Genomic DNA, 72,089 nt, shown 5'->3' with positions numbered 1-72,089 from the left:
GTCCGAGGTAGACTTTTTGAGTTGGTGACCTCAGACAGACGTGGCAGCACACTTATCAAAAGTGGGCACATTTTTTTTAAATATAGTAAAGAGGAGTTCACCAGCTCACCTGGGCTCAGGCATCTATGAAGCACGGAACCGAGGAGCCACTCATGAAATATCCAAGACATAAAAAGGAAGGAATTCCAGTTTCGTATATATAGTCCAAAAAGTTTATTGAAGAAAAATATTAAAAACAGATTCCATAATCAAATTCCATGAAAAACCAGAGCAACGCGTTTCAAACGCGGGACTTGCATTCTTTATGAAGACATTTTTTTTAAAACCGATATATATTTAAAGTGGATCAGCCTGATTTCTTATCAGAGGGCGCCATATGATAGAGAGGGAGAAGCTGAGCTCAGGGATATGTAGTTTTCTGTGATTTCCTTCAGTATTTTCACATAAAAAGCTATTTAAATGTTGTCCGGACTCATAGAGAAAGCCTGTGAGTCCGTGTCACCACACCCACAAAGCCTTTTTTGGCAGTGAGTGGGCGGAGTAAAATGACTCACAGGCTTAGCAACTTCTAAACAGCTTTTTATGTGAAAATATTAATTCAAATGATAAAAAACTATATATCTCTGAACTAAGCACCTTTTCCTGTTTTCTATGCTGCCGTTAGATAAGGAGCTAAGAGTTTTGCTTTAATAACTATTGTTAAACAGTTTGGAGTTATAATAAAATATGTTCAAGCAGCTCAACTTACAGGCTGGATTGGCAGATTCGTGGTCTCCAACTTGTGTCATGGGGCTGTCAGGGCATGCTTGAAGTTGTGGTTTCTGAAAAGCTGGAAAGCACAGTCATTCCTGTTCTAAATCAATCATTCCCAGGCCTCGGTGTATTCAGCAGCTCTGCCGTGTGTATTAAAAGGGCCCAGTAGTGAGAATTAGATTGGCAAACCCAAGCTGTCTAAGTGGGTCACAGTCTTCATTCCACGCCGTGTTTTCTTGACAGCTACAGAAAGGTTAGTTTGCTCCTTTTCAGCTTAAGATACACAACACGCAATGTTCTCTCCTATTAGAATGATGTTAGCGGTGACCTTATTAGAAACACTATGGGCTTCTTGACTTCAGGCGTTTATTTAAGACTACTAAGCAAAAGCCTCTCCTGCGCTGCAGCATGGTAGGATTGCATACACGCCCGGGCGAGGGTGAGCGCTGCCCTTTTCAAGCCTCTGTCAGTCCTGTCCACAGAACAGAGGGAAACTTTTCACAACTCACCTACATGTTGTGGGCAATGTGTGCCAGACTGTGAGAATCAAATGCCATCCGAGCATGGTCACTAGTGCAAAATACACAGGGGGCATATACATGTCAGTGCCATTATTCTGTACCCCAAGTAATAGTGTCATTATTCTATACCCCAAGTGTCAGCATCATTTTTCTGTACCCCAAGTAATAGTGCCATTATCCTGCACCTCTTGAGTCAGCGCCATTATCCTGCACCCCTTGTGTCAGCGCCATTATCCTGTACCCCAAGTGTCAGCATCATTATCCTGTACCCTGAGTGTCAGTGTCATTATCCTGCACCCCTTGTGTCAGCGCCATTATCCTGTACCCCAAGTGTCAGCATCATTATCCTATACCCTGAGTGTCAGTGTCATTATCCTGCACACCTTGTGTCAGCGCCATTATCCTGTACCCTGAGTGTCAGCGTCATTATCCTGTACCCCGTGTGTCAGCGCCATTATCCTGCACCCCTTGTGTCAGCGCCATCATCCTGTACCCTGAGTGTCATTATTCTGTACCCCGAGTGTCAGTGTCATTATCCTGTACCCCGAGTGTCAGTGTCATTATCCTGTACCCCGAGTGTCAGTGTCATTATCCTGTACCCCGAGTGTCAGTGCCATTATCCTGTACTCCCGAGTGTCAGTGCCATTATCCTGTACTACCGAGTGTCAGCGCCATTATCCTGCACCCCTTGTGTCAGCGCCATTATCCTGTACCCTGAGTATCAGTGTCATTATCCTGCACCCCTTGTGTCAGTGTCATTATATTGTACCCCGAGTGTCAGTGTCATTATCCTGAACCTCGAGTGTCAGTGTCATTATCCTGTACCCTGAGTGTCAGTGTCATTATATTGTACCCTGAGTGTCAGTGTCATTATATTGTACCCCGAGTGTCAGTGTCATTATCCTGAACCCCGAGTGTCAGTGTCATTATCCTGCACACCTTGTGTCAGTGTCATTATCCTGTACCCCGAGTGTCAGCGTCATTATATTGTACCCCGAGTGTCAGCGTCATTATCCTGCACCCCAAGTGTCAGTGTCATTATCCTATACCCTAAGTATCAGTGTCATTATCCTGTACCCCAAGTGTCAGTGTCATTATCCTGTACCTCGAGTGTCAGCATCGTTATCCTGTACCCCGAGTGTCAGTGTCATTATCCTGTACCCCTAGTGTCAGCGTCATTATCCTGTACCCCGAGTATCAGTGTCATTATCCTATACCCCGAGTGTCAGCGTCATTATCCTGTACCCCGAGTGTCATTATCCTGTACCCCGAGTGTCAGCGTCATTATCCTGTACCCCGAGTGTCATTATCCTATACCCCGAGTGTCAGCGTCATTATCCTGTACCCCGAGTGTTAGCGTCATTATCCTGCACCCCGAGTGTTAGTGTCATTATCCTGTACCCCGAGTGTCAGTGTCATTATCCTGTACCCCGAGTATCAGTGTCATTATCCTATACTCCGAGTGTCAGTGTCATTATCCTGTACCCCAAGTGTCAGTGTCATTATCCTATACCCCGAGTATCAGTGTCATTATCCTGTACCCCTAGTGTCAGTGTCATTATCCTGCACCCCTTGTGTCAGCGCCATTATCCTGTACCCTGAGTGTCAGTGTCATTATCCTGTACCCCGAGTGTCAGTGTCATTATTCTGTTCCCCGAGTGTCAGCGTCATTATCCTGTACCCCGAGTGTCAGTGTCATTATCTTGCACCCCATGTGGTTACTGCATGCTGTAGAGCAGCCAGGTAATAGACCCAGTAGGGCAGTGGGTGGATTCTTTGTACTTCACTACTAGTTATGTCCCCGCTCTATTATTAATGATGATCTATTTCGGAGTCACTGGATCTATTTTCAGCAGTGAACATATGTCTGAGGCTTCGGATGCTGATGAATATTGATTCAAATTAAAACATTTCTACTTGAAGCTAAATTTGGGCACAATTAGCTGTACTCCAAGAATTTTATAAACATTTTGTAGCCACTCTTGGAATACTTGCTACACTTTACAGGTAGAAACAATCAGTACATTCTTGTGTTTCTTAATAGCTAATCTTAGAAGGTAAAGCTTGTTGGGTTTGTGGACAGAGCCACTGTCCTTGTACGTTATGGGCTGGGATATTTGGAGGCCATACTGTCTATGACATCAGCTACCAGCTGTAGACATCATGTGAACAGTGCTGAAGTGGGCGGCTTGGGGTAGGTAGTGACGGTGGACATGTAGATCCCACGGCACAACATTGTCACATACAGACCAGTTCCGTGGAGGACTCTGCTCAGTTGTGCTGATGGTGTAATTCCTCATTATCCCTAAGGTGGCGCAGCAGATACCAGCAGATAGATAATGTGATGAACAGACAATCAGCAAAATCACTTTATTTTTAAATTATGATGTCTTATCCCTCCTAAGTGCTGGCCAGAAGGTGTCTGCCTTTTGTGTAACTTTCTGTTAGCTGCCTGTTGTCAAGTACAATCCCTCTATAGCAGCAAAGAAGATGAGACACATTACTGGAAGCGAGGCTTGTCCTGGGTGTCTCTACAGATAGTGGGGGAGAGACTTTGTCTCTCTCTACAGGAAGTGTGGGCTGGTCTCTGACACTCTGTAGAGTCTCCGTCAAGTCTTTGTTTCTATACAGAAAGTGGGGCAGGTATTTGTCTCTCTACAGGAAGTGGGGTGGGTATTTTACTCTTCAAAAGAAGTGGGGGCAACACTTTCTCTCTCTCTACAGGAAGTGTGGGCTGGTCTCTAACTCTCTATAGAGTCTCCATCAAGTCTTTATTTCTATACAGGAAATGAGGCTGGGTATTTGTCTTTCTTCAGGAAGTGGGGGCTGGCATTTGTCTCTCTACAGGAAGTGGGGGCGGGTATTTGTCTCTCTACAGGAAGTGGGGGATGGTTTCTAACTCTTCATTGAATCTCCATCAAGCCTTTGTCTCTCTAAACAAGTGGGGTGGGTATTTGTCTCTGTACAGGAAGTGGGGTTGGCATTAGTCTCTCCACAGGAAATGAGACGGGTATTTTTCTCTCCGTAGGAAGTGAGGTAGGTATTTTTCTTTCTACAGGAAGTGGGGGCAGGTATTTTTCTTTCTACAGGAAGTGGGGGCAGGTATTTTTCTTTCTACAGTAAGTGGTGGCAGGTATTTGTCTCTCTACAGGAAATGGGGGCGGGTATTTTTCTTTCTACAGAAATCCGGGCCAGATGTTTGTCTCTGTACAGGAAGTGGGGGCGGGTATTTGTACTGGAAGTGAGGTAGGTCATTGTCTCTGCAAGAGGTGGTGGCTGATCTCTGACTCTCTATAGAAACTCTGGCAAGTCTTTGTCTCTCTGCAGGAAATGGGGGAAGGAATTTGTCTGTCTACAGGAAGTTAGGTGCAGGGTGTAGTGCCGGCGTCCCTGCCCTCTGCTAGGCAGGGACGCTGTTCCCCTCACCGCTCTGCTCCGTGCCCGGCGTCCCTCTCCCGCTCTGCTGGCAGCGCACGCTCCTTCCCGGCCACTGTGCTTAGGGCGCGCGCGCGCGCCCTCCCTCCCTCTTAAAGGGGCCGCGCGCGCCGTCCTAAGGAGTCCCCGGCCAATGGCCGGAGGACTTTACCATATATAAGGCACCTCCTCCAAAATGGAGGTGCCCGAGCAATGTTGTTGCATCGTTCTACTCTGCTTCAGCCCTCAGGTCCCGTTGCCAGTTACCTGCCAGTTACCTGCCAGATTCCTGCCAGCTTGCTGTCCTAATCCTGCCTGATTTCCTGTTACCTGCCTGCCTGCCTGAGGTCCGATGGTCTGCCTTACAACTCCGGTCAGTCTGTCTAAGGACCAACTTGCCCGCTCACCTGGGAGCGCACATCAGCTACCTGCCTGCTTGCCTGAGGTCCGACGGTCTGCCTTACAACTCCGGTCAGTCTGTCTATGGACCAGCTTGCCCGCTCACCTGGGAGCGCTTCTCCGCTACCTGCCTGCTTGCCTGCCCGGAGGCTCCGCTGTCACGTGCTGTGACCACCAGCTATTCCAGACTCTTGCCCGCTCACCTGGGAGCGCTTCTCCGCTACCTGCCTGCTTGCCTGCCCGGAGGCTCCGCTGTCACGTGCTGTGACCACCAGCTATTCCAGACTCTTGCCCGCTCACCTGGGAGCGCTTCTCCGCTACCTGCCTGCTTGCCTGCCCGGGGGTTCCGCTGTCACGTGCTGGGACCACCAGCTATTCCAGAGACTCTTGCCCGCTCACCTGGGAGCGCTTCTCCGCTACCTGCCTGCTTGCCTACCTGGAGGCTCCGCCGTCACGTGCTGTGACCACCTGCTATTCCAGAGACTCTCGCTTGCTCACCTGGGAGCACACATCCTCCATCTGCCTTGCTAGCCTACCTGGAGGTTCAGCCATCACAGGTCGTACCTACCCTTTACCTAGAGACTGCCCCGGTCACTTGCCGTGTCCTCCAGCCCGTTCTTCCAGAGACTGCCCCGGTCACTTGCCGTGACCTCCAGCCCGTTCTTCCAGAGACTGCCCTGATCACTTGCCGTGACCTCCTGCCCGTACACCCAGAGACTGTCCCGGTCACCTGCTGTGACTGCCTGCCTGGTCGCCACCCGCTCCCTTACAAGGACCGCTCCCTTGTATAGTAGCCCAGAGGTTCCGCCTCCCAGACCCGTTACAGTTTGCTCGGGCCATGGAACCCGGTGGCACCCAAACTCCCTCGCTCTCGGACCTGTGTCATGAACTGTCCCGTCAAAGGTCCCAACAGGAGTCCATCCTGGGTCACCTGCGGAATGTCAATACTCGCCTGGACACTCTGACTGTTCCACCAACAACCTCCGCCAGTGCCATGTCTCGCAATCCGGCAGCTCCGCTGTCCACTAACACCATGATATCCTACCCCGGACCTCGGCTTTCTGCACCTCCTCGCTTCGGAGGCGACTCAGCCCAGGCTCGGGGCTTCATAAATCAGTGCACCCTGCACTTTGAACTATTGTCCCACCAGTTTAACTCCGACCGAGCCAAAATTGCATTCATCATGTCCCATCTCACCGGGGAGGCCCTGGCCTGGCTAAATCCTCTATGGGAGAGAGGAGACCCCCTGGTGTCCAACTTGCCTGCTTTTCTCACGGCTTTCCGGAAAGTCTTCGACGAACCCGGACGGAAGACCTCATCCGCATCATCGTTGCTACGCCTCCGTCAGGAAAGTCTCACCGTGGGCCAATATGCCATACGGTTCCGTACCCTTGCCTCGGAGCTGGCCTGGGATAACGACGCTCTGGTTTCCGTCTTCTGGGAGGGTCTGTCCGGCCGTATTAAAGATGAACTTGCCGGTCGGGACATTCCTACCACTCTCGATGACTTAATAACTCTTGCCACCCGGATTGACCTACGGTTCCAGGAGCGTGCCAGAGAGGTCACCCGTGAGAGGAGGTTACCACGTCTAGCTCCTACTTTTCAGAAACCCGTCACTCCTTCTGTCTCTAACCAGGTACACCCTCCTGAGCCTATGCAGGTCGACCAGACCAAGATGGTCAAGACCCGTCAGGACTTACGCCGTGCCGAGGGGACCTGCTTCTACTGTGGCAGTAAGGAGCACCGGATCCGTGCCTGCCCGGAGAGGTCGGGAAACACCTGTGTCTAGGTTCGCTCAGAGAGGTCCACCTAGACAAGAATAAATCCTCTCCATCCCTGCTGTTGTCAGTTTCAATCGTCTACGGGGAGAACCGTTATTTCGAACTAGCCCAACTGGACTCTGGAGCAGCCGGGAATCTTATTTCACAGTCCCTGGTAGAGAAATACCGCATCCCCACCAAACCTCTGGCTGTACCCTTGTCTGTTGCTGCCGTGGATGGGGGGCTCTTACCACGCCCCATCCAACTCATCACCGAATCCATTACTCTGCAGGTGGGAATGCTGCATTCTGAAAGTATCTCCTTCCATGTTCTGCCTGGACTCTCTCACGCCCTCTTGCTAGGCCTACCTTGGCTCCAGAAACATGCACCCGTTCTTGACTGGCAGACCGGAGAAGTCCTTCGCTGGGGACAGGGCTGCCATAAGACCTGTCTGGTTCCCGTTCATCCCGTCCGTCCTTCTCCTACCCCAGCTAATCTACCTGGACTTCCGATTCCTTATTGGTCTTATGCTGATGTCTTTAATAAAAAGGAGGCAGAGACACTACCCCCTCATAGACCATACGACTGCCCTATCGACCTGTTACCTGGTACTTCTCCTCCCCGTGGACGTATTTATCCATTATCCGCTGCTGAGACCCGGTCGATGTCCGAATATATTGAGGAGAATCTGGCCAGGGGATTCATCCGGAAATCTACCTCCCCGGCGGGAGCAGGCTTCTTTTTCGTCAAAAAGAAGGACGGCTCTCTCCGTCCCTGTATAGACTATAGAGGCCTTAACCAGATCACGGTGAAGAATAAGTACCCCCTTCCGCTCATTCCGGAGTTATTTGATCGTCTGAGGGGGGCTAGAATCTTCACCAAACTGGACCTCCGTGGGGCGTACAACCTGGTTCGTATCCGTCAGGGGGATGAATGGAAGACGGCATTCAACACCCGGGACGGCCACTATGAATATCTGGTAATGCCCTTTGGCCTCTGTAACGCTCCTGCCGTCTTTCAAGAGTTGGTCAATGACATCTTCCGGGACCTTCTCTACTCCTGCGTAGTGGTGTACCTGGACGACATCTTGGTCTTCTCTCCGGATCTCCAGACTCACCGGAGGGATGTTCGTCAGGTCCTGCTCAGGCTCAGGCAGAACCATCTCTACGCTAAATATGAGAAGTGCCTCTTTGAGCAGTCCTCGCTTCCGTTTCTGGGCTACATTATCTCTCAGACCGGCCTACAAATGGATCCTGAGAAACTGTCTGCCATCGAGAAATGGCCCCGACCAGAGGGGTTGAAGGCTATTCAACGGTTCCTGGGCTTCGCCAACTATTACCGCCTCTTCATCCCGCACTTCTCTTCCCGGACTGCCCCAATTTCCGCGCTCACCCGTAAGGGTACTAATCCCAAAGAGTGGCCGCCCGAAGCAGAGGAGGCCTTTCTTTCCCTAAAACAGGCCTTCTCTTCCGCCCCGGTGCTGCATCGCCCGGACGGCAACAAGCAGTTCTTCCTGGAAGTTGACGCCTCCTCCTCTGGAGCCGGAGCGGTACTTACTCAAAAATCATCTTCCGGGAGAATGGTAACTTGTGGCTTCTTCTCCAAACTCTTCTCCTCTTCTGAGCGCAACTATTCCATAGGAGACCGAGAGTTATTGGCCATCAAGCTGGCGTTGGAGGAGTGGCGTTACCTACTCGAGGGGGCTCTTCATCCGGTAATAATTTACACTGACCACAAGAACTTGGCTTACCTCCAGCATGCCCAGAGACTTAACCCGCGCCAAGCCCGGTGGTCCTTGTTTTTTGCTCGCTTTGATTTTGTTCTTCATTTTCGCCCGGCTGACAAAAACGTCAAAGCAGACGCCTTGTCCCGATCCTTTCTGGTGTCCGATCTCGAGGAAGAACCTAAACATATCATCGATCCCGCCAGAGTAATGCAGGTGGCTCCCGTGAGTCTAAATCGTCTCCCTCCCGGTAAGACGTTTGTTTCAGTACCTGATCGGGAGAAGATCCTACACTGGGGCCATTCGTCTAAACTAGCTGGCCACGCCGGTCAGAAAAAGACCCTCCAGCTTATTGCCCGGCACTATTGGTGGCCTACCCTGCACAAGGACATAATAGACTTTGTTTCTGCCTGTGTGTCCTGCGCCCGCAACAAAGTCCCGAGACATCTGCCAGCCGGACGCCTCCTTCCACTTCCTGTACCTGCTGCCCCCTGGCAGCATATAGCAATGGACTTTATAACTGATCTCCCCGTCTCTGCCGGTTGTACGGTCATTTGGGTGGTCGCTGACCGCTTTTCCAAGATGGCTCACTTTATTCCCCTGCCAGGCCTTCCGTCTGCACCCGAGCTGGCTAAAGACTTTATCTGCCACATCTTCCGTCTTCATGGCCTGCCCCTCCACATCGTGTCGGATCGTGGGGTACAGTTCACCTCACGTTTCTGGAGAGCCACTTGTAAACTACTAGACGTCACCCTGGACTTCTCTTCCGCTTACCACCCACAGTCCAATGGTCAAGTGGAGCGGATCAATCAGAACCTGACCAGTTACCTCCGGCACTTCGTTAATGCCCACCATTCTGACTGGGTGGATCTCCTACCATGGGCCGAGTTCTCTTATAATAATCACGAGAGCGAATCCTCCTCCAAATCCCCGTTTTTTGTAGTCTTTGGTCAGCATCCTCGGATTCCTTTTCCTGTCTCCACCTCTGTGGACAGCCCGGCTGCGGAATCTCTCGTTAGCAAATTTTCCTCCATATGGGAGAGTACCCGGTCCGCACTCCTTCTGTCATCCGAGCGTATGAAAAGACACGCTGACAAAAAACGCCTGGATCCTCCACAATTTCGTCCAGGAGATAAAGTCTGGCTCTCATCTAAATATGTTCGACTCAAGATACCTTCTTACAAGTTAGGGCCTCGGTTCATCGGTCCTCTGGAGGTCATCAGTCAGATCAACCCGGTGGCCTATAAATTGAAACTCCCGGCCAACTTACGGATCCCTAACTCCTTCCATGTATCTCTCCTCAAACCCGTGGTGCTTAACTCTTTTTCCAAGTCTACAGGTACGCCTCCTGCTCCGGTTTCTGCTGAGGACGAGTTTGAGGTAGAGAACATTCTTGCCACCAAAAGGGTAAGAGGAAAGACCTTTTTTCTGGTAGATTGGAAGGGGTTTGGTCCTGAGGAGAGAACGTGGGAGCCCCGGGAGAACATCCATGCCCCTCTCATCCTAGCTAAATTTCTATCTGGCCTAAAAAAGGGGGGGCCTAAAGGGGGGGTACTGTAGTGCCGGCGTCCCTGCCCTCTGCTAGGCAGGGACGCTGTTCCCCTCACCGCTCTGCTCCGTGCCCGGCGTCCCTCTCCCGCTCTGCTGGCAGCGCGCACTCCTTCCCGGCCACTGTGCTTAGGGCGCGCGCGCGCGCCCTCCCTCCCTCTTATAGGGGCCGCGCGCGCCGTCCTAAGGAGTCCCCGGCCAATGGCCGGAGGACTTTACCGTATATAAGGCACCTCCTCCAAAATGGAGGTGCCCGAGCAATGTTGTTGCACCGTTCTACTCTGCTTCAGCCCTCAGGTCCCGTTGCCAGTTACCTGCCAGTTACCTGCCAGATTCCTGCCAGCTTGCTGTCCTAATCCTGCCTGATTTCCTGTTACCTGCCTGCCTGCCTGAGGTCCGACGGTCTGCCTTACAACTCCGGTCAGTCTGTCTAAGGACCAACTTGCCCGCTCACCTGGGAGCGCACATCGGCTACCTGCCTGCTTGCCTGAGGTCCGACGGTCTGCCTTACAACTCCGGTCAGTCTGTCTATGGACCAGCTTGCCCGCTCACCTGGGAGCGCTTCTCCGCTACCTGCCTGCTTGCCTGCCCGGAGGCTCCGCTGTCACGTGCTGTGACCACCAGCTATTCCAGACTCTTGCCCGCTCACCTGGGAGCGCTTCTCCGCTACCTGCCTGCTTGCCTGCCCGGAGGCTCCGCTGTCACGTGCTGTGACCACCAGCTATTCCAGACTCTTGCCCGCTCACCTGGGAGCGCTTCTCCGCTACCTGCCTGCTTGCCTGCCCGGGGGTTCCGCTGTCACGTGCTGGGACCACCAGCTATTCCAGAGACTCTTGCCCGCTCACCTGGGAGCGCTTCTCCGCTACCTGCCTGCTTGCCTACCTGGAGGCTCCGCCGTCACGTGCTGTGACCACCTGCTATTCCAGAGACTCTCGCTTGCTCACCTGGGAGCACACATCCTCCATCTGCCTTGCTAGCCTACCTGGAGGTTCAGCCATCACAGGTCGTACCTACCCTTTACCTAGAGACTGCCCCGGTCACTTGCCGTGTCCTCCAGCCCGTTCTTCCAGAGACTGCCCCGGTCACTTGCCGTGACCTCCAGCCCGTTCTTCCAGAGACTGCCCTGATCACTTGCCGTGACCTCCTGCCCGTACACCCAGAGACTGTCCCGGTCACCTGCTGTGACTGCCTGCCTGGTCGCCACCCGCTCCCTTACAAGGACCGCTCCCTTGTATAGTAGCCCAGAGGTTCCGCCTCCCAGACCCGTTACACAGGGTTTTGTCTCTACAGGAAGTGGGAGGGCATTTGTCTCTCTACAGGAAGTCGGGGAGAGTCTTTGCTTCCCTGTCTGTCAAATTACACACAAATATAACAGAAAACTGAGCTTTCAGTTTAGGGAAGGGAAATAACTGGACAATGTGAAGGACAATGTGAAGAACAATGCGTGCTGGGAAGTGAGTGAAAGGAAGTTCCAGCTCCTATAGTACCAGCAGAATTCTAATGAGGAAGCAACAGAGTAGATGGCATGAGAATTGGGTCAGTTCCTGGACACAAACTTATATGTTCACCTAAAGACATTGTTGTGGGGGATAAAAATAACAAGCCCTTGCTATACTACAGGGTTTATATTTCAGGACAACTATGCTTTAAGCCTAGCCCCAGCCATAGTTTCAATGTTTAGTACCAGACAACTTTGCAATTGAAGCAACTTTACTGCAATTAAAAACTGTAGAAGACAATGGCAGTACAGAGGTTCTTAGTAATTGTAGTTAGTTGGGGGTTAGTTAATAGTTCAGTCACAGGTTGGCGACTGCAGGTCAGAGGTGCCCTATCATAATGACCTGGAGATGAAGAGTTAAATAACGTTCTGCCCGCCTGGCTGGCGCAGAACTTTCCAGCTCTTGGGAAGCATTTACGTCCTATTCTAGCTTATGATTATGCACAAAAACATGTTTTGGAATAAATTACCTTATCTTCTTCTGAAGAATTAATTTAAGTCCCCGGAAGGAGAAGTCAGAGGAGTGAGGTTGATAAGGGCAGCGTCGGGAGATGCTGGGAGCGGCTGTGATCTCAGCACAAAAAAAAAAAGAAGTAAATGCAAAAAAAAGGATAAATACAAAGTATGCGCTCCTTAGAAGTCGATCCACGTGTCAGAGCACTGAGGAGCAGAACTACAGATATTCAGACGTGGAGAAGTTGTGCCAAGGTCAGAAGGGATTCAGTATGGCGGGATATGAGCGGAAAGCTGAGTAGGGGTAAAAAGGGTGAAACAGTGACGCTAAAGAGCCACTCCATCACACATAATGGTCCCTCTGTTACATCGTCTCTGTATGAACATACAGCATGTATAACATGAAACTCCTGGACCAACGCATAAAATCTGTAACAGACCCCCACACCATGTGCCATTCATCTTATCTATGCGGCGGCCACTTATGCACAGGACCTAGGTGTGACTGCTACCACTGCCCCCCTATAACAGCACCCCACGGTGCTCGGCTGGCCAGCTTAGGAGTCGCTAATAGGAGTTGGCAAATTAGGAACACATTAGTTCCACCCTACAGTCCTGCCTACGACCGCCCCAATCCTGGCCAGAAATGCCCATTTTGGGGTGGGACTTGTGTAATCTGCTTCTCTTCAGACCAGGACACCTCAAATTTGCTGGGACTATTTCCAAAAAATCTGGACAGTACTGTCATATTCAGGACTGCTGGCATTTATGCTCAGTAAAAGCCTGCACGAAAACTGAATGAAAGGGCAGAGTGTTCCCAACTCGCTCTACCCAATCCTAGAGGAAACAGAGCATCAGTGCAAGAGTATCTGGTAACAGTAACTGTACTGTACACTTGCAATTTTCAGTACCCTAGACCACCAGGGATCCTAATCTTAATTGTTTTACTATCATAGAATATCAGATATATTGAAATTAACCCTTTCACTCTTCTAAAACATCAGGGATTCTTACGATAAATTCCCCTAGGCCACCAGGGATCCTAATCTTAATTATTTTACTGTCCTAGAATATCAGATATATTGACATTAACCAATTCACTAACAGGGTTCCTGACATTTACCCCTCCAGTGACCTGAAATACCAGGGATTATTACGAAAACTTCCCCCAGGCCACCAGGTATTTCAGCCACATGTTGACGATCACTGGTCAAAGGCTTCTATAGGACAATGGACACGCAACAAAAATGCAAGAGCATCATGGGAAGCCCAATACATGACATTAACCACTTCACTAACAAGGTTCCTGACATTAACCTCTCCACTGACATGAAACACCAGGGATTCTTACAATAACCTCTTCCTCTGCTCCTAGGCCACCAGGACTCCTGACATGAACTCCTATACTGCTATTAAGCACCAGATATATTGACTTGAATTTCATGTTTTCTCAAGGAGGTTGTATTAAATGGAAAAAAAACCTGAACAGCTCCATTCACATTCATGTGGCTGTGTCTGGTATTACAGCTCAATCACATAGATGGGGATGAGCTGCAATACCAGACACAACCACATGTATGAGAATGGCGCTGTCCTCTCTAGGCTTATCCAACCTCTTTACTTCTTCAATAAGGATATGAGAAAGCTTCTTAGATAATCTCTCGCTTCCTATACAAAATCCGGAAAACGTTGCACCTCGTCTTCATTCTAGCCAAGGGGGCACCCATATATAAGACCTTCTGTAACGATCGGATTTTCTGCTAGATGCAATGCAGCGATTGCTTTCATATCCACACCATCGCAACCATGAAAAATTAATTTCTCCTTTGACCCGTCTTGTTGTGAACCCCTTTCGGATTCCCACGAATGGCAAAAGGTTGATTCATTATGCATTTGTCCATGAAGTGCTTTAAGTTTAATTTGACATAGGTGCCCGGCGAGACGAGGGAATAAAATGAGAATCTCAGCTTAGGCTGTAATGAGGAACTTCTGCCCTGACCCCATGGGGCACCCTTTCATTCCTAGGACGCTGCCTGTATGAGATGCTGCTCAGATTAGTTTCCATCTGAAATGAGCATCCTCCTGTGGGTGGGTGATGGTATATGGCACGGAAGGGGCATGCAAAATCCTCACCTGTCTGTGTAATCAAGGACCTTTGACCCTACAAAATGATTGCTCCAGGACCACCCATCGTAGCTTCAAGGTGTCAATCACTGAAACTTCCCCCTTTTTGTATACTATGGTTAGCGTTTTGCACGATTCCATCAGTTCCTTTAATTTGCTGTGAAGGTTCACTTCTGTATCTTCTGTTATGTCACCAAAAATGTCATTGGTTGGTATCCGGAAGCTCCCAAAATTGCTAGAATGTAGGAGCCTACGGCATTTTCAAGCTTGGTGTCCTTTCATCTTTTTAGCTTTGAGATATCTGACGGATCTTGGTGGCTCAATTTGCAAACACAACTATAAAATCCAAAAGATCTCTGACCTGAAAGTTAAAAGGGTGCAGTGCCGTACACTGTAGTGGCCATTCTCGGGTACTGCAGCTCAGCGCCTATTGAAGTGAACTGCAATACCCAAGAACGGCCACTACATGGTGTATGGAGCTGTACATCCTGTCACAGTGGAAACAGCAAACAGTTGATTGGCAGGAGTGACGGTTGTCAGACCACCCCAATCCCATATATGAGTTTTGGACAACCCCTTTAAATTTAGTTCCTCCCCTCCTGGCAGCACTTTTCTTCTTTGAAAACGTACAGTAAAATGTTCACATTGCAGCCTTCTTTATTCACTCCATAGGACCCCGAAGACTTCAGTGTCAATAAGCAAACCTGAAGCAGGCATTAAATGTCGTGACTGGGCCCAGAATGCTGACTTTTTTGCGTTGCCCAGTTCCCCAGTGGGCTTACACTGCTAGGGCAAGCAAACGTCCACTATGTTGTCTCAGCAAACCGAGCTCATTAGAAGTCTGCACCAGCCCAGGCTCCGGCCTCCTCCACATTTGCATGGAGAGTGTGTGAGCTGGGGAGATAAAGAATTCAGGAGCTACAAGAATGCTGAGACTCTCCGCAATCAGATAAAAGGCATCGCACCTCAACAGCAATGAGAACATTCATATCAAGAGATGTAGTTCATTAAGAAAAACTGCAGAGATCAATGGAGCTGCTCTGTCCTTAATGATACTGAGGCTACGCATTGTCCTTGGCTCTCTTAATAACGTGAGGCAAGGGACCTGTAAGAAATGGCCGCGGAGCATGCCGGGAGAGGATGGAGTACAGGAAATAGAAGAGAGATAAGAAGAACTGAAGTCTGCGACAAATATTTTCAGATTAAGGCAATGTGCATTTTGCAACTCTCGAAATCCCTCCAGGACATGAGCAAAACCTTTCGGCAAAACGGAGGAAAACTCTTCGAGCTTCAGGATTCTTGGATTAAAATTAAGACTAACAAAACCTAAAATATGGTTAAGTTACAAGGGTCTCTTGTTGTCTCTCTGGATACCCACATTGTGACCAAACATTCGTAAAATCTATCATTGGTCAGTTCCTCCGAGGATGATCAAATTGTGACTCATTTTTCTGGAGATTCATCTCTTGTTGATTCCTCCTTAGATGCCCACATTGTATTCAAACATTTTTGAGATCCACCATTATTGAATTCCTCTTTGGATGCCCAAATTGTAACTAAATGTTCTTTAGATTCTCAATGGGTGGGTTTTTTTTTGGATGGACAATATGTGACCTAACATTGTTGAAATCCAACATGGTTTGATTCCTCCATGAATGTCTCCACAATGTGACTAATTGATCTTGAGACCAAAAATTGTTTGGTTTCTCTTTGAATACCCAAATTGTGATTACATTTTCTTAAGATCTATCACTTGTTCCTCCTTGAATCCCCACATCGTAAGCAAACGTTCTTGAGATCACCATGGATCAAGTTTCTCCTCTGATGTCCACATTTCAATCAAATGTTCCTAATGTTCATCATAGGTGGGTTTCCCTTTGGATGGTCTTTATTTCCACCATTGGTCAGTTCCTTATTGTGGATACCCAGTGTGTGAATGGTCTTGAGATCAATCATGGTTTGGTTCCTCCATGGATGTTCAAATTAGTTCTTGATATTCTCCATTGATTGGTTCCTCCTTGGATGCCCACATTGTAAAGAAATGTTCCTAAACCTCTTGTGCCTGATATTTCCATCAACCATCTTTTTTCCTTTATGTTTAATGTTCATCCTACACTCTGCGAAAAAACTAGTTTTACCAATGTTTTCTAGTTTGAAGGGTTTGCAAAATAATTTATGGGAAAGCATTTAATAAAATCAGATCAATTAAGGTCCAGTGGCAAGAAGGAGCTCAAGCTAGCTGAAACTCGATGAGCTATTAAAATCGATCATGGCAGGACCGTATCTAAATATTTCCTATTCCAGGTGGTAAGGAAGGGTATTACAAACTTCTCAACAAGTTAAATTTGAAATATTAAAACCTTTTGAAAATTTGATATTATATGGCAGATTAATATGAGACAAAGAGATAACAAGCAGCGCTGTTTTTCACAGAGTCCAATGCAGAGATGTCAGTGGCACATGACTCGCCCCCTGGGCCGTGGGGCACTCGGAGCCGGGCAATAGGGAGACAATGGGGGTAGTAGTGGCAACCCGGTCCGTGGCTCAGGGTGGTCAGACCAGTGGCAGTCCTTTATAAGTTTTAAGTGATGTCCGACTACGCCACCCATGGATTGCGGTCAGTGCTAACCGCCGCTGCAGTGCAGACCTCTGGGGCAGATGTAAATGTGCAGCTTCGAATAGTACAACTCCCCACGGGAAGAGTAGGGCCCCAGGGCAGTGTATGACGGATGATGGAGGGGATGATTCCGACCACGTTAGCCAGGAAACGGAGGCCTCTTAAACAGTTCAGGGTCTTCATTAGAACAGGTAAAACGACCCAGAAACAGGCCCGGCTAGGAGGGGGCCTGGATGTCTGAGAACAAGTGGGAAGCTGGCCCTGGTCAAGGTGAGGGTGTAGGCCTACCGTGCCCTCTGTGCTCCTTCTGGCTATTTCCCTTCTGGTAGTGTAACAGCCCACGTTCCTGAGCTCACCGTGTCCTCTCGCTCGTATGGCTTGCAGCTTGGGTCCCTTTCTACTCCAGGCCTGGTACGGCCTTGCTGGTCCCTTCTGCTGTGGCGGAGCCTCCGGGCTTCTTAGGCCAAGGAACATACAGTCCCCTGCAGACTGGTTATCTGCTGTAGGACGTGGAATCCTCACAGCCTCAGACACCAAAGTCTGGTAGATTAGTCTCTTTATCTGCCAGGACAGGCTCACTTCGCCTCTTGTCCTTGGCTCTGCGCTCTCCTACTGCCACACGGCCTCTTAGGCTGCAACACAACTGTCTGTCCCTGCTCTGGGACACCTCTCACTTCAGAGACAGGTTGTCCAGTTCTCTCTAACCCTGCCCCCAGTTCCAGCTTTTATAGGGGCAGCCTGCTCCCCCTACTGGCCTGTGACAGGAGGTATTGCATGCTAATGGTCCTTGACTAGAGAACCTCCCCCTTGCTCTCAGACACAGCTTTATTATACATTTGTGGCATCCAGGCCAGGGTGACACATTCCCCCCTAGTAAAATTTAGTACTCCGGGACTAAACAAGAATAATATGCATGACCATAAAACATTAGTAGACAAACGACGCACAGGTTGAGTTCTTAAGGTCACAGTGTGGTCTGTGACCGGGTGTCCATTTCACCAACACAACGGGGAGCCTTAACCAGGTGGGGGTCTGTCCTAGCCCCAAGTCCTTTACAGTCTTAGTTCATTCCTTGGTCAGGCTCCGAACGCAGTCCATACATAGTCCCGGTTATTAAAAGTTCATAACCTTTGAGTCCGTACGGCAACTGTAAGAAACTGAAATACACAATTACTAATCATGCATGTAACTTTGCAAACATTTCAAAACTTGGCAACAGGGTTATTTATAGTTTTAGTGCACCCTATATTCTCCAGCGAGCGGGTGTTTGCCCCCTAGTGCTTCTGGTTGACCTGCGTAACCCACTGTCTGGTGGTGGACCAACCTGGCTTTCCCCACTAGCATTAAGGGTACAGCTACCAGCTGGGTGTACAGGCAGGGCAGGCAGCTGTCTGTGGGTCCTTTGGCTTACCGCAGGCATGGCAGGCTCACTGTCAGCAGGGTTTTGGCGCTCCTGGGCTGCTGGTACAGGCTCTTCTGCCTCTGGAACTGCTTGCTCTTCTTCACCTTCTGGCTCTGGTGTAGGTTGTTGCTGAGCCGGTTGCAGGAAATGCAGGACGGGTACCACTATGGCATCGTTTATTCGAGTCCAGGACTGAGGGAACTCTCCGAGAACGGTGCTGACCATTTCTTCCTTGTCCTCTGCGGGTTCAAGGTCACTTTGATCCTCTTCTGCACTACGGAGTTGCTCGGGGCACCTTTTTAGGTGGTCTCTGGAGACGGTACTAGTGGTTTCTCCTCCGTCCTTGGTGATCATGCACACCTTCGGGTTGTCGTGATCAGACTGCAGTACGGTGTAGGGTTCCCTTTCCCACTGGTCGTCCAACTTATGTAGCCTTCTCTTTCGCTTCAGGACCTGCTCAACAGGTTCTAGGGGACCAGCAGGGGCGTGTTGGTTGAAGAGTCTTTCTTGCCTTTCTCTCACCTGGGCCAGGCTCTTCTCCACACTCTCCTGTACCTTCTTGTACTGCAGTCGCCTTTCCGTATCCCAGTCCGCATCCAGGGAGGTGTCCTCAGGCATTAGGACTCCCATCTCCAGGTCTACGGGCAGCTTACCTGGTCTGGCTCGCATCAGGTAAGCCGGGGTGCAGTTTGTAGCATTCACCGGGATATGGTTGTATAAGTCTATCAGGTCCGGCAGTTTTTCTGGCCACAGGCTGCGTTCCTTCAGGGGCAACGTCTTCAGGAGATTAATGACTATATTGTTCATTTTCTCACACATCCCGTTGGTTTGTGGGTGGTAAGGCGTTGTCTGAATCTTCTTACAGCCATAGAGGTTGCAGAACTCTTGGAAGATTTCAGCCTTGAACGCTGGACCCTGGTCTGTCAGGACCTGTTCCGGATACCCGTGTGGATGGCAGAAGTATTGCTGGAAGGCTCTGGCCGCCGTTTGGGCTGTCAAGTCTTTTACCGGGACCACCACTAGAAAACGGGAATAGTGGTCCACGATGGTCAGGGCATAGAGGTATCCTGACCGGCTTGGAGCCAATTTGACGAAGTCCAGGGCTACCAGCTCAAGAGGCTGCGTGGTGACGATAGGCCTCAAGGGTGTCTTCTGGCTGGTGCGGTCTTTTCTCCTTAAGTTACAAGGGTCACAGTCCCTGCACCACTTCTCTACAGACCCTCTCATGCCGACCCAAAAGAACCGTCCTCTTAGCAGGAACTCCAGTTTCTTCCAACCGAAGTGCCCCGCTCTGTCATGGTAAGCCCCCAGGACCATAGCTGCATCCCGCCTTGGGACCACGACTTGCCAGGTCAGCTCGTGTGTCCGGTGGTTGACAAGTCTTCTGCATAGCTTGCCTTCATAGAGGAACAGCTTGCTCTTCTCTTTCCATAGCTGCTTGGCTTCCTCTGGAGCATCCGGATCTAAGCGGGCATCTTCCTGGGTCAGCAGATCTTTCACTAGGTGGATTGCAGGGTCACTATCTTGTGTCTCGGCCCAGCTGTGGTGAGGTAGGGGATTGATCATAACGGTTGTTAAATCTTCCTCCTTCACGCGGTGGGAGTATTGAGCGGCTCCATACTGGTGAAAGCAGGGAGTTCTACCTCCTCCAGCTCTTCTGGGTCTTCGTCACCTTCAGGTAAGTGAGGCATTCTCGATAGGGCTTCAGCGTTGGCATTGGTTTTACCTGCCCGGTACTTGATCACGAAGTCATAAGTGGAGAGACGGGCCATCCACCGCTGTTCCAGGGCACCAAGTCTTGCACTGTCTAGGTGTGTTAACGGGTTGTTGTTCGTGTACACAGTGAACTTTGCGGAGGCCAGGTAATGCTTGAAGCGTTCCGTTACGGCCCACACCACCGCCAAGAATTCTAGCTTGAAGGAGCTGTAATTCTCCGGGTTCCTCTCGGTGGACCTCAGCTTCCGGCTGGCGTACGTGATCACCCTTTCTCTGCCCTGTTGGTTTTGGGACAGTACGGCTCCCAGTCCCACATTACTGGCGTCTGTGTGGAGGATAAAAGGATGGCCATAATCAGGGTAGGCCAGGATCTCATCCCCTGTGAGGGCCATCTTCAACTGGCGGAAGAACTCCTCTTCCGGTTTATCCCACTTGAAGGGTGGCTTTTGGCTTCTGGACTTAGACTGTCCTATCAGGAGGTACTGCATAGGAGCTGCCATCTTAGTGAACCCGGGGATGAACCCTCGGTAGTAGCCTACGAACCCGAGGAATTGCCTCACTTCTTTGATGTTCGAGGGGCTTGGCCAGCTCTTGATTGCTGTGACCTTGTCAGGGTCGGGGGCTACTCCTTCCGCACTTACCACGTGCCCTAGGTACTGGACCTTCGGTTTCAACAGGTGACACTTTGATGGTTTCACCTTCAGGCCATAGCCTGCCAGGGCTTCGAACACCTCGGCCAGGTGCTTTAGATGGTCCTCGTAAGTCTTCGAATAGACGATCACGTCGTCCAGGTAAAGGAGGACCGTCTCAAAGTTTCGGTGCCCTAGACAGCATTCCATCAGCCTCTGGAAGGTCCCTGGTGCGTTGCTGAGCCCGACGGGCATACAGTTGAACTCGCTCAGTCCCATCGGGGTGGTGAAGGCGGTCTTCTCCTTGTCAGCCTCTGCCACAGAAACCTGCCAGTACCCGCTAGTAAGGTCCAAAGTAGAAAAGAAGTTAGCTGATTTTAGTGCGGCTAAAGACTCCTCTATTCTAGGCAGCGGGTATGCGTCTTTATGGGTGATACGGTTAATTTGTCTATAGTCCACGCACATTCTCATGGTGCCGTCTTTCTTTTTTACCAGAACCAAGGGGGCTGCCCAGGGGCTACAGCTGTCTCTAATGACCCCAGCTTCTTTCATTTCTCTTAGCATGCCCTTTGCGTTCTGATAATCTGCAGGGGGTACAGGTCTATGTCTCTGTTTAATTGGTGGGTGGCTCCCTGTGGGGATGTGGTGTTCCATCCCTTTTACTCTGCCGAAGTCTAGCGGGTGCTTACTAAAGACTCTTTCGTACCTCTGTACCACCCGGTAGACTCCTTGTTTTTGGTGCAGGGGAGTGGAGTCAGCACCCACATGGAGTTTCTGGCACCAATTCTCCTTTTGTTTCTGGGAGCCATTACCCTCCGCCTGAGGAGATGGAGGCAAAGGCTCCACGGCCCTGATAGCTTTGTGTTCGACAACAAACAGTTTGGCAAGTGTAGCGTACCTGGGTAAGTGTACCTCTCTCTCTCCAATGTTGAGAATGCGAACGGGCACCCTCCCATGACGGACATCAACCACCCCCCGGCCTGTCAAAATGGTGGGCCTGCTGTCCGAGTACACGGGTTCTACCATGGCTTGGTAGTTTCTACCTCTCAACCCGATTGTAGTCCGACACCAGATCATCATTTCACTTTTGGGAGGCATGGAAATGGGGAACAGGTCACTCACTCTTACGCTCCCGATCTCACCACCAGACAGTTCTATCTGCTGCCGTCTCATCAGGGCTTTTATCTCTTTGTTGAGGACTCTCTGTTGGCTGGAACTAGCATTCACCGCCACCTGTTGTAGAATTACAATTACCTCTGAAAGACAATTTTCAATCACGTTAGTACCCACAGTTATTTTAGGGTGACTTTCACGACGGTCAATGTCCACAATAATCACTCCCTGTGCCGGTAGTTCAACTTTACCAATCTTAATGGTCATCTCCTTGAACCCCATCTGCGGCACGGGCAAGCCATTACTGGCGATGATGCTCAAGTCACTGTCTGGATACCGTGTTATATCAGCATCAGTCCAATACTGCTTAAAAAGTACATAAGGGATAGTAGTTACTTGCGACCCGGTATCCAGCAAGGCGCTCATGGGGATACCGTCCAGCACCACGGGTAAAACCGGGCGCCCCCCAACATACTTATCACGCCAATTATAAGGGCCTGGTGATCTTATGCCTGGGGGTCGGCCCTCTGCCCCAGGTTGGACCCGTTTAAATTACAGTACCTGGAAATGTGTCCGGGCTGGTTGCATCGACGGCAAATGGGCTGTCCATCCTCTGCGTAGCGATCTGCGGGCCTCCCTCGGAACGACGGGATCCTCCTCTGTTGACGCCACGGGACATCCTCCGGACTTGAGGCCAACTCGATGGGTCTTGACGGGTCCACTTGCAAAGCCAGGACGGTCCTGGTCAACGCCGCGACGCTCCTGGTCAGCTCCTGGACTTGGTGGTGCAGATCTTTCGATGGGGCTTGGTTCAGGGCCTGTGCATCAGCCCCCACAGAGTCCATAGAGGAGGGCGCTGCCTCCTGGTGATAGGTGAGAGCAGGGTGCCGGGGGTTTATAGCGCCACTTGTTGCTGGTTCACGGAGCACCCTTATGGCCCTGTCCTTAAACTGGGCAAAAGTCAGATCAGGGTTCTTAAAGAACATGAGGCGCAGCTGGGTCCTGTGGGCGCTAGACAGCAGACCTTCTATAAACTGTTCTGTTAGTAGCTTATCCGTATCCTGCACGCTGCCAGGGTCAGCTTGTTTGATGGCTCTCAAGTCTTCCTGCAAATTTAGGGCATAGTCACTGATGCTGTCCTGTGCCCCCTGCTTACATCCGTAGAACCGCATTTTAATTTCAGCGGAGGTACGTGTATCAAAGGTACCCCGCAGCCGGGCCAGAATGTCCTTCACAGTTCTTTTCTCCTCAGCGGGCCATGACTTTACCTCTCGCTGGGCTGCGCCAGTTAGCTGCCCTGTCAGTATGCTAATCTTCTGTTCCTCTGTCAGGGGGTAAACTTGGAACAAACTGTACAGCCTTTCCTTAAAGTCAGTTAGGGCATGGGGCTCCCCTGAATACTTAGGCAGCCAGGCCGCTCCAGGGATGTAGGGCAGGGAAAATGGCATCACCGCTGCTGCAGCTGTGCTGGTGGTAGTGGGCGCCTCCGTGTCCGACATCTTCCTCCCCCTAGTTAAGCGTGGCCTACCTTCCGACGATCCTCTTCTGCAGGCCGCGGCTCCGCTGGTGCTGCTCCTGACGAGGACCTTGCGTCGCGTCCTGGTGACATCAGCGTCGCTCTCTCTCCCTTCCAGGACCTTGCGCAGCGTCAGTGCATGGGGCGGAGCTTCGGGTCTCACGCGGTTTGGACGTCCACGCCCCCTTCTTCCCGCGCAGCGTCCTGAAGATGGCATCCGATGGCGGGAAAACGGCTGAAGATGGCGGGAACTGACGGAAGATGGCGGGAAACAGCTCCGGATGGCGGGAAACGGCTCCGGATGGCGGGAAACTCCTTTTTAAGGTACTTGTACAGTCTTTTTTTTCAGGCACGCAATACCCGTTTGTGGCGGGTTGGTCACAATCCTGCCGACTACGCCAAAGCTGACTCGCCCCCTGGGCCGTGGGGCACTCGGAGCCGGGCAATAGGGAAACAATGGGGGTAGTAGTGGCAACCCGGTCCGTGGCTCAGGGTGGTCAGACCAGTGGCAGTCCTTTATAAGTTTTAAGTGATGTCCGACTACGCCACCCGTGGATTGCGGTCAGTGCTAACCGCCGCTGCAGTGCAGACCTCTGGGGCAGATGTAAATGTGCAGCTTCGAATAGTACAACTCCCCACGGGAAGAGTAGGGCCCCAGGGCAGTGTATGACGGATGATGGAGGGGATGATTCCGACCACGTTAGCCAGGAAACGGAGGCCTCTTAAACAGTTCAGGGTCTTCATTAGAACAGGTAAAACGACCCACAAACAGGCCCGGCTAGGAGGGGGCCTGGATGTCTGAGAACAAGTGGGAAGCTGGCCCTGGTCAAGGTGAGGGTGTAGGCCTACCGTGCTCTCTGTGCTCCTTCTGGCTATTTCCCTTCTGGTAGTGTAACAGCCCACGTTCCTGAGCTCACCGTGTCCCCTCGCCCGTATGCCTTGCAACTTGGGTCCCTTTCTACTCCTGGCCTGGTACGGCTTTGCTGGTCCCTTCTGCTGTGGCGGAGCCTCCAGGCTTCTTAGGCCAAGGAACATACAGTCCCTTGCGGACTGGTTATCTGCTGTAGGACGTGGAATCCTCACAGCCTCAGACACCAAAGTCTGGTAGATTAGTCTCTTTATCTGCCAGGACAGGCTCACTTCGCCTCTTGTCCTTGGCTCTGCGCTCTCCTACTGCCACACGGCCTCTTAGGCTGCAACACAACTGTCTGTCCCTGCTCTGGGACACCTCTCACTTCAGAGACAGGTTGTTCAGTTCTCTCTAACCCTGCCCCCAGTTCCAGCTTTTATAGGGGCAGCCTGCTCCCCCTACTGGCCTGTGACAGGAGGTATTGCATGCTAATGGTCCTTGACTAGAGAACCGCCCCCTTGCTCTCAGACACAGCTTTATTATACATTTGTGGCATCCAGGCCAGGGTGACACACACAGCAGAGTTGACTCATTGATATAGCAGAGTTAAGTTTGTTACAGAGTCTGCCCAGCAGAGTTGACTAAGCAATATAGCAGAGCTCAGTATGTCATAGAGTCCAATGCATAACTGGTCATTCCTATTACATAGGTACACAGTGATGTAGCAAAGCTTGGTTTGTCACAAGATCCAAAGCAGAACTAGCCAGTGGTATAGCAGAGTTACTCAGCAATGTAGCAGAGCTGAGTTTATCACAAATTCCAAGGCAGAACTGTGCAGTGCATAGAGTATATAGCTATGTAGCAGAGTGGCATAGACGCCAACAATTTGAGTACTGAGGTGGCGTCCTGCTGCCTAAACTGACTTTTAAGACCAGGGTGGCTGATGCACAAAAGTGCGTTGGGGTAAAAGTGCAGAGAGAGACGGCGAAGGGATAATACGAGGAGCCAGATAATAGATAGATAGATAGATAGATTTTTTATGGTTGCTTTTTCTTTAACGTCTCAGGTATTTCCATGTTCTTTTTGTTTCTAGATTAACTGCAGTAGTTTGTCTATAAAATAAATAAATTGAAAAATAAGAGGAAAAGCTGAACAAGATATCTGGTCCCTGTGAGAGAGAAGCAAAGCAAACTAATTAGAAAAACTGGATGTAAGTGGACAGAAATGCTTGGGAATAAATTGCACTTGGATTAAAATGGCGCCTTAATAATCTCAGGTGAGCATTTAGCCGCGCTCTCCATTTAATAAAGCCCTAATTCATGTCTGTATTTTCTCCTTGCTCAGGAGCCGTGTGTTGGCGATCTGCATTCTCAGCATCCTGATATTTGTATGATGTCATTCCGGATATCACAATACACAGAAATTTGCCGGACTCTACCTCTGTGTTCAGACCCAGTGGTACTTGGGTATCTATCTTTCACACCAATAACTCCCAGTCCACAGAAATGTCATTAATAATGGTGGCCCCCACAGACATATGAAATTCTGGAGGTGCTCTGTCTTCATAATGTACAGAATACAAGATGGGAGGCCTGTGCCTAAGGGGGCTGAGAGGAGAAAAGCGGCTGCTCCTCAGGGTCAGGGCTTTATTATATATAGGTATGTGCACACTGTCACACCTGCTGAGGTTTTCTTAGGCAAAGTTGCCTCGGATAAAAGGTTCTGCTGTTGTTCTTGAGCTGGCTTTGCCGCCGGCGTCTTTTTTCTGTCATTTAAACAGTTGCTTCCTAGCTTACACCACCCGAAGAATGAATGTGGCACCCTGCTATTACAGGTACCACAGAACCCAAAAGGGTGCATAGACGGACTTCTCCACAAGAGGCCCTCATTACATAACAGACACCTCCACCCTTCCACCTCATACCACCAGAGGGAGCCTGTTAGGGATATATATACTGGAGGGTGGAGTTAGGCAGTGAGTGTGTGCTGGCACAGAGATCAGTGAAGAAGCAGCATGTGAGCTGCTGTGCTGAGGGCCAGCCAGGGCCTAAAGCACGTGCTGAAGCCTCGGGGCCTAGAGCGTGGCCGGAGGCAAGGAGAGAGGTGAGAGGAGTTATGGGGGCAGAGATGCATCTTAGGCTCACCCCAGAACACAAGCCGGACACCGGGTCCGCACCTACAGGGTCCTCTACGCCCAGTAGGAATAACCAGTATACCAGGAGGATTCTAAACCCCTGGTCAACCTGAAGCTACAATCATTTAAAGAACTAGGAACCACGAAGGCCCCAGCGTCCAGGGATAGTGGTAGCCAGAAGAAAGTTCTTACCACCAAGCATGCAGGTGAGGAGAGGGGAAGAGTACAGAAGCTAGGCCTAGTTTCAGGCTGGTCAGAAGCTTCAGAGAGAGAGGAAGACACGGACCAGGAGGCCTACAGCCCGCTCACTGGGGAGAGTTCTGAAGTGCACCCTTCCTATTAAGTACCCTGGACCCTACCTGACGTTACACCAGTAAAGGTACTGAAGCGAATCCCCTGTGTGCGTGTCCGTCATTCCCCCTGACCCGACCTCTCACCTGCATCCCTTCCATCAACCCTCCCCCGGGTACCCGCTCCGCCTGTGGGGAGCAGAAACATCCCAGCTGCCATCCCATCACCCACGGAGGTCTGCAGCAGCGCCGGTATTCATTACCGGGAACCACAGGTGGCGTCACGAGACAAACTGTTAACAAAAAACCCCCTTTTAAAGAGTGACCCCAGAGGACGGGCCTGGGAGCCGACTGCCGTGACATCCTACGAAGAAGGTAAAGGCCCGGGTACCGAGTCCCCCATATCCCCCTGGGCGAGTCATGAACATGCTACTTATTTTAACAGCTGCAAATTTTTCAAACCCTGAAATGGTAAAAGCAGCAGCAGGAGACTCAACATGTGCACATTTATTACGTTTTAACATTACTTTGCCTTAAGTTCACTTTTGCAGAGATTTTTCAGGCGAAATCCGCCTGAAAAGACCTTGTGTGCAAATAACCTATGACTGTTTTTTCACTTCAGTTTCTAAGAAGAATTTCCTTTTAAAATCTAAAGTATAAATGACGTAAAAATCTTGATCACAAAAATCTCCTACAATTTTGTACATACAGGTCTTATGAGTCATGTGTTACTCCGGATGGACGAGACTGCGGGATCAGACTACACAGGGCTTTTTTTGTAGTCTGTAACCATGGAGACACAGAAGTCTGCATTGAAACTGTATACACAAAAAAAATGTTTCTATCCAGACAATTTGAAACATTGTAACCAGGCAGATTCATAGTGCTACGTTTTCAATGCAACAATGTTGCAGATTGTCTGGACTAAGATATTGTCATGAATATTCATGATACCTTTAAGCAACCTTATGACGCGCCCCCTGGGCCGTGGGGGATACCCGGAGTCGGGCCTTGTAGTTGCTGGGGGTTGTAGTCACCGTGGCGGCGACCCGGTCCGTGACCCAGGGCGGTCAAACCAAGGGGTAGTCTATGTGTGTGAGGTGTTAATGTCCGACTACGCCACCTGTGGATTGCGGTTATTGGTAACCGCCGTTGCGGGGCAGTCTGCTGAAGCTGGTGGTATGTGCAGCTAGGTGATGTGACTCCCCACAGGTGGAGTGTAACTTCAGGGCAGCGTGAGTGGATGATGGTGGTGATAGTGCTGGGAATCAGTAGTGACAACGCGGAGTCTTTACAATGCAGTCTCAGGGTCTTTACTCACAATTCTTTCACTCCAAGTTATTACTGCAGGTTTATAACTTCCCGCGTCGTCCTGTGTTTCCCGAGTGAGGGGCTCAGTCGACTCCCAGGTAGCTCTGGAGCACTTAGCAGGACTTCCTTCTGTGTGTCCTCTCTGGCCTCTCTCCTTGTATCTCACACCTAGCGGCACCTCTGTCCAGTGTCCTCGGTCCTTGGCGGGCGACGTGTGTTCCGTCCCCTGGCCCTATGTGGCTACTTTTCCAGTGGCTGGTGTGGACGGCCTGCTGAACTTGAAGTGCTGCAGCCTCCGGTTCCCAGTTGAGCCCTGTAGTCTCTGCTGGTTGGGGGACCCGGTTCCCCTTCTCTGGCCTGACCCTCCTACTCTTCTAGTAGCGGCGGGCGTACGGGTGGCTTGCTGCATGGCCCGTACCCCTAGGGTCCCTTCGGTTCCTGGAGCCTTCCTGCTCCCTCTTCTCTCTCTCTCCCAGGCTCAGGCCTCCTCGCTAGGCCCGCCTCTGGAGCAGAGCTCATACAGAGCCTCTGCCCCCTGTCAGCACCTCAGTCTGACTGACTGGGCTGAACTCTCTTCCCTCTCTACTCCCTTGAACCAAGATGGTTCCTTACTTTTATACTTCTTACCACTGTGCTCCCAGGATCTACATCCTCCACACATCTACTACATAGTTCCCCCTCTCTAAGTGGTTCCTCCACACTCCAGCCAGGTATCAGGGACACTTGTGCTCTACTGTAGGAGCATTATCGCCCTGTCCCCCGGAAATGTGGTGTAGTGGATGTAGTGTTAGGGTCCTGAACCATACTCCTTCCTTACCTGAGAGTGAGATACCACACCTCTGGATGAGATGCAATAACTCTGTGGCGACCGAACCCTCAGGGGCGCCACACTTATGTTACGATACTGGCGTAGTACTGCTGGAAACCAGTGTCCTAAGGAGCAAAAGCAGGAACAGCAAACAGTAGTAGAAGTTCTTGAAGTTAGCAAGGAGTTGTAGGAAACAATCCGTAGATGAATTAGAACAGTCTGGGTAAGAATGTTCAGGAGCTGGAGACTGGAACTAGGCTAAAAGCTAGACACAATACTCAAGCAATGAGTGAGAGGTCCATATGACTTTAAGTGGGCCCAAACAGGAAACAAAATGGATTCCATAGATTCAGAATTCACCATCTTGGTAAAGGGCAATTGCGGAACAGAAAAGCAGCCTCCAGTGGTAAGGAGTGAAACTGCAGCACAATTATTAAAGTGAACAATAGTTCTACAGTGGTAAAACTTTGGAAGGGCAACAAAAATCCTGACACTTTAATGGAAGAAGTCATAGGCACCATGAGATCTAAATGCGATACTGGAGATGAAGGCACAAATTAACTGTTGGAAGTAGACCTGAGCGAATCTGGTAAAAATTGATTTGCCAGATTCGCTCGAATCTGGACGGAAAATTGGATTTGCGCAGAATAAATTGTAATTGCTGGTAAAAGTATTTTATTACACTCTGAAGTCTCTCCAAATCCCAGATAATAATAAATGATGGGGATAAAAATATACTCACTTTACCTTTCGCCTGTTCTGGCACAGCTGCTCTCACCCTGCAAACTCGCTTCCTCCCTCTGGCTTCAGTCTTTTTTTCAGTCGTTAGCGACTCTGATGCTCAGCAAAGTAATGATGTCACTGGAGACCTAGTCAGCCCCGCAGGTGCCGAAGACTGAAGAAGGAAGTCCAGGGCCGGAGGAAGGAAGCAAGCCAGCGGACGACCAGGCGGGGAGCTGCCGCACCAGGACAGGTTAGGGACGAGGTGAGCTGTTTTTTTTTTTATTATTTAATCCCCTTTCCAGCCCTGGAACGACTCAAGATAATTGAAACTTGGTTTCTGGCGAATCAAAATTTTTTATGAAGTTCAAAACAAATTCGATTAGGCATTTAATTGTAAGGCGAGAGGGCACATAAGTGCTCCCAGGTAGATAGTTCCCACCCGGACTAGTTTTACCCACGACCAGAATGATCTATATTGTTCTGGGTTCCATCATCGAGAAGGTAAGTGTTCACCGCTGTTTCACGTTTCCTGGTCTTTCTTTTCTCTCGCTCCTTCTCTGCCTGTCTGATGGATGAAACCATTAGTGAAATCACTGTAAATAATGTGTTAAGTTAGAACTTACAAGAGGATCCCTCATTAAGGAGGTTTCACATATCCTACTTCCCAATTAATGTTTAAGACTTTGCTGGAACACAGATATGTCACAGCGTGTCAGCGTGTCAGCCAACGGAGCGCTAATAACGCAGCGGACCTTAAAGAGCGTGCTCAATGTCACATCCTTTTTCTTCAGCCGTAAATAAATATTTCAATGTATTTTTTTCCCTCTTTGATGGCGGCTTCGTCTTCATTTCGACAGAGAATTTTCTCCGCAATAACATCATTATCTCATAGAACTTTAATTGCTCCCTGGAAGGAGACGGATAATCTGCAGAAGAAGAAAAATAATGATACGTATTGATGAGCCGAAAGCCGAAAAGCAAAATATTAAGAGATGCGAGCGGAAGATAAAATGCAAACAGGTGATTGGTGATGAGTAAGAAGAACTCTGGCCAAAATTAATGATCCAGTGCCAGAAGTGCAGAAATATCTCATGTTGGAAAGTTCTGAGCAAATGATTTACCTTTATGAGTTCTGCAACTGTGATACGTGTTTATTGTCAGCTGCCGCGGGGATGAAGCAGAGAACATGGAGCAGGTTGTTTTGCAAATAGAGCAGAGCTCAGTTCGTAATTGAAAGAGGTTTCACATAGAGGTTCTGTCTTCACCGGAGCATGACGACCACTTTATGCACAACCTAAAAAAAAATATCTGTGCATGACTGGCCATGTCCGATACTGCAGTCCAGCCAATTAAGGTGCAAGAAGCTGAGCTGCAAGACAAGCTGTGGCCACAAGGGTAAATGTGTCAGTCCCAGACATCTTCATTACTTTTTACCGCTGTATACATATAGAGGTACATAAGTCCCGTACTATACCTCTGGACACCCATGGAAATACATAAGCCCTCTACTAGACCTCAGGACACCCATGGAAATACATAAGCCCCCTACTATACCTCTGTACACCAATGGAAATACATAAGCCCCCTACTATATCTCTGTACACCAATGGAAATACATAAGTCCCCTACTATACCTCCGTGCACCCATAGAGGTATATAAGCCCTCTACTATACCGCCGTATACCCCTAGAGGTACATAAGCCCAATTCTATACCTTCGTACACCTATAAAGGTACATAAGCCCCAAAATATAACTTGTATACCAATGAAGATACATAAGCCCCCTACTAGACCTCTGGACACCCATGGAATTACATTAGTCCCCCTACTATACCTCCGTACACCCATAGAGGTACATAAGCCCCCTACTATACCTCCGTACACCCATAGAGGTACATAAGCCCCGTACTATACCTCCGTACACCCATAGAGGTACATAAGCCCCCTTCTATACCTCTGTACACCCATGGAGGTACATAAGTCCCCTACTAGACCTCTGTACACCCATGGAGGTACATAAGCCCCCTACTAGATCTCTGTACACATATGGAAGTACATAAGCCCCCTACTATATCTCCATACACCCATACAGGTAGATAAGCCCCCTACTATACCTCTCTATAACCATGGAGGTACATAAGCCCCCTACTATACCTCTGTACACCCATAGAAATACATAAGCCCCCACCTATACCTCCGTAAACTCATAGAGTTACATAAGCCCCCTACTAGACCTCTGTACATCCATAGAGGTGCATAAGCCCCTTACTATACCTTCGTACACCCATAGAGGTACATAAGCCCCCTACTAGACCTCTGTACACCCATAGAGGTGCATAAGCCCCCTACTACACTGTGTTCCAAATTATTATGCAAAAAGTGTTTAGGAGTGATAAGGTAAGATTTTTTTTGTTTGTCAGTTAAACTCATTGATGGTGATGTGTGTCAGGGCTCTTTATATCACTGTAAGCAATTGCAGACACATGTGCTAGATAGTTTGGCAGGTGTGTCCAATGAAAGGCAAGACTACTTAAGAAGGCTGTTCCACATTATTAAGCAGCCTACATTTTCTGGCAAAATGGGAAAGAAAAAAGATGTGTCGGCTGCTGAGAAGCAACAAATTGTGGAGTGTTTAGGTCAAGGCATGACTACAAATCAACATTGCCAAGACACTTCATCCTGATCATCGCACAATCAAGAAGTATGTAGCTGATTCACAATACACATGTGTGCGTGCTGATAAGGGAAAATTGAGGACTCTTTCCTACAGGCAATTACGTCAGGTTAAAAGAGCAGCGGCAAAAAAGCCTTGTCATAGCAGCAGACAAGTTTTTGAAGCTGCTGCTGCCTCCAACATCCCCCGAACAACAAGATGCAGGGTCCTTCAGAGGTTTGCGGCTGTGCGTAAGCCATCCTGTCGACCTCCTCTATCCACTGCACACAAGCAGAAACGGCTCCAGTGGGCCAAACAATACATGAAGACTGACTTCAAAACTGTTTTGCTCACCGATGAGTGCAGTGCAACGCTCGATGGTCCAGATGGATGGAGTGGCGGATGGCTGGTTGATGGACACCCCATGCAAACACGGCTACGGCGCCAACAAGGAGGAGGTGGAGTAATGTTTTGGGCTGGAATTATGGGAAGAGAAATTGTCGGCCCCTTTAGGATCCCTGAAGGGGTAAAGATGAACTCCATAATGTATGTTGAGTTTCTCAAACAGCACTTCCTGCCATGGTTCAAGAAGAAGAACCGTGTATTCCGCAGCAAGATCATTTTCATGCATGATAATGCCCCGTCTCATGCTGCACATAACACATCTGCATCTCTGGCTGCTATGGGCATAAAAGGGGACAAACTTATGGTTTGGCCCCCATGCTCCCCTGACCTCAACCCCATTGAGAACCTCTGGAGCATCATCAAAAGGAGTGTCTATGATGGCGGGAGGCAGTTCACATCTACGCAACAGCTCTGGGAGGGTATTCTGTCCTCATGCAAAACAATTGAAGCAGAAACCATCCAAAACCTGACAAATTCAATGGACGAGAGAGTTCAGAAGCTCCTTTCGAACAAGGGGTCCTATGTGCAAATGTAACATCACCTAGAATAAAGTTTTGAGTTGAAAACTGTTTGATTTCAGTTTGTAATAACCTGCTAATGCTTATAATTTCAAAAATGACCATTTTTTTGTTCTTTATTAAAATGAAAAGGTTGAAAACTCTGCTGTGCATAATAATTTGGAACATGCATTTTGAGTGCAGTTTGAGTGTTTTATTTTTTAAAAAATATACTGTTATCATAGGCAGTTTATACAAAAACCTTTCAATTGTACTCTAATAGTTATTTGACTGGAAAATTACAATGACAGCAATTCATATAGGTAATTTGGGAAAATCTGAGAAAATATTATTTGCATAATAATTTGGAACACAGTGTAGACCTCTGTACACCCATAGAGGTACATAAGCCCCCTACTATACCTCCGTACACCTATGAAAGCACATAAACCCCCTACTATGCCTCTGTACACCTATAGATATGCATAAGTCCTCTATAGCTATACCTATGTACATGCCTAGAGATGCAGAGATCCATACTGTACCCCTATATACAGAGGTACAGATATGGAGGTCGGCGTCTCTAGGTGTATGCAGAGTCTTACAGAGTTGTATTCCCTACAATTCCGGTGGATCTGTACAGCAGTGCACAGGTGAGATGTCGCTTTCTGGCTCCGTGCACTGTACACAGGTGATATTACCATGTGCATGGCCTAGGACACTACTATTACACACACATTACATCACAGCAGACCGGGAACTCAGAGGAAAGGACGTTCACCTCCGCACAGATCTCAACCAGATCCCGTCCTGCGTAATGTCTTCATTAGTGCATGAATAAAGGAGCGCAGCCTGCGACCTGTCACCCACCGAGGAGTCAGAGCTGCGCGGCCGGACGAGCAAACAGCGGGATAAATGGTTTATGCAAATACGCGCAATGGACAAAAATGTCATATTAATAGTCGAGACGGCGAAAGATGTGAATGGGAGCGAGCGGCGAGTCCATGAGTCAGGATTAATGGCGCTGGGACGACAACCACGTTCACGGGGACGGACAGGAAGTCTGGAGGGATAAAGTGTCGCTAACAATCGCAAGAACCTAGGATCGGATTTATATGGATAATTCCAGCAGTGGACGTCGGGGGCTTACATCCGACAAGCAGAGAGGAGAGAATCCCCCCGTGTGGTCTGTACAGGGCGACACTTATCAGGCCTTATTCATCAGAGCTGTCTGACCGCAAAACTGCCCATAGCAACTCAGTCACAGCTCAGCTCTCATTTTACCCAATCAGCACTCAGTTCTCAGTTTGTCCAATCAGCACTCAGCTCTCATTTTACCCAATCAGAGCTCAGCTTTCATTTAACCCAACCAGAGCTCAGCTTTCATTTTATCCAATCAGCGCTCAGCTCTCATTTTACCCAATCAGAGCTCAGATTTCATGTTACCCAGAGCTAAGTTTTCATTTTACCCAATCAGAACTAAGCTTTCGTTTTACCTCAGTAACGGGTGGGAACTGAGATTTTTTTCTTACCTCAACAACCAATCAGAGCTCAGCTTTCATTTTACCTCAGCAGTGTAAGAAATGACTGAATGACTGCCGTCTCTTCCTGCGGTCGGTGTTTCTATGTGGAGGGTGGTTGTGACGTGTGAGTATGTAGCTCCCTGAGGGTTCGGTTGCTACAGAGGTATTGCATCTCACCCAGAGGTGTGATATCTCACTCTCAGGTAAGGGTGGAGTAAGGCTCAGGACCCTAACACCCACATGCACTACACCACATTTCCGGGGGACAGGGCGACAATGCTCCCAAGGGTGAGCACAACTGCCCCTGTCCCTGGCTGGAGTGGGGGGAGGGAACACCTAGAAAGGGAGAACCCGGTAGTGTGTGGGTGGGGAGAGTAGATCCCGGGTGCACTGTATAGGAGAGTATACAGTTATATGAAAAAGTTTGGGCACCCCTATTAATCTTAAGCTTAATGTTTTATCAAAATTGGCGTTTTTGCAACAGCTATTTCAGTTTGATCTATGTAATAACTGTTGGACACAGTAATGTTTCTGCCTTGAAATGAGGTTTATTGTACTAACAGAAAATGTGCAATCTGCATTCAAACAAAATTTGACAGGTGCATAAGTATGGGCACCCTTATCATTTTCTTGTTTTAAATACTCCTACCTACTTTTTACTGACTTACTAAAGCACTTTTTTTGGTTTTGTAACCTCATTGAGCTTTGAACTTCATAGCCAGGTGTATGCAATCATGAGAAAAGCTACTTAACCACTTCGCGCCAGAGCCTGTTTTTGCCTTTGTGACCGGGCCAATTTTTTCAATTCTGACCACTGTCACTTTATGAAGTAATTACTCTGGAACGCTTCAACGTATTCCCCTGATTCTGAGAGAGTTTTTTCGTGACATATTATACTTCATGATAGTGGTAACATTTCTTTGATATCATTTGCGTTTATTTGTGAAAAAATCGGAAATTTGGCGAAAATTTTGAAAATTTAGCAATTTTCAAACTTTGTATTTTCATGCCCTTAAATCAGAGAGATATGTCACACAAAATAGTTAATAAATAACATTTCCCACATGTCTACTTTACATCAGCACAATTTTGGAACCAACATTTTTTTTTTGTTAGGGAGCTATAAGGGTTAAAAGTTGACCAGCGATTTCTCATTTTTCCAACAAAATTTACAAAAACATTTTTGTAGGGACCATATCATATTTGAAGTCAGTTTGAGGGGTCTTTATGACAGAAAATACCCAAAAGTGACAGCATTCTAAAAACTGCACCCCTCAAGGTGCTCAAAACTACATTCAAAAACTTTATTAACCCTTCAGGTGCTTCACAGGAATTTTTGGAATGTGGAAGAAAAAAATTAACATTTAACTTTTTTCACAAAAATGTTACTTTAGACCCAATATTTTTTATTTTCACAGGGGTAACAGGAAAAAATGGACCCCAAAATTTTTTGTGCAATTTCTCTTGAGCGCGCTGATACCCCATATGTGAGGGAAAACCACTGTTTGGGCGCACGGCAGGGCTCGGAAGGCAAGGAGCGCCATTAGACTTTTTGAATTTAAAATTTGTCTGAATAATTAGCAGACGCCATGTTGCGTTTGGAGAGCTCCTGATGTTCCTAAACAGTGGAAACCCCCCACAAGTGACACCATTTTGGAAACTAGACCCCTTAGGGAACATATCTATATGTGTGGTGAGCACCTTGAACCCCAAGGTGCTTCACAGAAGTTTATAATATTGAGCTGTAAAAATAAAATTTTCACATTTTTCCCACAAAAACGTTTTTCATCCCTTAATTTTGCATTATCATAAGGGTAATAGGATAAATTGCACCAAGAAATTTGTTGTGCAATTTCTCCTGAACACGCCGATACCCCATATGTGGAGGCAAACCACTGTTTGGGCGCACGGCAGGGTTTGAAAGGGAAGGCGCGCCATTTGACTTTTTGAATGTAAAATTTGTTTGAATAATTAGCGGACGCCATGTTGCGTTTGGAGAGTCCCTGATGTGCCTAAACAGTGGAAACCCCCCACAAGTGCCACCATTTTGGAAACTAGACCCCTTAGGGAACTTATCTAGATGTGTGGTGAGCACCTTGTACCCCCAGCTGCTTCACAGAAGTTTATAATATTGAGCCATAAAAATAAAATTTTCACATTTTTCCCACAAAAAATGTTTTTCATTCCCTAATTTTGCATTATCATAAGGGTAACAGGATAAATTGCACCATGAAATTTGTTGTACAATTTCTCTTGAGTACGCCGATACCCCATATGTGGGGGAAAACCACTGCTTTGGTGTACGGCAGGGTTCGGAAGAGAAAGGAGCGCTATGTTGGCTGGGATAGGCAGCAGACACCATGTCACATTTGAAGAGTCGCTGACATGCCGAAACAGCAGAAACCCCCACAAGTGACCCCATTTTGTAAACTACACCTCTCAAGGAATTCATCTAGGGAAGTAGTGAGTATTTTTTAATTTTGAAATTTATACCATTGGGCAGTGAAAAAAGCATAATTATATTTTTACCACAAAAAAATGTTTTACCCTGAGATTTTACATTTTCACACAGGGCAATGGGTAAAAATGGTGCTGAAATGTGTCACACAATTTCTTCTAAAAGTGGCAATAGCCCATATGTGGCTGTATCGTACCGCTTAGCCATACGGCGAGATCTGGGGGGGACGGAGCGCTATTTGACAATTGGGGAACAAATTATTGTAGAATAGGCATTTGGATTTGGGAGCACAAAATTTTCTGAATTTCTTTTGGGGGGCAAGGGCCATTTTGCTTTTCCAGAGCTTTTCTGCTACCAGTAACTTGGAAGTCCCTTATATTTTTAACAGATGACGGACCTGAGTGGGGACTAGCTTTTTTTGAGGACTGAGTTGAAGCTTTTATTGGGAACATTTTACGTAACATTTATCCGGCGCTCTAGGCTGAGCACTTACATCGGGGTTTCCATCTAAATTTCGAAGTGATGTAATTCAGATGAAACCCCTGTGGGATCCATTCACTGTAATGAGGCAGCAGAGTTACTCTGGACTCCGTCTGACCTCTGTTTAGTGGTGTCCTTTTTTTCAGAAGTGCACAAAACTGTGGCCAACCGCACTTTTATGCACGCCTAAAACAAATGACACCGTGGGATCCCAGGCTAGACGGCATCCACAGTGGCCTATATCTGCCTCATTACAGGGAATCTTCCGTCATGGGTTCCGGCTGAATCACATATTTCAGAGATTTACACGGAAACTCTGGCGTAAGTGCTCAGCGCAGAGCGCAGGATAAATGTGTGCCGAGCCATACTGCGATCTTTGGGAGACATAATAAACAAATCAGTAGCAGGTGAAGAATTGGTTTTATTTATTTTTTTACGCCGTTCCTAGTGTGATATAACTGATTAGATTACTTTATTCTTCGGGTCGGTTTGATTACAGAGATACCAGATTTATATCGGGTTTTTATGACTGACAGCTGTCACACACTAAGAGACGCTTTTTTTTTGCAAAATCTAGTTTTTGCATCGCCATATTTTGAGAGCTATAATTTTTCCATATTTCGGCCGACAGAGTCATGTGACGGCTTGTTTTTTGCGGGACGAGTTGACATTTTTATTGGTTCCATTTTTGGGCACGGGACATTTTTTGATCGCTTTCTATTCCGTTTTTTGGAAGGTAAAATTAACAAAAACCAACAATTCAGGAATTGTTTTTTGAGTTTTTTTTTATGCCGTTCTGCGTGTGGTAAACGTGATCAGGCAGCGTTATTCTTCGGGTCAGTACGTTTACAGCGATACTACACTTACTGTATATTTTTTTTATGTTTTGGCGCTTTTACACAATAAAACAATTTTACAGAAAAAATATTTTTTTTGCATTGCTTTATTCTGAGCGCTATAACTTTTTTATTTTTCGGCTGATGGAGCTGTATGGCGGCTTTTTTTTTGCGGAACAAGATGACGTTTTCAGTGGTACCATTTTTATTTCCATTTTGCTTTTTCATCGCATTTTTTTCCACTTTTTGTTTGGCGATATGAGGAAAAACCATATTTTTTTGCTCCGTTTTTTATTTATTTTTATTACGGTGTGCACAGAAGGAGTTAATTAGTGTGACAGTTTTATAGCTCGGGTTGTTTCGGACGCGGCAATACCAAATATGTGTACTTTTTTTATTTTTGCATAAATATAAGGATTTATCGGTTTAATATTTTATTTATTTATTTTAATTTATTTTGTATTTTTTTTAACAGTTTCAAAACATTTTTTTTAACTTTTTTTTACATTTTTACTTAGTTCCTGTATGGGACATTCATTTTTATTTTTCTGATCCCTGATCTCATGTAATGTAATAGACATATATTACATTACATGAGATCTTCACTGACTGTTTCACAGTCAGAGTCTCCTGCCAGGCTTCAGCTGCAGGCTGAGCCAGGCAGGACACCATATATGGCAGAGCTGGAGGCGGTCATGTGACCTCCAGCTGCCATAGCAACCCAAGGTCCTGGAAGGTATCAGGGGTCGTCGGAGTGGTAAGTGGACGACCCCCTCTCCTCCTGCTGTCTTCTATATGCCGCGATCACTATAGATCGCGGCATATAGAAGACAGCAAAGGGTTAACATCACTGGGACCTGATCCAATCAGGTCCCGATGATGTTCCCTGTCAGAGCTATTGCTCTGCACCGCTCCCGCAGCGCTTGCAAGACCCTGGGGGTCCTGAGCGCTGTGGGACCACCCACCGTTTTTAAACGTCTGCGCTGCACAGAGCCCAGGCAGCGCGGACGTTTATCTACAGTGGGCGGTCGGGAAGCGGTTAAAGTGGCCACTTGCAAGTTGTTCTCCTCTGAAGAGTGGCATCATGGGCTCCTCCAAACAACTGTCAAATGATCTGAAAACAAAGATTATTCAACATAGTTGTTCAGGAGAAGGATACAAAAAGCTGTCTCAGAGATTTAACCTGTCAGTTTCCACTGTGAGGAACATAGTAAGGAAATGGAAGAACACAGGGACAGTTCTTGTTAAGGCCAGAAGTGGCAGGCCAAGAAAAACATCAGAAAGGCAGAGAAGAAGAATGGTGAGATCAGTCAAGGACAATCCTCAGACCATCTCCAGAGAGCTGCAGCATCAACTTGCTGCAGATGGTGTCACTGTGCATCGGTCAACTATACTACGCACTTTGCACAAGGAGAAGCTGTAATGGAGAGTGATGCGAAAGAAGCCGTTTCTGCAAGCACGCCACAAACAGAGTCGGCTGAGGTATGCAAAAGCACATTTGGAGAAGCCAATTTCTTTTTGGAAGAAGGTCCTGTGGACTGATGAAACCAAGATAGAGTTGTTTGGTCATACAAAAAGGCGTTATGCATGGCGGCAAAAAAACACAGCATTCCAAGAAAAATACTTGCTACCCACAGTAAAATTTGGTGGAGGTTCCATCATGCTTTGGGGCTGTGTGGCCAATGCCGGCACCGGGAATCTTGTTAAAGTAGAGGGACGCATGGATTCCACTCAGTATCAGCAGATTCTTGACAATAATGTTCAAGAATCAGTGACAAAGTTGAAGTTACGCAGGGGATGGATCTTTCAGCAAGACAATGATCCAAAACACCGCTCCAAATCTACTCAGGCATTCATGCAGAGGAACAATTACAATGTTCTGGAATGGCCATCCCAGTCCCCAGACCTGAATATCATTGAACATCTGTGGGATCATTTGAAGAGGGCTGTCCATGCTCGGCGACCATCAAACTTAACTGAACTGGAATTGTTTTGTAAAGAGGAATGGTCAAAAATACCTTCATCCAGGATCCAGGAACTCATTAAAAGCTACAGGAAGCGACTAGAGGCTGTTATTTTTGCAAAAAGAGGATCTACTAAATATTAATGTTACTTTTCTGGTGAGGTGCCCATACTTATGCACCTGTCAAATTTTGTTTGAATGCAGATTGCACATTTTCTGTTAGTACAATAAACCTCATTTCAAGGCAGAAACATTACTGTGTCCAACAGTTACTACATATATCAAACTGAAATAGCTGTTGCAAAAACACCAATTTTTATAAAACATTAAGCTTAAGATTAATAGGGGTGCCCAAACTTTTTCATATAACTGTATAAGGTGGGCACCATCTTAGAGTCAGGGGTAGAAAGTAGTAGAGAAGAGAGAGAGCAGAGAGAGAGAAGGAGGCTGGGAGCAGAGGCTCTGCATGGGCTCTGCTCCGCAGGCAGGCCAAGTCTTAAGGCCTGAGCCTGGAGGAGAAGGGAGAAGAATGGAGGAAGCTCTAAGAGAAGACTGAAGAGACCCCCAGGGGTGCGGACTGGCCAGCCGCCACCGCACGCCTGCCGCTACCAGAGTAGGGGGGTCAGGCCAAGAAAGGGAACCGGATCCCTCATCTAGTGGAGGAGGGCAACTACCCTCAACTAGTAACCGGAGGCCGTGGCATTGCACGTGTTACGGCCCCTCACTACACCCGTTAGGAAGGCACCATATAGGGCCCAGGGAAACGGAACATACGTTTGCCCGCCAAGGCCCGAGGCATTTGGACAGAAACGTGGTCAATTGTGGGGTACAACAGGCCAGAGAAAGGACACATGAAGGGGGTCCTGAAAAGCATTCCAGAGGTGCCTGGGAGTTGGCCGAGCCCCTCACCTGGTGAGCACAGTACGACGTGGGCAGCCATCATCTGCAGAAGTGGCTTCGAGTGTAAAACTGTGAGTAAAGACCCTGGACTGCATCACTGGACTCTGAGTCATTACTGCTGCTCCCGCGCACCATCACCCCCACCATCTGCACTCACTGCCCTGAGGCTATACTGCTCCCGTGGGGAGTTATACTACCCCCTGCTGCGCACCCAACATCAGCCTCAGCGGTCTGCCCCGCAGCGGCGGTTCTCAGTGACCGCAATCCACGGGTGGCATAGTCGGACATTTAAACGTTAAAACCCAAAGAAACAGATCCGCCACTGGTTTGAGCGCCCTGAGCCACGGGACCGGGTCGCCGCCACGGAAACTACAACCCCCAGCGTTACACAGAGACTCGGCTCCGGGTATTCCCTTACACACACGGCCCAGGGGGCGCGTCAACTTCAATATGGCGGAGGTGATAGTGGAGGTGATGTACACACAGGACCAGTCATAGACACACGGCTGTCCTGCTGGGCAATGGCCGCACCTTCCCGCTATGGTAATTAGCCGTATACATGGCAGAAGTGATGTAACGCAGGATCAGTGGCCTACAAGAATAGAGACCACGTGTCAGGACAACCGGCGTTCTGGACGTCCAGGAGGGAAGTTTGAGAAGCCGCAGGAAATCAGTGAGAAAATGAACAACATGGCGGCCGGCACTGAGCCTGGAGGCAGCGAGTGTCAGCAGGGTTAATGGAGCCGGATAAGTGCGGAGGATTGTGGCTACTGGATCTGATGGCCGGATGCCACCTGGACTTCCAGTGTTTCCTGTAACAGGTCGGTCATCCTCCATTATCCTGTACAAATGACATGAGGGAGATGGGTCCGATTTGTGTGGCCCTCCCTGTATAATGTCTATTTTAGGTCCCTCTATGATCATTCATTTTCAGTATTAGGTCACAACAATCGTCAGTGGTCCGATAATACTTATATAAGATAATGGGACAGATCTATGATTGGCCCAGGTGGTCTAGAGGACTTCATATTTCCTCTGTAACCTTAGGTACGTGGACATACAGTCAGAGATAAAGAGAAAGGACACAGATGAATGAATGTGGTCATGGCACTAGAATGTGGTCATGGTCATCCACTAGACCACCAGGGACACCAGTATACCACATAGACTAAACACATTGCCACTAGATCACCAGGAACAGATCACGTTCACATTCTGCCACTATGGACAGGACCACATGCCACAAAGGGAAATAACATTTATAACTCAAGAAAAAGGGAAATGAATATTCCCCCTAGGACACCTGGGATGTTACACTTTTCCTATTAAGACCTCAGAGAAGAGACATCAGAAAAAGAGGACAGTATGGAACCAAGGATCGCACTTCAGTCCACTACGACACAAGTAAGAGGAAAACTATTCAGGACTTTGCAGAGAAAAGGGAGTACTACCCACTGGGACACCAGGAAATGAGACATAACACTAATGGGAGACAGCATTTTCACAAAAAGACCTCAAGACCCACTGTGACATGAGGGACTCATAAAAACATATGAGGAGATGAATAAAGTCCTTCGGGATACTAGGAAAAGAACAGTTTCCCACTAGGACACCAGGGATAAGACTCACTACCAGGAAGAGAAACAATCATGGTCACACTGATACTAATGGCCTGAGAGTCCTTTCCTAATCTAGAGAACGCCTTAAATGTAAGTACAGGGTATGATTGTTGTGGGCTTATAGCTAAGGCCAGGATTTGCTCACTAAGAAACTAATAGCAGGACACTTGTTCACTAGGACACCAGGAAAAATAATACACTTGTATATTAAGGACAAGGTACCGAGTGACCAAAAGTAAGGTAATTAGATACAAACACATAAGGACCATATTTTACACTAGAACACCAGGGATAGAACACTGTCACACTAAGTACTGATTGGCCAAGAATGTGTGCGTGTATGTATACACAAATTCATAATTTAAGGCACCAGAATATTTCCCACTAGGGAACTAGAAACACATCTTCTTGCAAACAAATGATGTGAGTATTGCCCACTAGGGCACCAGGGACATTACATTCACACACAAAAGTCTAAAGACAAGAATATTCTCCATTAGGAAACCTGAAATACAACAAAGAGAATACTAAGATATGAGTATTTCCCACTAGGGTACCAGGGAATTTACAGTGACACAGAAACTTATATTGTAAGTATCAGACTATTTCTTGCTAGGACACCAGGGACAAAACACTAAAACTTAAGGAACAAGGTAATGAGTGACAAAGAGTGTATGCGTGCATGTGTACAAACACATACTGTAAGGACCAGAATATTTCCCACTAGAACACCAGGACCACAACACCTTGGAAGAAGTATACTACAATATAAGTATTGCCTATAAGGGCACCATGGACATTACATTTACACACAAAGTGGACTAGTATATTTCCCAATATGACAGACACTTTCAAAAAGGCATGCTAGAATATGAGTATTGCCCACTAGAGCACCAGGGACATTACATTTACACATAAAGTTATAAGGTCCAGAGTATTTCCCACTAGGACACCAGGAACATAGAACAAAACACACACAGTACTAGGATACATTTACACACAAAGAGGATCAGAATATTTCCCACTAAGACACCAGGAATGCATCACCTTGAGAACAGTATACTAAGATAGAGTATTGCCCACTAGGACACCAGGGACATTACATTGTAGGTTTTTATTGACCACACGTTGCCAGTTGCACCGATAACGGCTGCTGAATTCTTTATAACCTGAATTACCCTTTTACTCTTTTATGTTTTTCTTTGACTTTTTCAAAGCTCAAATATTTGACACCGAGACCTCGACATTAGGTAAACAGGCCCCGACTCCCCTCAGACCTCTGTAGTGTGTTATTGCTCCGAGCTTGAAAGACTCTGCATTATTACTTCTGATTTGTGACATTGTGGCTCTGGCATCTCCGCGGGAGGTGCCCACACCGATCCTCCTGGCTAGCTTTACTAAATGATTTTTTTTCTTAATTCCAATTTTCTCTCCCATTCCGCAATGTTCCAAGACACACAGAGACCCGCTGAGTGCAGCAAGAGCTGAATTCTATTTCCCCGAGTGTGACATTGCAGCCATGAAATATAAGTCTGGAAATCTGCAGGTGGTTATATCAGAAATGAGAAAGAAATCATAAGTAATTATAGCCATTTATGCATTAAATCCATTCCTCTGTTTACCTGAGGTAGGAACAGAGCTGAATGCCCCGTGATTTCCCCACACCGGAGGAACATTGTAACCACACATTGTTCACATTTATATTATATGATGGGAAAAAAAGCATCTGATAGACCTAGAGATGATGCAAATTTAGCAACGTTTCAAAAAAATCACATCAGCAGTCTGGAATATAATAGAAAATGGACAATACTGCAGCCCAAAATAAATTACATTTTTCCTTAAATAGAGCAGATAGAATTGCTATGACACGGGGAAACTATAGCCCGTGTGAGCCCACTGTAGCCTCATACAGTTTTAAAATCTGCAACCCACCACCCCATCGCTACAGTCGCCATTGATCTCTCATATTATTAGTCTCTTTCCTTCATTAGGCCATAAAAGAGTAACTCCTTCAGTACTCTAGACCACCAGAGATGTAACCATACACACCTTCACTAGTCTTTATAATCAGGGTGTTACCATGATTATCCTTTTTATTATCCTAACCACTAGGGATGTAACCAGACACCTATTTACTACCCTACATCACAAGAGTGTTACTATTGACCTTTTACTACCCTAGATCACCAGGGATGTAACCATAATCCACTGAGTGACCGTAAATGACAAGGTTGTTATCATTGACCTTTCACAACCCTAGATCACCAGGGATGTAACCATAAACCACTTAAAGAGGTTGTCCAATACTTTAGCATTGATGTCCTATCCTTGGGATAGGTCATCAATGTCTGATCGATCGGGATCCGATGATCAGCTGTTCCCGGTGGCAGCCGGAAATACTCACTTGCAGAGGTCCTCATCTTCTGACAATGGCCAAGGCAGGGTTCTGCACATCTGCCTCCTAAATTCAAATCAATAGGAGGCGGATGTGTAGTACCCTGCGGTGGCCACTATCAGAAGACAGAGCAACTCCGCAAGTGAATATTTCCACAAGTGAGCATTCCCCCCACCCTCCTTTTTTCTCTCACACAGATTTGCAGTAGGAGACAAGAGCTGACATTCTAAACCTCTCTTGATGTACAGTGCGAGGCAGTGACGGGAAACATATGCGAGGGACGGTATGTTTCTCCAAGAATGTGCATAGAGGTATATTAAACCCGCTGGAGTGCATTGCAGTCACAGAGATAGCTGTGATTGCAGTGCAGAATAAAAGTAAGTTTGGACTTGGTCAAACTAGTTGTCCAAGGCAGATTTGGTAAAACCCGGCATGGGCTTTTATACTTGGAGTGGACTACAGGAATGGCAGTGGGGCGGTACACTCCCTCCAGCCCGGGTCTTACAGGTAGCTTATGGCCACAGATTCCTGTTTAAAACCTGCAGCAAAAGTTTTGGGTGTGTCAGTTTTCTGGTTTGCAAGCAGCAGAGCAAGAGGCTCTGCTCTGTACAGGCTTGTGTGAGGCTGAACATAGGCCTGTGAAGGCTCCGCGTCTGATGCTCCCTGAGTAACACGGCGCGGTCGTCTCCCACGGCAACAGGGTCTGACGAACTGTGTGGACATCCCGGCTGCAATCCGGAGGACAGCTTTTGTTTTGAACTGTGAGTTTTGCTGAATAAAGCCATTTCAGTTGGACTTTTCTTGGGTCACTGCCTCCTTTCTGCACAGTGTGAACACCGCCACACTACAAGTTACATCTGTTTTACATATGGGAAGAGAGTAAATTAGGAGGTGAGGAAGGTAATTAAGATAGGAAGAGTTAACCATTGAAATTCCTTCTATAGCCAACACTCCCTGATGTGAACAAATAATTAAACCAGGATACCTATTGTGCCATCCAGGATGAAGCTCCTATGATGAAAGACTGAGATTTTTAGAATAGACAGAAAAGGTCTTTTCAGCGGGTTGGGTAACAAAGGTACATGTGTTTTACACATATATAACAAAGTGGAAGATGCTTTGTCTCCAGGAAATACATCCTGAATGACACCTGGGCCCCCTCATAGGAAATGCTATACATTTACAATAGCCACCCCAGATTTGGGGTCTCCAACATTTTTTTTAGTAATATTGGAGTTTGTATAAATCAGATAGTGATGGGACATACATTTTCAGTTTCAGGGTTAATGGGGAAGAATATGCATATTTTTTCATAACTGTGACACCTGCCTATAAGCCCCAAATCCATAGGGTCCAGATCACCGACAACAGCCATGTCATGTTTTGTCTCTGGGGAAAGGTAAAATCCTGATAAAAAAATATGACGGAGATCTCGAACTTCTGCAATCATCAGGAGTAAAGTTATCGCATAAGTTGGGGATTTCATAAAATCCTGGAGGGCTGAGGACATCCCACAACCCAGCCCACGTGAGGTCAGCAATCACCAAGGGGGATGTGTGGGTGTAACTCAGGTGCTGATAAAAGGTCAAGGCAAATTATGATCCGTGTTCCTGTACAGAGAAACACATCAGGTCTATGCATGAATCCCGTTCACTGAACGTCTCTAATCGAAGTGCTCTCCTTCGGCTAAGTTGACTCATCTCCGAAGCCATACGCTACCAGAACCAGGCCTCCAGTCAGCTTGTAGTACTTGGGTTATCGTGGAGCTAGCCGTGACCGTACCAGGGGTATATACACATATTCCATACGTTGGATTCGGAGGTGGATACACCATACGCTCATTGTTATTTTCCCGATAACCGGTCTATTATTGGAAAGAGCCTGCGGCTTCCTCCGTTAATTGTCGGTCAATCGTGTAATTGTCCGGACGATAAGGGGCAGCAAAGACCACTCACTCCAAAGATAACAGCGGGTGGGTTAAGTGACGACAACCCCCTGGCTGAGATCTTTGACAATCACCAAGGATGTTACCATAAACCACTTAATTATCCTCAATCACAAGAGTGTTACTGTTGACCTTTTGCTACCCTAGATCACTAGGGATGAAACCATAAAACCCTTCATTACCGTAAATGGCAAGTGTGTACCCATTAACGTTTTAATTACCCTAGATCACAAGGGATATTATGACTACTTATTTTACAGAAAACAAAAATAAGTAAAGATAAGAGGATGTGATGATGTGATTTACAGGACCACAGTGAAACACAACTGGAAGGGATATCTAAACACCATGTATTACCTATATGGGCAACAGAGATAGAACAATTAACTACTAGGGACAAGTATATTGTTATCTGTGTCAACACAAATCAGGCAATCGTAATGATACAAGTGACATAATACCCAATAAAACAGAGAAAAAAAAGAATTTGTCCACGAGGACGCCGGGAATAGAACACTTGCCCAACAGGACCCATTTTGAATAAAGAAACAGAACTGAAAGGGGATTCTAAATATCATATGTGAGGAACAGGAATGGAACAAGGACATCCGGAACAAGTATACTGTATTCTGTAACACTAAAAGCATGGCATTCACAGGAACACCAGGGGAAGAATACCATTTAGAACACAGAAAACAAAGCACTTGTCCACTGGGACACCAGGAATAAAACAGTTGCCCGTCAGGACAATTGTGAAATAATTAGAACTGGAAAGGCCATCAAAATACCATGTATTTCATTAGGGACAGAGAGGTCAGACTTCCTCACTGAGTGTCAATTGTGCAGAGATCACAACAATACCAATGTCCACCGGTTACCAAGCTCTGACTTTACTACGGACTGTAACCCAGAATTATAGATGTGGACAACAAAGATATGGAACTTCACCACTAGGATAACTGGGACAAGTATAGTATATTGTCACCTGTCACAGAAGAAACAAGGACACCAGGGGTAAAACATCCATTAACACACCAAAAACAAAGCGCTTGTCCATTAGGAATATAACACTAGCCCAGCAGGACCATTGTGACTACAGAAACAGAATTGAAAGGAGGCGCTAAACACCAGATATTGCCATTATGAGCAACAGGGTAAAACAATTGACTTGGACATCAGGGACAAGTATATTGTTATATGGGTAATCACAAGAATACAAAATGTGTCCATCAGGACACCAGGAATAGAACACTTGCCCAGCAGGACCCATTATGAGTACAGAATGAGAACTGACGGGCTTCTAAACACCATGCATGTCTGGTTTGCACTATAGATATATGGCAAAAGACCCATAAGACATCAAAGACAAGATTATCATCTATAACACTAGAAACTACACATGCACTAGAAAATAAGGCGTAAAACACCTATTGAGACAGTGAAGACAAAGCACTTGTCCACTAGAACAATAGAAATGGAATATCTACCCATTGTGATTACAGAATATAAACTAGGAGGGACAAATAAACTCTATGTATTGCCTATATGGACAACAGGGAAAGAGCAACTGACTACTAGGACATCAGGAACAACTACCGTATATTGTTAACTATTGCAATAGAGAAAAGCATTCACAAGAAAACAAGGGGCAAAACATCCATTTCGGCACCAAAAACAAAGCACTTGTTGACTGGAAATAGGACAATTGTGCAGCAGGACCATTGTGACTATAGAAACAGAAGTGATAGGGGCATCTAAACATCATGTGTGGCCTGTGTGAACAACAGGGAGAGAAGAACTGAACACTAGGACATCAGGGACAAGTGTATTGTTATCTGTGACGACAGGCATTCACAGGGACACAAGAGGCAAAATACCCATTAAAAAGCCAAAAAACAAAGCAGTTGTCCACTAGGACACATGGAAATAGAACACTTGCCCAGCAGGACCCATTGTAGATACAGAAACAGAGTGCCATTTGTAAGGGTTACTGACCATCCTGGGCAGGACTTAGCTATTTGTGAAATATATCTAGAGCCTTTAACATTGACCGCTCTCTCAGAGCTTCTCAGGTTATTCTTTATAACAGAAAAAGTTGCACAAGGCACAATGATCACTTCTATCCCCATTAATAATGACACGCAATTTAATGACTATTCTTTGGGAAAATGCATTATGACCAGCTACATTATAATATAGTGTGGCATTATTAAGAATGGTTTACAATTAGGGCCTCCGCCTGTAGCCATCTTTGCTCTCCTTTGCCAGTATGAGTTTTGAGCAAAAGGATAATTATTTCGAAGACCGATGAGATTAAATAAGTTACGGGGGTTGAAGAACGAACCATTAATCGCCGGTTGCTCGGTTGTCTTCTAGAGATAGCCTTATTATATCATTATTGAGGAGAGTTTTAGGCAGTATCGCCCCTCTAGAAAGAAAATGTCATCCACCCTATAGGGTTGGGGGTTGCCTTTAGTCATCGCTTTGCAAAATACAGTATTGATCTGGGCACTTAACAGTCCTACTTGTCAAAAGCATAATGATATCAGCAGCGCTTGACGTAATGTGGTCGGCGGACGCCAAGATTAAAATCACACGGCCTTATTTGGCTTAGATAATTGGCTAAATATATTCTTTTCCATCGGCGGCCCTGGGCATTCCACACTAATAAGGTATCATATTAATTTTCATTAAAGGCCCTGAAGAGTTGGGAACATTTTTTCTGGCGTGTAAGTTGTTCCTCTTTTTAATAGCGTCGTTTGTATTCCAAGCTGACAATTCGCCGGGGTCATTTGGAGTTTTATTTTTGGTTAATGCTTTCGGAGCATTGGAAGATTTTATCTCCCACCAATAAAGTTCAGAAGGGCCAGCACTAAAGGACATTATCCAAAACATTTGGTGACACTCGTGGGTAGCGCGGGAATTATTACTGTTATGGAATGCAGAATTAGTTTTATTGCAAGTTGGTTTAGATTCCTATGTGAAAATCTTAGTAGGCTATAACTGACACAGGTATGGGAAAAATGCTTCATCCTAATTAATGTATACCGTATATATTTCACATCTGACAATGAGTTACTAAGCAGATATTTTGTGTTACTTCTGGACTGGTCTTCAGTTACATTTTTATGTATAATTTATTCTCGAGTCACATCCAGAGCAGTATTCAAAATTCTGCTGGCCCTACTTTAATGTACTGAGAATCTCATACTACTGTACATTGGACAGTGCGAGATTTGGGGCACATAGAGGTGCTCTATCTGTATTATAGAATAATTTACCTAGAATTCAAGAAACTAGGGTATACTGCAAACAATGATACAGCAGAAGACTGTAAAACATGCTCTCTGAAACCACTGGTACAGCAGGAGTCAGTAAAGCATGCTCTGTGGAAGCACTGGTACAGCATGAGATTGTAAAGCATGCTCTATGGAAGCACTGGTACAGCAGGAAACAGTAAAACATGCTCTCTGAAAGCACCGATACAGCAGAAGACAGTAAAGCATGCTCTCTGAAAGCACTAATATAGCAGAAAACTGTAAAGCATGCTCTCTGAAAGCACTGATGCAGTAGAAGACAGTAAAGCGTGCATTTTACAAACATTGATACAGCAGAAGACAGTAAACATTCTGGAAGCACTGATAAGCAGAAGACAGTAAAGCATGCTTTTTGCAAACACTGATACAGCGGGAGACAGTAAAGCATGCTCTCTGAAAGCACTGATGCAGTAGAAGACAGTAAAGCATGCTTTTTACAAACACTGATACAGCAGGAAACTGTAAAGCATGCTTTTTGCAAACACTGATACAGCAGATGACAGTAAAGCATGCTCTCGGGAAGCAATGATTCAGCAGGAGACAGTAAAGCATGCTGTCTGAAAACACTGATACAGCAGAAGACAGTAAAGCATGCTCTTTGGAAGAACTGGTACAGCAGGAAACCGTAAAGCATGCTCTTTGCAAACAGTGATACAGCGGGAGATAGACAAGCATGTTCTCTGGAAGCATTGGTTCAGCAGAAGTCAGTAAAGCATGCTCTCTGAAAACACAAGCCGCAGGAACAGTGCAGCATGATCGTTGCAAAACTGAAGCAGGAGACAGTAAGGCTATGTGCCAACGATGCAGAAATGCTCAGGATTTTTTCCTGAGCATTTCTGCATCTCCCTGGCAGAAAAAAACGCATGCGGATTGTACATGTGGATTGTACATGCAGATTGTACATGCGTTTTCCTGCCAAGGACATGCGGAAATGGAGCGTTATTCACTGACATTTCCGCATGCGGATTGACAAGCGCTTTCCAAGCAATTAGCATCACTTGGAAAGTGCTTGTGACAACTAGGTCACACTATATAAATCCATGCAAACAGCATGGATTTATATAGTGTGACCCGAGAGAGTGGTTAAAAATAAAAAAATAAATATATACTTACCCTCCGATGGCTCGCGCTGGCTTGTTTCGCTCGGTCCCGGCTGCCGGCAGCAGTGGATTGAAAGACCTGCCGACGTCAGCGTCGCGTGACCCGTCACATGACTCTGACGTCAGCGCAGGTCCTTCATTCCATCGCAAAGTGTCGGGAAGCAAGGAGGAGCACAGCGCGGGCCGCCGGAAGGTAAATATATATTTATTTTGTATTTTATTCTTTTTTTACTGATTTTTTAATGGTACCTGGGTGTGGATGAGACTCTCATCTACACCCGGGTACCATCCGCACATTAGAACGCTTGGATTACCCATCTACATATACAGTGATGCGTAATCCATGCGGTCTAATGCAGGTCAATGGCGGCGAAGACGCAGCACTTCCACAAAATAATTGGTAGTGCTGCGTTTTTTTCCGCAATGATAATCCACAGCGGAAATTTCCGCAGCATGTGCACAGCACATGCGGATTATCATTGGGGAACATTGCTGCCCTTCTATCATGCGTTTTTAATGCGTTTCTGCAACGTTTCCGCAGCTGCAAAAACTCTGCAGAAACGCATTAAAAACTCATCGTGGGCACACAGCCTAAAGCATGCTCTCTGAAAGCACCGATACAGCAGAAGACAGTAAAGCATGCTCTCTGCAAACATTGATACAGCGGGAGACAGTAAAGCATGCTCTCTGAAAGAACTGATGCAGCAGAAGACAGTAAAACATTCTTTCTGGAAGCACTGATAAGCAGAAGACAGTAAGGGTATGTGCACACGATGCAGAAATGCTCAGGATTTTTTCCTGAGCGTTTCTGCATCTCTCTGGCAGGAAAAAACGCATGCGGATTGTACATGCGGTTTCCTGCCAGGGACATGCGGAAATGAAGCGGTCTTCACTTTCATTTCCGCATGCGGGTTGACAAGCGCTTCCCAAGCGATTTTAGCATCACTTGGAAAGTGCTTGTCAACTTCACACTATATAAATCCATGCAAACGGCATGGATTTATATAGTGTGTGATGTCAAAAAATAAAAAATAAATCTATACGTTACCCTCTGATGGCCCCCGGTGTCCTGCTTCATCGGTCCCGGCTGCCGGCAGTGGAGACTGTAGGACCTTCCGACGTCAGCGTCACGTGACCCGTCACATGACTCTGACGTCAGCGAAGGTCCTTCATTCAACCGCGAAGTGCGCGGGAAGCCGGCAGGACGCAGCGCGGGCCGTCAGAAGGTGAGAATATATATATTTTTTATTTTATTCTTTTTTTTTTAAATGGTACCTGGGTCTGGATGAGAGTCCTCTCATCCACACCCGGGTACCATCCGCACATTAGACCGCATGAAAAGCGCATCAACATATACAGTGATGCGGATTCCATGCGGTCTAATGCAAGTCAATGGCGGCAAAAGAGCAGCGTTTCCGCAAAATTAATTGACATGCTGCGGATTTTTGACCGCAGCGTTTACGCTGCGGAAAAATCCGCATCATGGGCACAGCACATGCGGATTTCCATTGGGGAACATTGCTGCCCTTCTACCATGCGTTTTTCATGCGTTTCCGCGGCGTTTACGCAACTGCAAAAACACCGCGGAAACGCATGAAAAACGCATCGTGTGAACTCAGCCTAAAGCATGCTTTTTGCAAACACTGATACAGCAGGAGACAGTAAGGCTGAGTTCACACGATGCGTTTTTCATGCGTTTCCGCGGCGTTTTTGCAGTTGCGTAAACGCCGCGGAAACGCATGAAAAACGCATGGTAGAAGGGCAGCAATGTTCCCCAATGGAAATCCGCATGTGCTGTGCCCATGATGCGGATTTTTCCGCAGCGTAAACGCTGCGGTCAAAAATCCGCAGCATGTCAATTAATTTTGCGGAAACGCTGCTCTTTTGCCGCCATTGACTTGCATTAGACCGCATGGATTACGCATCACTGTATATGTTGATGCGCTTTTCATGCGGTCTAATGTGCGGAAGGTACCCGGGTGTGGATGAGAGGACTCTCATCCAGACCCAGGTACCATTAAAAAAAAAAGAATAAAATAAAAAATATATATATTCTCACCCTCTGACGGCCCGCGCTGCGTCCTGCTGGCTTCCCGGGCACTTCACGGTTGAATGAAGGACCTTCGCTGACGTCAGAGTCATGTGACGGGTCACGTGACGCTGACGTCGGAAGGTCCTAAAGTCTTCACTGCCGGCAGCCGGGACCGATGAAGCAGGACACCGGGGGCCATCGGAGGGTAAAGTATAGATTTATTTTTTATTTTTTGACATACACACTATATAAATCCATGCCGGTTGCATGGATTTATATAGTGTAAAGTTGACAAGCACTTTCCAAGTGATGCTAAAATCGCTTGGGAAGCGCTTGTCAACCCGCATGCGGAAATGAAAGTGAAGACCGCTTCATTTCCGCATGTCCCTGGCAGGAAACCGCATGTACAATCCGCATGCGTTTTTTCCTGCCAGAGAGATGCAGAAACGCTCAGGAAAAAATCCTGAGCATTTCTGCATCGTGTGCACATACCCTTAAGCATGCTCTCTCAAAGCACTGATGCAGTAGAAGACAGTAAAGCATGCTTTTTACAAACACTGATACAGCAGGAGACAGTAAAGCATGCTCTCTCAAAGCACTGATGCAGTAGAAGACAGTAAAGCATGCTTTTTACAAACACTGATACAGCAGGAAACTGTAAAGCATGCTCTTTGCAAACATTGATACAGCGGGAGACAGTAAAGCATGCTTTTTGCAAACACTGATACAGCAGATGACAGTAAAGCATGCTCTTTGGAAGAACTGGTACAGCAGGAAACCGTAAAGCATGCTCTTTGCAAACAGTGATACAGCGGGAGACAGTCAAGCATGCTCTCTGGAAGCACAAGAAGCAGGAACATAGCAGTATGATCGTTGTGAAACTAAAGCAGGAGACAGTAAAGCATGCTTTTTGCAAACAGTGAAACAGCATACGGTCTCCTTCACACCTCCGTATAAAACACGTACGTGAAAAAACGGTACCAGTGTCATCAGTGTTTTCCATCAATGTGTCATCCGCATGTCCGTTTTTACCATCAGTGTGGTCATCAGTGTTTTTTACAGATGGATAAACACGGACAGCACATAGATGGCTACGTGTGGTATCAGTGGAAAAAAATGGATGCCACACATACCTGATCATGTGAAGGAGGCCTAAGAGAGTATATCACACTTTGCAAACACAAGCAGCAGTAGATAGTAAAGCATGCTCTCTGGAAACACTGATACAGCAGGAGACAGTAGAACAAACTCTGTGCAAACACTGAAGCAGCAGGAGAGATTGTTTCATGCCCTTTGCAAACACAAACAGCAGGAGACAGTAAAGCATAGTAGTTGCCAACACTGAAGCAGCAAAAGACAGTAAAACATGCTCTTTTTGCAAACAGCAGGAGAGTGTGTTGCATGTTCTTTGCAATTGCTTGAACAATACTCAATAAAACATACTCTTTGCAAAGACTGTAATTGCAGGAGATAAAGCCATATCAGAATTAGCAGTAGACATAAAAACATGTTTTTTGTATAGTGCATGCATTACTGTCTATTGCTGCTTCAGTGTTTGCAAAGAGCATGCTTTAGTGTCTACTGCTGCTTCAGTGTTTGCAATGAGCATGCTTTACTGTCTACTGCTGAGTCAGTGTTTGCAAAGAGCATGCTTTACTGTCTACTGCTGAGTCAGTGTTTGCAAAGAGCATGCTTTACTGTCTACTGCTGCTTCAATGTTTGCAATGAGCAAGCTTTACTTCTACTGCTGAGTCAGTTTGCAAACACTGATGCAGCAGGGGAGACTAAAGCATGCGCTTTACAAACAAACACTGAAGCAGCAGGAACATGAAGGAACATGCATCTTGAGATCTGTTCTCACAGGGGAATTTCGATCACGGTTTTGACTGAAACTAAGGTTGCTTGATATATAATAACTAGATGGTGGCCCGATTCTAACGCATCGGGTATTCTAGAATAGGTATGCGGCCGACCGGGCGCAATCAGCAGAGCGGTATTTAAATTTGGCGCCAAAATCGCTGATTGGTCGAGGCCGGCAACCGCGACCAATTAGCAAAGCGGTGTTAAAATTTGGCGCCTATATCGCAGATTTGTCACGGCCGGCGGTCGCGACTAATCAGCAGAGCGGGGTTTAAATTTGGCGCCAATAATGCTGATTGGTCGCATTCGCTGGCCGCGACCAATCAGCAGAGCGTTATTTAAATTTGTCGCCAATAATGGTGATTGGTCACGGCCGCGACTAATCAGCAGAGTGGTGTTTAAATTTGTCGCCAGTAATGCTGGTTATTCGTGATCGGTAACCGCGACCAATGAGCAGAGCGGTGTTTAAATATGGCGCCAATATCGCTGATTGGTCGCAGCCGGCCACCACGACCAATCAGCGAAGCGGTGTTTAAATTTGGCGCCAATATCGCTGATTGGTCACGGCCGGTAGTTGCGACTAATCAGCAGAGCGAGGTTTAAATTTGGCGCCAATACTGCTGATTGGTCACGGCCGGCGACCGCGACCAATCAGCAGAGCGGTGTTTAAATTTGGCGCCAATATTGCTGATTGGTCGCGGCCGGCCACCGCGACCAATCAGCAGAGCGGAGTTTACATTTGGCGCCAAAATCGCTGATTGGTCGCGCCCGGCGGTCGCGACCAATCAGCAGAGCGGGGTTTAAATTTGGCGCCAATACTGCTCATTGGTCGCGGCCGGCGACCGCGACCAATCAGCAGAGCGGTGTTTCAAATTGGCACCAAAATCGCTGATTGGTCGCGGCCGGCCACCGCAACCAATCAGCACAGCGGCGTTTAAATTTGCCGCCCATCTCGCTGATTGGTCGCGGTGGCCGGCCGCGATTAATCAGCAGAGCGGCGTTTAAATTCGCCGCCCATCTTGCTGATTGGTCGCGGTAGCCGGCCGCGACCAATCAGCACAGCGGCATTTAAATTTGCCGCCCATCTCGCTGATTGGTCGCGGTAGCCGGCCACCGCGACCAATCAGCAGAGCAGCGTTTAAATTTGCCGCCCATCTCGCTGATTGGTCGCGGTAGCCGGCCACCGCGACCAATCAGCACAGCGGTGTTTAAATTTGCCGCCCATCTCGCTGATTGGTCGCGGTGGCCGGCCGCGATTAATCAGCAGAGCGGCGTTTAAATTTGACGGCCATCTCGTTGATTGGTCGCGGTGGCCGGCCGCGACCAATCAGCACAGCGGCGTTTAAATTTGCCGCCCATCTCGCTGATAGGTCACGGCCGGCCACCGCGACCAATCAGCACAGCGGCGTTTAAATTTGCCGCCCATCTCGCTGATAGGTCACGGCTGGCCACCGCGACCAATCAGCACAGCGGCGTTTAAATTTGCCGCCCATCTCGCTGATTGGTCGCGGCCGGCCACTGCGACCAATCAGCGTCGTATTAGTGTGGGTCCGGGAGCGGCGCTGCTTGTGCGACTCCGTATTAGCGAGGACCGGGGAGCGGCGCTGCCTGTGCGGCTCCTTCTGCTGCGAGAAGCCGGGAGATGAGCGACTGCTCGCAGCAGAAGCATCCCGACCGGCGGCGCCGCTCCCCGGTCCTCCGTTCACACTTGCTGTCGGGAGATCAGCGGGCCAAGCCGCTGATCTTCCGACGTTAGCCACAAGGAGGTCAGCGGCGCCGGTCGGGGTAGTTGTGCTGCTAGCGCCGCTCATCTCCCCGCTGCATCGCCGCTGACCTCCGTCCGCCAGATGAGCCGCTAACGGCCGCCATCTTTTTTCTGAAATCCCGTGGCGTTGGTTGGCCGCTGCCGGACCAATGAGCGACGCGGGATTTCCAGGACAGACAGACAGAAAGACAGACAGACAGATAGACAGACAGACAGACAGACGGGATAAGACAATTATATAGTAGATATTTTTTTTTCTATGGCACCAATATATTCTGCAACACTTTACATGATGTAATGAAAAATCAATATAAAGAGACAAAAAGGGTAATTTCCCCATTCCCACCCTTGACCTCCTGATTGGGGTAGAATCTTGACCTACTGCATTACAAAATACTTTTGTTGCATATTAATTATTGGTTTCTGCCAAAACTCCAACTGCAGCAATTATGATTATGCAGTTGTGTGAAGCTGCTACCTTTAGGTGAACTGTCACAAATGTGTCACCATGAAGACGGTTTTTCTTGCATTTCGTGTACTCCTTAATGCTGTATGCTATTTGCTCTGAGCTAATCAGATGCCTCACCGTTTTCATGCAGTTGTGCACTTATACTGCAGCTGCACCTCCCTCCTTCCCCTCTTTCTGATGTTTTCACTACACAGATATGTTTGAAGTCTGCAGAAGCTTCTGAATATTTACAGAGATCCTCCAACCAGAGTAAAAATTATATTGATATATTTGTACAGACTAGTAATGTATTCTGACCATAGGGATTCCTTTGCACCCCAATGTCAATCATCCCTACCTCCAATTTCCAGTGTAGGGGGCACAATTTTTCTCTAAGCCTCTGGCAGTAAAATGGCTAAAATTGCCCCAAGATACAAACATTAGCTCTATCAGTCTCGTCCCATGGAAATAAATGGGATCCATCCGGTGATACCCTCTGACAATCGCCAGTGTGAACCAAACCGTATCTTAATGAAAAAATAAATAAGCTCCACTTCAGGCATTTTGCAATTTAATCCAATGATAAAAGGATTTCAAGGCCAGAGAAGAGCTGTGTACACCCCAGGCTGTGTGCATTGAGTGAGATGTGATGAATCTGCTGATCTGATACATAGTAGCTCCTTATATAGTATAGCGCCTGCTGGGGCCTGCGCGCTCTCTCTTTGTAAATTTGACTGCAGATTAAAAATGAATTGTAAACTCCCAGGAGTCGTCAGCAAATGACACATCCACAAACGGCTTCAGTTTTGCAGCAAGATCATAAATTGCTTCACAATTCGGCTGAGTCGCTCCTGACAACAATTAATAAACACCTCAGTATGACAAATAAATGACGCAGCGCCTGGCCTAGAAGCTTATCTGTGACTAAGACAAAATTAAAGCAATTATCTCATCCAGGCAGAGGAGGGAAGGCAAGTTTTTGGGGGGAGAAAGGGGCTATTTTTGGCTTGCATCCTAGTGTAGACCCTTAAACAGTGGCACAAATAATTGGCAACTTACTCTTTAGTGCTCATCCTTCATAAAAGCCAATTGACGATCAGTTTGATGCAATTTTTTCTATCTGCATGTTGTATTCTCAGTATAATCAGTCACAGTCACCAGTGTCTCATAATATGGGCTCATCTACATATCCTGTATTATTATTTATATTCCCTATTCTGCTTGTGCAGTCACTGTGTACATACATTATATTACTGATCCTGTGCTGATCCTTAGTTACATCCTGTATTATACTCCAGAGCTGCACTCACTATTCTGCTGCTACAGTCACTGTGTACATACATTACATTACTGATCCTGAGTTACATCCTGTATTATCCTCCAGAGCTGCACTCACTATTCTGCTGGTGCAGTCACTGTGTACATACATTACTTTACTGATCCTGTACTGATCCTGAGTTACATCCTGTATTATACTCCAGAGCTGCACTCACTATTCTGCTGGTGCAGTCACTGTGTACATAGATTACATTACTGATCCTGAGTTACATCCTGTATTATACTCCAGAGCTGCACTCACTATTCTGCTGGTGCAGTCACTGTGTACATACATTACATTACTGATCCTGAGTTACATCCTGTATTATACTCCAGAGCTGCACTCACTATTCTGCTGGTGCAGTCACTGTGTACATACATTACATTACTGATCCTGAGTTACATCCTGTATTATACTCCAGAGCTGCACTCACTATTCTGCTGGTGCAGTCACTGTGTACATACATTACATTACTGAGTTACATCCTGTATTATACTCCAGAGCTGCACTCACTATTCTGCTGGTGCAGTCACTGTGTACATACATTACATTACTGATCCTGCACTGATCCTGAGTTACATCCTGTATTATACTCCAGAGCTGCACTCACTATTCTGCTGGAGCAGTCACTGTGTACATACATTACATTACTGATCCTGAGTTACATCCTGTAGATCTTTTTATTATAAAAATGAAAAACATAACAATAATAATAACAGAAACATAACAAAATTAACAACCACAAAATAAACAATGTAATGAAACTGGTCCAGCCGCTCCCTCTCTCCTCACACACATATTATACATATATACAGAATAAACAACTACTTACACTATGACATCTGGTCCGGTTACCAAACAAAATAATAACAATATAATAAGTAAAATAAACAATAGCCAACAAAAATATATACAAACTAATATAAACATATACATTTTTTTTTATAAATAATATAAAATAAATACTAACTATACAAATATATACAAGACAAAACAAAACATCCGACACTCGAGCCCACCAGTCCCAACCCCGGCACTGACCTGAGAGCTGGTCCTGCACCTCATGCCTCAGTCCATGTCCAACGTCCATAGGCCAGATCAGGCAGTGCCAGTTTTTCACCTAAATAACCAGTGTCCCACAAGATGACCCCACCTCCCCCCTTTTCCCTCCACCCAACCTAACACCTACACCCAAATCCGTATCCTTATAAACAATATATACAGAAACAAACAATACAATAACAAACAATACAATTACCAGAACTAACAAAGCCCAAGTTCGGCGCCTGCAGCCCTACATCACTGTCTACTGATCAAAACAAAACAAAAATCTATGGTGTCAGCAGCAGCCCACCACCAGGAGAGGAGATGACCAGACTAGGGCACACTAAAAGAAAAGCCCCGCCAGAGGAGAGCGGCCCTCCGTGTACCCAGTCTCTCATACTCCAGAGAACGCACCTTCACCAGGTCACCGAGTATGGTCCTAAGCACATCATCCACTGGGAGGATTTTCCGTTGCGTCGATACTAAGCACCGTGCGTTCCACGTGTGATACCTAACCACTGTGCTAACTAGTAATAAGGTGCAGCGGTCCCGACCACCCATGTCTCCAAATGCTCCATAGGCCCATTTCGCATAAGAGAGACCGGCCAGCCGGGGCCAGCCAGTGGAGGCGCCCACCCTGTTGTACACCTCTGTGTTAAAGGGACAACGAAGCAGGAAGTGGTCCATGCTTTCTAGCATGGTACCACAATGCTCCCGAGGACAGTTCCTGTCCTCAGAGCTTCTACACTTCAGATTGTCCCTCACACACAGTTTCCCATGGAAGCAGCGCCAAGCCAAGTCCCAAAACTTCGAGGGGATCCTGATAGAATTCAAAAGATGCAGACCCACCCCAAGATCCCAACTTGGGCAATCCCTGAGCGCCAGAGGCCTCTGAAAATGGGTCAACAGAACCCTTTTGTCAAGGAGCTTCCTTGGCAGAGTCCTGACTTCCCACATTCCCAGACCCCACCTGCGCATTACCTTCAGAACCACGGTAGCGTGAGCCGGGAGATGTCCATGCTGTGTGCGTAGATCCTTGACTTACCCTCATGTCTCCCATTCCTGGAAGAAAGGCTGAAACCATCCCCTACAGGAGAATACCCACGGAGGAGCCCTCTCTTTCCAGAGGTTTGCAATATTGATGTTAATGAAGGTATTCACAAGGAATACCACAGGGTTGACCATACCCAACCCTCCTAGTCTCCTCGTACGGTAAGTAACCTCCCTCTTGACCAGGTTCAGTCTATTCCCCCTTAACAGTTGGAAGAACAAACTGTAGACCCGAGTCCAGAGAGGCTCCGGCAAGATGCACACACTGCCCAGATAGATAAGCAAAGGGAGCAGGTAGGTTTTAATCAGGTTTACCCTTTCCCTTAGGGTCAAAGACCAACCTTACCATTGGTTCGCCTTCTGAGTGGCAATCTCCAGCCTACTGTCCCAATTTTGTTTGGGGTAATCCCCCTGGCCAAATTCGATGCCAAGAACTTTTGCAGACACTTTGGGTCCTGGAAAGGTGTCCGGGAGATCAAAACCAGAATCTCCTCCTCCCAGCCAGAGACTCTCACACTTATCCCGGTTGATCTTGGACCCGGATGCCTCCGAGTAGCGAATTACCTCTGACATCAGCCATTCTGCCTCCCCATCAGAGGAAACAAAAACGGTGACGTCATCGGCATACGCCACCACTCTCAGAGTGGTTTCCGGTGCTGCCCGGTCCATCCCGATCCCAGCCAACGCTCCACACTCCACCCTCCTAAGAAGTGGGTCAATCGCAAACACGTACAGCAGCGGGCTCAAGGAACAACTCTGGCAAACACCACACCCAACCTCAAAAGAGCTGCCAATCCAACCATTCACAAGCGGGAAACTCTCTGCCCCAGTGTACAAGGTCTTAAGCCAATCAACAAACCCCCCCCCGGCAGGCCATACCTCAGAAGGACAGACCAGAGGTACTCATGATTAACCCGATCACACTCTTTTGCCTGGTCCAATGACAGCATGTACCCCTTCCAGTGGCCAGCCCTACCCTGCTCCACCGCCTCTCGGATACAGAGCACAGCACTAATTGTACTGCGGCCCGGAACAGAGCAATGCTGGGCTCCCGAAAGGAGTCGGGGCACAAATTTCACCTGCCGATTAAACAGCACCTTTGGCAAAACCTTCCTGTCTGCATTGAGAAGCGCTATGGGACACCAATTCTCAATGCAAGATGAGTCCTTACCCTTTGACAAGATGATCAGGGCAGACCTTCTCATTGACTTTGGCAGAGTGCCCGAGGAAAGACACTCATTGAATACCTCAGTCAAGAGGGGAACCAAGGCGTCCTTAAAGGTCTTATAGAATTCAGATGTTAAGCCATCTGGACCGGGAGATTTCTTTAGGGCAAGCCCTTCAATCGCCAACTTAACTTCCTCTTCCCTGATCATCTCTGTCAAAACGCCAAGAGAGGGGTCTACCCCTGGTTCGGGGACCGCTTCAGCCAGAAAAGCCGACATCTTATCCCAGTCAAGTTCCCTCTTCCCCAAGAGGTGCGAGTAGAAGGATCTGACGACATCCAGGATCCCTGATCTGGATCTTTTCAGGGACCCCGCAGTGTCAACCAGTCCTGTAACAACTTTACTATTCACTGACATCTTGCAGTTTCTGTAAGGGTCGGGCGAGCGGTACTTCCCATAATCCCTCTCAAAAACCAAAGATGCGTGTCTCTCATACTGACACCTCATTAGCAAAGATTTCACTCTGGAGATATCCTCGCGGCTACCTCCAGTTGAGACAAGATGCTCAAGTTTCCTCCTCAGGCTCTGATACAGGCGGTACCTGTCCAGGCTCCTGAGGCTCGAGAGCTGGCGGAAGAATCTCGCCACCCTTTTCTTGAACATCTCCCACCACTCTGACTTACTACTACAAAGATCCAGTAAGGGTACCTGGCTCTGAAGAAAATCCTCAAAGGACTGTCCTATCTCCGCTTCTTCCAAGAGAGACGAATTGAGCCTCCAAAAGCCTCTTCCCATCCGGGGGGTCTCTGTAACATTCAGAGAAAACAAAATCAAACAGTGATCGGAGAACTCCACCTCAACAACAGATACTGCTGAAGAGACGGCTTCCTCCTTTAAATAAAACCTGTCTATCCTGGACCTACAGTTACCTCTATGATAGGTGAACCCCTCGTGGCCTGCGGTGTGCCGGATGTGGACATCCACCAGGCGAGCCTCACTAACTATACTATTAAGAGCGACGCTATCATAAGTCAGCTTGTCTCTGGAACCTCCTCTATCCCGGGGCCTCGTGACAGTGTTGAAGTCCCCTCCAAAAACGACCTGCCGACTCGTAAAAAGGTAGGGCTTGATCCTCATAAAGAGACACTTCCGGTCCCACTTAGATTGGGGACCATAGATGTTAATAAGCCGAAGCTCCTGTCCCTTCATGAGGACATCTATTATCAGGCACCTCCCCATTTCTAACTCAATAACCCGTCGGCATTCTACCGGTGCGGTAAAAAGGACCGCCACTCCGCTATACGGCTCGGCCGCAAGAGACCAATAGGAGGGCCCGAGTCTCCACTCCCTCTTTGCTTTAAACACCTCTGCCATATTTGGCAGCCTGGTCTCTTGCAAAAAGAAAATGTCAGCTTCAACCCGGCTGAGAAAATCAAAGGCCACAAATCTAGCCATATTTGACTTAATGCTGGTGTGGCGCCCCTGAGGGTTCGACCACCACAGGAATGCTGCACTTCTTTAATGGATTGTAGTGTTCCTCCTCCGAGGTAAGGCCAGTGTGATAGTTGTGACCTAACCTTTTGCATCCAACACCACACTTCTCCACCAGAGGGAGCTAGTATGCACTAGGTGCTGCTCCCCTGGTTACAGGGAGACTGGGGAACACAAAGTGGTAGGAACCAGTTAGTGGGTGAGGGTGGAGGACTTACCAGTAAGTTACACTTTAGATTTCATATTTAATAGAATGCCATCTTTGATCTTGGTCCTTCTTGTTCAGAGTTCTTCTTCTCTGGTCCTTTGTCCAGCCTTTGCTAGACTGGCGGCTGTCTCTGTGCTGTCAAAATACTGTGTGTAATGTGACCTCCCTCCGGGAGCGCAGATCCTTTGTCGGCCTGCACCGAGAAGGGACACAGCCCTCGTACCCTGGCCTTGGGACGAGAGGTAGGTTGTAGACAAGGAATGTCTCAACCCGGCCAAGGACCAGGATCAAGAAGGCCCGGGAGCCTTAGAGTGTGGCTCCCTAGCAAATGGGTCCCAGGGAGGATGCAGATGGAGCGGTATACGCCACCTGTCCTCGCCTACCTGATCTATTCAGAGGGATTCCGGCTGCAAGAGGGGTACCGGCCCCCGACACCCGACCTTGTACTCTATGTCCTGGACGGGAAAGCCCGGTTAGGCCCTGAGGATCCCACCGGGCATCGGAGGGAGAGGAATTGCCACCCGTGCCCTAGTCCTGAGAGGAGCTCAGAGGGAGACCCGGCCTATCTACACACGCACAGACGGGAAAGGGTGAAGTCTGTAGTGCTGGAACACTCTGGTGTAGGGTCGCTACCGAACGCTGGACTTTCTCGGAGGTAACATAGTAACATAGTAACATAGTTTTTAAGGTTGAAGGAAGACTAAGTCCATCTAGTTCAACCCATAGCCTAACTTGTTGATCCAGAGGAAGGCAAAAAAAACCCATGTGGCAAACACTAAGCTCCACATTGGGGAAAAAAATTCCTTCCCGACTCCATACGACAATCAGACTAGTTCCCTGGATCAACGCCCTATCAAGGAATCTAGTATTTATAACCTGTAATTAGTGTTGAGCGAACATGCTCGACACTGCTCGGTACTCGCCCGAGCATCACGCTACTCGGGATGTTCGGCGAGCACCGAGCATTTCCGGGTTACTCGGGCGGGAGCTCGGGTCTCCGCCCTGCATGTTTGGCGCTCTTTACAGAGCCAATGAACATGCAGGGATTGCCAGCCAGTCACTGTAATGCTGCAGCCATGTTGGTTGTGGGCATTACAGTGATTGGCTGGCCGCACAGCGTCACCTCGAGTATTTAAAACGGGGCGCCGCCATCTTGGACACAGTCGCTCCGGATTAGACAGTGTAGGGACAGCGCTGCTGATTTAGGGAGAGATATAAACTGCGAAATAGTTAGTGTAGTGTCTGTAAAGGCTGCCAGAACAAACAAACAGTCCTTTTCAGGACTAATATCCATCCCAGATACCAGGCAGGCAGGCTGTATAGGAGGCACAGTGGTTATACCAGCAAACGCTGCATTACAGTCCTGTGTGCTCCTGTTGCTGAAATTGCTGGACTTAGCACCAGGTGTCAGGGGCCAGGAAAAATCCTTTTTTTTTCATCTAAATCCTCCTTTTTTTTTCCTCCTTCACACTGTACAAATACCCGTCTTATTAACCTTTTGATGTGTCCCTCCCCCCCCCCAAAAAAAGCGCGTCTCTGATTTTTCAGACACAAATATAACTGTTGAAAATAGTCTGGTGTAGGCTAGAGAAACAGAAGTGTTGTTTTGCACTTCCACGGTTCAAACCTCTGTATTATCCATTTTGGGCCATTTGTATCTAAAAAAAAAAACAGTTTGAGTGTGTCGCTGTAACATACCTGGCGGCGTCCTTGCATGGTGGTCCATCTCCCACTGTGCAAGAGCGCGCACTTGATCTCCAGTCCAGAATGTCTCTCTGGCTTCCCTCCATGCTGTCTGTTTGTGTCTGTTTCTGCTGCTTAAGGGCGGCGCCCGATCACTTCCTGCTTTTTGTACCTGCTGTGGGTCACACCCCTTGTGCGTCCTCAGCCTATTGCTGTCTGTCACCTGGTATATAGCTCAGCTGCTCCCATCTATCCCTGCCTGAGCATAGTGTTTCATTCAGTGTGTGCTTGCACTCTGAAGGTGCCAGGTCCCGTTCTTTGTCTCCTGCTTTGCGGTATCAGTTCCCGTGTCTGAACTGAGTCCTGTCTATGTCTCCTGCCTTGCGGTATCAGTTCCCGTGTCTGAGCTGAGTCCTGTCTATGTCTCCTGCCTTGCGGTATCAGTTCCCGTGTCTGAACTGAGTCCTGTCTATGTCTCCTGCCTTGCGGTATCAGTTCCCGTGTCTGAGCTGAGTCCTGTCTATGTCTCCTGCCTTGCGGTATCAGTTCCCGTGTCTGAACTGAGTCCTGTCTGTGTTCTCTTGTCTGCCTATCCTGGAGGCTGTATTTCCAGGCCTGTCTGAACACGCTCCTAGCCTGTTCCTCCCGCCTTCTAGGGGCCGATTACCTAGACCCGATCCTGTATCTTGTCTGTCCTGTCTGAACACGCTCCTTGCCTGTTCATCCTGCCTCTCTGGGGGCCGTATTCCCAGACCCGCTCCTGTATTCCGCTGCAGTGTCGGTCTCCTCCGTACACTCAGTTCCAGTCTGAACTCTCTCCTATCCTTTATCTGTTTTGCCTCTATGTCCGTTCCCTTCCTTTTTCTGCAGAGTCTGAACTCGTACCTAACTCCTGCTTGTTGTCTCTGTACTCCCGTTTGTGAGTTTGTGGTCCACTCGCTACTTCACTGCAAGTACCCTGTGGGTATCTGGCTCTGCCTTTCCCTTCCTGTCTGTTCCGTGTGAACAGAGCCCTGTCCCCCCTGCTCAGCCTTGCCTGCTCTGACTCCTTTGCTCACCGCTCCGGCTGTTCTAGCCTGCTCTGACTCCTTTGCTCACCGCTCCGGCGGTTCTAGCCTGCTCTGACTCCTTTGCTTACCGCTCCGGCGGTTCTAGCCTGCTCTGACTCCTTTGCTCGCTGCTCCGGCAGTCTCGCTCCGCTCTGACCCTTTTGCTCACTGCTCCGGCAGTCTCGCTCCGCTCTTATCCTTTTGCTCACTGCTCCGGCAGTCTTGCTCCACTCTTGCTCACCGCTCCAGGCGGTCTCGTCCTGCTTTACTCTTGCTCACTGCTCCGGCAGTCTCGCTCAGCTCTGACCCTTTGCTCACCGCTCCTGGCGGCCTTGTCCTGCTCTACTCTTGCTCACCGCTCCAGGCGGCCTTGTCCTGCCCTGTTCTCGCTCACCTCTCTGGGCGGCCTCACTCTGCTGTGTTTGTCCGCCACATCTGTGGTTCTGTTCCTGAGTCCCAGTGTGTACTGGGTCCTATCCCGCCAGTGTCCCTACCTGCTAGTGCCTCCCTGTCTGCACTCTAGCTGTGCTTGCCTGTACCCCTCTGCCTGTATTGTTCCTGAGTCCCAGTGTGTACTGGGTCCTATCCCGCCTGTGTTCCTACCTGCTAGTGCCTCCCTGTCTGCACTCTAGCTGTGCTTGCCTGTACCCCCCTGCCTGCATACCCGCCTGCCTGCATACCAGTCGTGCCTGCCTATACCCACCAGTCTGTGTGCCAGCCTACCAGTCTGTTCCTGTATTCCCCTGTGTGGGTCAACAGCCGTGTCCGGGGTCTGTCCTGGAGTAGCACCTGGTCCCTCTGCTCGGTTCCTCCTTGGTGCACTGGCGTCGTATGCCGTCGTGCGACCCTGGTTGGATCGGGTGAATACCTAGTTACGCCCCTCCAGGCATTCACTCTCCGGCACGGTCCAGTGGAATCACTACAATCACACGCACACACCGCTCAGCCCGGGCGTGTGCATTACAGTCGCTCACTGTTCAGCCGCAAATATCTCTATTCAAAAAAGTGTGGTATACCCCAGTAAACAATAACTGTGGTTTTGCCATCCCACGGTAAAAAATCTCTATTATTCAGGTTTTGGTAGTTTTTTCCGTAAAGAAAAACAGTAGTGTCTCCTGACTGTTGTGACACAAAAATATATCTGTTGAAAATAGTCTTGTGTAGGCCCGACATCCCAGTGTGGTTTCGCAGTTCCATGGGTCAAATCGCTGTACTATCCAGTTTTGGGCCTTTGGTATCTAAAAAAAAAGCAGTTTGAGTGTGTCGCTCACTGTTCAGCCGCAAATATCTCTATTTAAAAAAGTGTGGTATACCCCAGTAAACAATAACTGTGGTTTTCCTCTTCCACGGTTCTAATCTACTCTTTATTACCCTTTTTCCATTGATAGTGCAAGTGTAAGCTATTTTACTTCATTTACAATGGGCAAGGCGCGTGGCAAGGGACGTGGAAGTGGACGTTCTGGTGATGGTTCGTGCAGAGGACGGGGCCGTGGCCAAGGTGAAAATGTGCCACAACCAACAGCCACATCTTCTCGCTCCCACTTCTTGACCGAATTACTAGGGAAGCACAGAACAACACCAGTATTGAGAACTGATCAGTATGAACAGGTTATTAATTGGATAGCAGATAATACTTCCAGTTACCTGGGCACCACCACCTCCAGTCTGTCTTCCACACGGTCAACTCTTAGTAGCCGTGAGTCTCGACCACATACTCCTCCTCACCCTGATGCTCCTTCCTCCCACCATGCCGAGTGTCGTCAGACAGCAAGTGATCCCACACTTGGACACTCTGAAGAGCTGTTCACTGGTCCATTTCCATATTTGGGCCCCTCGCCTGATACGCTTGAAGTGGTGGAAGAGGAGATCCCATGTTGCGATGCCCAAATATTTGAACAGCCACGGCCACAGGAAGTCGACGTTGGCAATCTGTCACAAAAGGTGGACGATGACGAGACACAATTGCCAGGAAGTGAGGAGGAGGATCATGGTGCGCAAGTGGAAGAGGAGGAGGTGGTGGATGATCTAGTAACTGACCCAACGTGGAAGGAGGACATGCAGAGTGAGGCCAGCAGCACACAGGGGGAGGGAGGCAGAGTACCCCAACAGGCAGGAAGAAGTAGTGTGGTGGCCGCAGACAGAAGGCAGGCAACCGTTCCCCGTAACACCAACACGAGGGACGTTGCCAGTACAAGCCGTAGGTCTTCCAGAGTCTGGAATTTTTTTTAAAGACTCTGCTGATAACCCCAAAAAGGCCATATGTTCCACCTGCCATGCCAGCATCAGCAGGGGTGACAAAACTACCAGCCTGACCACCACCAGCATGATCAGGCACATGGCAGCAAAGCACCCGACTTTGTGGGGCGAAACCCAGGGTCCACGACCAGTGTCAGCGGGTGTCACCACTGCTTCTTCCACTGTTGTGCGTGCAATAGAACCCCCTGTTGTGTGTGCAAGGCAATCCCCTGTCCATACTGCATGTAAAGATGCCCCCTCCTCTCAGTCTTCACTTGTTATGGCAGTTTCTCAAGAAACAGCATCAACGTCCACGTCCACGTCCCACCGCAGCGTTCAATTGTCCATATCCCAGACCTTTGAACGAAAGCGGAAATTCGCAGCTAATGCCCCACAGGCCACAGTCCTAAATTCGCACATTTCACGACTGCTTGCATTGGAAATGCTGCCTTTTAGGCTGATGGAGACGGAATCCTTCCGCAATCTTATGGTGGTGGCCGTCCCTCGGTACTCGGTCCCCAGCCGACACTATTTTGCCCGTTGTGCCATCCCCGCACTACACAAGCACGTGTCCCAAAGCATCTGCCGTGCCCTCAACAACGCACCAAGATGGTGAGTGGCGATGACGCCATCATTAGTGTCAGCATCCCACTTGTCTGTCTTTTGCAACGCTCTCTGCAGAGAATTAAAGAGGAAGCATTGCAGCCAGAGTATGATAAGATGGATCAAGAAGCCGTAGCGGGCGATTACACACAGCCCAGCCTCATCTCATCCCAACGTGCATTGGGGGACAATGAGGGAGAGGAGGAGGAGGAGGAGGAGAAAGGACAGGAGCTGCTATCATGCGTTGTAGACGGTAGTACCTGTACAAGTGTCATACCGTCGGTTCAGCGTGGGTGGCCTGAGGACAGGGGGGAGGAGGAAGAGGAGGAGGAGGAGGAGGAGAGCATGGTCAGTCGTCATCTTGGTGAGGACACGGAAATCTTGCCCGTTACCAGTCTGGCACGCATGGCTGACTTTATGTTACGCTGCCTTAACCGTGACCCTCGCGTTGTCAAAATGTTGGGTGACAGTCATTACTGGTTGGTGACACTTTTAGACCCCCGCTACAAGGAGAACTTTCACTCTCTTATTCCTGAGGTGGAGAGGTCTACAAAAATGGGGCAATACCAGAAGGCCCTTGCTGCAGAACTCTTAAAAAAATTCCCATCTGAACACGCTAGCAGCAGAGGTCACAGTTCGTTGCCCAACCAAGGCGTACAGGCGAGAGAGATGCAACTCCAATCCAGCAGAGGCAGGGGAACACTGTCAACGTTCTGGGACAGTTTTCTGACATCTGCCCAGCTTACAGGCCCTGAGGCGCGGGGTACTCTCACAAGGAGTGGAAAGTTTCAAAAGATGGTGAGGGAGTACCTTGCCGATCGTACCAGCGTCCTCCGTGATTCCTCTGTGCCTTTTAATTATTGGGTATCCAAGCTGGACACTTGGAATGAACTCGCTCTGTACGCCTTGGAGGTCCTGGCCTGCCCTGCCGCTAGCGTGTTATCGGAGCGTGTTTTTAGTGCCGCTGGGGGAATTATAACTGATAAGCGCACTCGCCTGTCAACTGACAATGCTGACAAGCTGACCCTTATCAAAATGAACAAGGGCTGGATTGGGCCAGACTTCTCATCACCACCAAATGACAGCAGAGTAACATAAAGTCAAATCCACTGTGTTATTTCGGGAGGTGTATTCACATGCACCGCTTCACACCCACACATGGGTATACGCTTCCTCGTTTCGGCTGTTTAATCTTCTTCTCCTTATCCTCAGCCTCCACCACCACTATACCACCAGGGTGCCAGCATTGCAAGTTCCTCCGTCCTTATTTTTGGCAGCTTTTGCTTGCAAGGCATAAGCAAATACTATGGGACACCCACTCCCCAATAATGGGACTTATGTTTGTAATATGCTGTACTGCATGGCTCTTGTAAGGGGCATTGCAAGTTGCTCCGTCCTAATTTTTGGCAGCTTTTGCTTGGAAAGCATAAGCAAATACTATGGGACACCCACTCCCCAATAATGGGACTTATGTTTGTAATATGCTGTACTGCATGGCTCTTGTAAGGGGCATTGCAAGTTGCTCCGTCCTAATTTTTGGCAGCTTTTGCTGGGAAAGCATAAGCAAATACTATGGGACACCCACTCCCCAATAATGGGACTTATGTTTGTAATATGCTGTACTGCATGGCTCTTGTAAGGGGCATTGCAAGTTGCTCCGTCCTAATTTTTGGCAGCTTTTGCTTGGAAAGCATAAGCAAATACTATGGGACACCCACTCCCCAATAATGGGACTTATGTTTGTAATATGCTGTACTGCATGGCTCTTGTAAGGGGCATTGCAAGTTGCTCCATCCTAATTTTTGGCAGCTTTTGCTGGGAAAGCATAAGCAAATACTATGGGACACCCACTCCCCAATAATGGGACTTATGTTTGTAATATGCTGTACTGCATGGCTCTTGTAAGGGGCATTGCAAGTTGCTCCGTCCTAATTTTTGGCAGCTTTTGCTGGGAAAGCATAAGCAAATACTATGGGACACCCACTCCCCAATAATGGGACTTATGTTTGTAATATGCTGTACTGCATGGCTCTTGTAAGGGGCATTGCAAGTTGCTCCGTCCTAATTTTTGGCAGCTTTTGCTTGGAAAGCATAAGCTAATACTATGGGACACCCACTCCCCAATAATGGGACTTATGTTTGTAATATGCTGTACTGCATGGCTCTTGTAAGGGGCATTGCAAGTTGCTCCGTCCTAATTTTTGGAAGCTTTTGCTGGGAAAGCATAAGCAAATACTATGGGACACCCACTCCCCAATAATGGGACTTATGTTTGTAAGATGCTGTACTGCATGGCTCTTGTAAGGGGTATTGCAAGTTGCTCCGTCCTAATTTTTGGCAGCTTTTGATGGGAAAGCATAAGCAAATACTATGGGACACCCACTCCCCAATAATGGGACTTATGTTTGTAATATGCTGTACTGCATGGCTCTTGTAAGGGGCATTGCAAGTTGCTCCGTCCTAATTTTTGGCAGCTTTTGCTGGGAAAGCATAAGCAAATACTATGGGACACCCACTCCCCAATAATGGGACTTATGTTTGTAATATGCTGTACTGCATGGCTCTTGTAAGGGGCATTGCAAGTTGCTCCGTCCTAATTTTGGCAGCTTTTGCTTGGAAAGCATAAGCAAATACTATGGGACACCCACTCCCCAATAATGGGACTTATGTTTGTAATATGCTGTACTGCATGGCTCTTGTAAGGGGCATTGCAAGTTGCTCCGTCCTAATTTTTGGCAGCT

General features: G+C 47.8%; 1 long non-coding RNA gene across 1 annotated transcript; it reads right to left on the bottom strand.

Annotated features, from left to right (window-relative positions):
• Positions 1-29,746: 29,746 nt before the first annotated feature.
• LOC141156591 (uncharacterized) lies at positions 29,747-58,642 on the bottom strand. The gene is made up of 3 exons (XR_012247689.1): positions 58,561-58,642; positions 30,424-30,596; positions 29,747-30,228 (listed from the first exon to the last, which is right to left on the bottom strand). It is a non-coding gene; the product is annotated as an uncharacterized lncRNA (long non-coding RNA).
• Between the last annotated feature and the right edge of the window lie 13,447 nt (positions 58,643-72,089).

Source organism: Phyllobates terribilis, unplaced genomic scaffold, assembly GCF_046119375.1.
Source record: "Phyllobates terribilis strain yellow unplaced genomic scaffold, ASM4611937v1 Scaffold_8__6_contigs__length_399053987, whole genome shotgun sequence".
Taxonomy (NCBI): Eukaryota; Metazoa; Chordata; class Amphibia; order Anura; family Dendrobatidae; genus Phyllobates; species Phyllobates terribilis.
Note: the sequence above shows the minus strand (reverse complement) of the source record. Positions and strands in the feature narration are given on the sequence as shown.